Here is a 71,194-nt window from a genome sequence, read left to right on the forward strand (position 1 = left end):
CCACTGTAGTTTATCACAGTTTGAAGCGGTGACATTATAGTAATAAATAATAATAATTATGGTAACAATAAATTACGATAGCAGTAATAAAAATAATAGCAACACTCGATCTAAATTTTATCGGCATCATCTCACTGAACTGTCGAAACCACCCTCTGAAGCACAGAGAGGTTAAGTCACTGATCCAACAGCTCAGCAGCAGTAGAGTCTGGAGGTGAACTCAGCTAGCTCTGAGGCTGCACTTGACCCCTTGCCATGCTTGCCATTGAGGCTCCCTTGGCTGGTTTCACAGTAGAACACAGAACTGGGCAGCAGAGTGGGTTTGTTTTTTTTTTTCATAAAGATTGCGACTGATGAGAAATGTCTTCGTGTTTATTGAGATTGTGTTGATCTTAGTTGTGCTGTTTCAGGGACCGCGCTTTGACCTGTGGTTAGAGTCTGGTTTGCTGAGATAGGTGTTGCAAACATAAAATGTAGGGACTTGAAGCCGGCTAAGGGGACTGAACTTTATTCTGAGGTTAGAGGGGAGCCCCTGAAGGTTTGGGGTAAGGGAGGAGCATGGACGGAGCAGCACTGAGGGGATAAACCTGAATGTTGTGTGTCAATGGATTTAATGGACCAGAGTGGGAGCAAAGAAACCAGCGGGGATCTGAGAGCTGTCAAGGTGACTAGCTCTGTCATTCCCCAGCTGCATGACCTTGAGAAAGTCCTCTCTCCTCCCTGGTCTCTCTTTTGCACATCTGTAAAAGTGAGATGGTTGGAATTAGAAGATATCTAAGATGTCTTGGGCATTCTGTGATTCTCTGGATGACCTCAGCTGGGCCAATAGATGCTGGAAGAAAAGAAGGCGCTTTTTTTCCCAATTAATTAATTTTTGGCTGCGTTGAGTCTTCGTTGCTGTGTGCAGGCTTTCTCTAGTTGTGGAGAGCAGGCGCTACTGTTCGTGGTGGTGTGCGGCTTCTCATTGCGGTGGCTTCTCTTGCTGCGAAGCATGGGCTCTAGGTGCGCGGGCTCAGTAGTTGTGGCTCACAGGCTCTAGAGCACGGGCTCAGTAGTTGTGGTGCACGGGTTTAGTTGCTCCGTGGCATGTGGGATATTCCCGGACCGGGGCTAGAAACTGTGTCCCCTGCATTGGCAGGTGGACACTTAACCACTGTACCAGCAGGGAAGTCCCAGGGGGAAGGCTTTAAGGAGTGGAATCTAGAGAATCTAGGATCTGATTGGATAGGATGATGGAAAGGTGGAGTGTGGGGTCAATGATGGCTCCCAGTGCAAGGAGAGATTGATGGGACATCATGGGAAAACAGTCTGTATTATACAGTAGGCTGATAAACTTCTGCTTGGGGACCCAACAAGGCAGACCCCTCCCACCAAAACAAACATATATATATATAAATTAATTAAAGCTGAACATTTCTCTGTCAAGTTATGTGGAAAGATGCTATTTTACCTTTAGCATCTATGTAAGAATTGTGCTATTTCGCAAAATTTGGTCCTACACATGGAAGAGCAATGTTTAATGCTTCAGACTTCTCAAGGGTTTTCATAGGAATTGCTGGGCAGAATTGTTTTTGAGGGAGAGGAAGGTGAGGTTAAAGGCTGTTCAGGGCTGGGTATTCCCTGGACGTCCAGTGGTTAAGACACCGTTTGCAGGGGGCATGGGCTTGATCCCTGGTCAGAGAATTAAGATCCCATATGCCACGCAATCAAAAAATGGGCAGAAGACCTAAATAGACATTTCTCCAAAGGAGACATACAGAGGGCCAAGAAGCACATGAAAGGATGCTCAACATCACTAATTATTAGAGAAATTCAAATCAAAACTACAGTGAGGTATCACCTCACACCAGTTAGAATGGGCATCATCAGAAAATCTACAAACAGTAAATGCTGGAGAGGGTGTGGAGAAAAGGGGACCCTCTCGCACTGCTGGTGGGAATGTAAACTGATACAGCCACTATGGAGAACAGTATGGAGGTTCCTTAAAAAACTACAAATAGAGTTACCATATGACTCAGCAATCCCACTACTGGGCATATACCCAGAGAAAACCATAATTCAGAAAGACACATGCACCCCAGTGTTCATTGCAGCACTATTTACAATAGCCAGGTCATGGAAGCAACCTAAATGCCCAACGACAGACGAATGGGTAAAGAAGATGTGGTACATATATACAGTGGAATATTACTCAGCCATAAAAAGGAACGAAATTGGGTCATTTGTAGAGACGTGGATGGATCTAGAGACTGTCATACCCAGCGAAGTAAGTCAGAAAGAGAAAAACAAATATCATATACTAACGCATATATGTGGAACCTAGAAAAATGGTACAGATGAACCGGTTTGCAGGGCAGAAATTAGGACACAGATGTAGAGAACAAACGTATGGACACCAAGGGGGGAAAGCGGCGGGACGTGGGTATGGTGGTGTGATGAATTGGGAGATTGAGATTGACATGTGTACACTGATATGTATAAAATGGATGACTAATAAGAACCTGCTGTATAAAAAAATAAAAGAAAAAAAATCCCGCGACCAACAACAAAAAAAAGCTGCTCAGGGCTGCAGGGGATGTTTGGGGGCAATAATGAAAGATGCTGAGGTTACAGCAGTGCCGTGAGACACCTGGCAAGAAAATCTCTGCTGAGACTCCCCCCACCCCGTCCCCACAGAGAATGTAAGTTTTCCAGGAGAGAGAACTTGGGGTGCAAAGGAGTTCAAGTTAGGAAAGGACAATGGCACAGTCTCCCTAAATGTAGAAATTAGGGGATATTTTGGTTTTCTAACCTTTTGTCCCTGAACCAATTCCCCCCGCCCTTCTAGATACAGCACCGCCTAGGCGCTACCAGCTATATCATCCTGTTTACTTCCTTCATATCACTTCTCAGAATGCAAAAATCACTTGATTTATTTGTTTAGTTCCAGAGTGTAAGCTCCATTAGGAGAAAGAAGCGACCACTTTTGTTCGCCTCTGTACAATACAATTTCTGGTCTCTAGAACAGGGCTCGTCATAGAGTAGGAGCTCAGTCAATATGTGTTGAATGGATCCATGCATGCACACATGAATAAATGTAATGGTGATATTTCAGGCCTTGAGAAGCATGACCTTCCTCATATAACTCAGAGAGGCTGCTTGGGAACCATCGCTGGTTCACCTCCCTCCTGATGGGCCCAGCACACAGTTTGTCTATGGCTCCGTGAGAAACCCTGAGAAACTATATATATATTATATATATAATATATATATTTTTAATATATATTATATATATATAGTTTCTCTTTTGTTCCATTTTTTTCTAAAATAATCAGGTTTACGGGGGCTGGCGGTACTCAAGGAGGGCTTGCAGCCTTGACAGCGCTCCAGGGCAAGTGGGGTGGGGAAAGACTTTGCCCCCCACTTTGCTGCCCTTCCTGCTGGTGGAGCAGTCTTCCCATGACCCCATCCCTTTCCAGGCACCCCGCTTTTCTGTTACCCCAAGCCCTATGGACGGAGAGAGGCTTGTTGGTGTGGCAAGTGAGGGGATTGCCAGAGGGCATTTGGGTTATCTTTTCCAATGTCACGTAATAAATCACCCTGGGTTTATTAGGTGGCTTAAAAACACTGCCATCTAATGTGGTCTGGTCAAGATTCTGGAAGGGCCGAACGGGGGGAAGCAAATCTCTGTTCCATGGAGGTTGGCTGGATCCTGGTCACTCAGCTGGAGCCTCGGTGGGAACACAGGACCCCTCCAGCGCCATGGGGTCACCCCAGCAGACTGAAGGGGCTTCTTACATGGCAGCTCGGGGCCCCCAAGAGTATAAAAGGGGAAGTTGCCAAGCTTAGGCTGCCCTCTAAGCTTCGGCTAGGACTGGCAGAGCATCACTTCTGCTGACATTGATTGGTGAGTGAGTCCCAGGGCCTGCCTGGTCTAAAGGGGAGGGCGCTCGCTGTGCGGCGTGATTCGTGAGAGGCATATTCCAGTGGGTGTCACCAATGAAGTAGCCTGCCAGCCTCGGGCCAGGGCCAGGAGAAGGGGGAAGTGTCACCCCAGGCCTGACATGACCCCTTTGCCCCCATGCTAAGGCCTTGGAATTAAGACAGATGTGCGCTCCTGTCCAGGCTTGGTCAGCTTGCTGCCTCACCTTCCTTGGGCTTTGACGGCTCACCGTACCCTGATCCCCCAACTCGCCGGCCTCCTGTGCTGTCCTGTCACCTGCACGGACAGGCAGGGAGACCAAGGCTGTGTGAATGCCTGCTCTGGAATACATTTCTTGTCTTTCCTCTCCTTCCCACCCCTTTTATGTCCCACCCTTGCTACCAAGGCCCCCCACCACCTTCCTGGAGACCTTGACATTTCCCACCCAGAGGCACTGTGTCATGTATTCTTCGTGTGTTCCACAGGCTGCCCCGTGTTTTTAACTCCCTCTTTACACATCCCTTCTGTCTCCTGCCACCTGAGTAGAAAAGCCCTCTGAGCCTCAGATCTGGGCCCAGAGCAGTAGGGAATGCTTGTTGGGGTGAACGAGGCAGGTTGGCACCGAGAAGCCTAGACAGATGGCCACTGTGGTGACTGCACCTTCCCAGCTGGGAGGCCCTGGGGTGGTGGTAACAATAGCCACCCTGGTCTCCTGCCAAAGAGGCCATACGCAATAGGCCAAGGAGTTGGTTGGTAAGGTGAGCAGCTGGATGAGAGAGGCAGGGAGGCCTGAGCTTGCGGCTGGGGTTAGGGGGTCTCTGTTGGAGAACTCTCGGCCTTTGCAGGGGACCATGGCCCTTGGTCTTCTCTCCCCTCCTCCCAGGGTCTGCCCAGGGCCTGGTCACAGATAAGGTCACAGGGTTGGTGAGGGGTAGGGACCAGCTGGAGGTCTATCTAATATTAAGGCCCCTACTTTCCTACCAGCCAACACAGCCCTCATCAAGGCTGTCCCCCCGCTCCTTCACTGATGGGAAGGGACATCACCTTTCTTATTCCAAGTGCAAAGGCCCCGGGGAGCTGCCGCACCACAGCCAGGGGAAGGAGGGCTGTTGGGGAGGGCATGAGAAATGGCATTCTTTATTCATAAATAAAAACATAAAATTACCAGAAATAGTTTACATGGCCAAAAGGGGGCATCAAAAATAAGGTAACTCAAAGCTGTGAAAAGCAGAGCAAACCAAACAAGACCCGACCAAGAGAAAAAGAACTCCATACATATTCTTCCAAACGCCAGTCTGTCCACAGCCAGCCCGGCCCGGGGCTCCACAGAAGGGGTAAGGAGGGCAGCGCATCCGAGGGCACAGGTGCACGGCCTCCTGCCACAGCAGCTGCCGTTCCAACAGCCCAGCCTGCCTTCTCCCTGGGATCCCTCTCCCCCAAGAGATGGCCCAGCCTGGGCCGGGGCGAGAGCAGGGGCAGAGGCTCAGCAGGTGCTTCTGAGGGGAGAGCTATCCCCCTCCTAGTCCCCACGGAGCTCAGTGCCCTTAGGGGTGGGGCGTGCTCGGCAGGGGTTACCCGAATACAGAGGCCAGAGGAGAAACCCAGGGTGGGCGCCGCATTGAGAGTCTGGTCACTCTGAGGCCCAGAGGCAGAGTCCCCACTTGGTGAGGTGGTGCCGGTGTCGCTGTCTTGCTGCAGACAGCGGAGCATTTCATCACCCTGTGGGGAGCAGCAGGGGTGACCCTGCGGCTCTGACCCTGCGAGCAGGTGTGTCAGCAGCCGTGCTCAGAGGGAGGGGCAGCGAGCTCCCACCAGCCCCGGGGTTGACTTTCCCCGTCCCCGCTCAGCCTCTGCAGCTCAGAGCCTCCTTCCAGAGAGACTAGGTGGGGCAAGGTCCAGAAATAGCAGGGAGCTTTTTGCACAGGGAAGGGAAGGGAAACCACACGGCAGTGAGGTCGCTATATTACACAACACTCGCACTCTGGTGCGACCGGTGCCACCGTGGACCACCCTGCGGTCTTGGGCTGGTGGCAGCCCAGGGAGGGCTCCGCGAGTTGGCCTGGGGCGGGGATGCGGGGTGCAGGGCACGGTCACACCGCAGTGGAGCCCCTTGGCCCCCTTCCCCGGGCTTAGCACCCACCTCTTCACAGCGTGGTCTTGAGGGCACAGCGACAGGCTTTTGGCTGTTCTTTGTGGAGGGAGGGGTCCTCCAGCCTGGGGAGGGGCAGCAGCCCCTTTCTCTATCCCGTGTGGCAGTCTCAAACAAGGCACAGGCTGGTGGAGACGGAGGGACCAAGGGCCGTGGCACATGGGGACGGACATCTTTGACTTGGGGGTTTGCATGTGCCCAGTGGAGGGGACTGGTCCCCCAGGCAGGGAGAGGGCTCTGGGCCTGTCGATTCCAGGTTTAAATCTAGCCTAAGACTAAGAGTAATGGCTTGAAATTCCAGAAAACCTCCTCTGTTACCTGAAGGCAGGACAGGCACAGCTTAACGCAGGGATTCGAAGGCAGAGCCAGCAGCAGGGAAGGTGGCCCTGCCCTCAGCCCAGACTCAGGGAAGGAATGGTGGCCCTGGAAGGATGGGGGGACAGCAGGAGAAGCAGCTTCCCACTCCCACCCCAGGGCTGGAAGGGCCAGCAGTCGGGGACAGAACTGGGGGCACCGGTCTGGGACTGCTGACTACCCAGACATCCTGGTCCCTCCTGCCTCAGTGAACCCCTCTCAGCATGCAGGAGTGAGGCCCAGGAATCCGGCGACGGCTGGCTGTCCCAAGAACAGCAGCTGCGGCTAGAGGCAAAAATAGAACGTGGAACAGCCTGGCTGCCTGCGAGATCGGGCTTGCTTCCGCAAAGACAAGAAAGGAAAAAGAAGAAGAAAATTCCCTGAACTAAGCAACTGAGGAACCACCTTTTCTCTGCACATCTTCAGAAGGGAAGCCCAGCCTCCTGCAGGGCCTGGGTCCTTGACTTCGGGGCTCAGGTGGGGCTGCAGGTGGAGAGGGCCAGCTGGTACCCCCCGGGGCTGTTCGGAGGCTGTGTTGGCACCTCTTACTCTCTTTGGCCACTGGCACTCTGGGGCCCCCCCCTGACCTGTACAGACTCTACACTTAGCCCTGGAGGTGAGAAGGGGAACGGCAGGCAGTGGGAGGGAGCTGCAGGTGAAGCGGGGAATGCCCAGCCCAGACGACCCTGCGCCATCTCAGGGGACACAGGTTATTCTGGATCCAAGCAAAGGCTTGGTTCTTGGGAAAGAAAAGCAGCTCAGGGTAGCTGCTGGCCAACTCGAAGCAGGTGGGGGAATCCCTACCTCTGGTCCCATGATGAAAGATCTGGAGGCTTCCCTGGGAACAGCTCGAAGTCACACCCTCCCTGTGTGAGGGACAAGGATGTCCTCAATCTTTCCCTCCCAGCACCCACCCCGGGGTCTCGGGTCTATGGCTTTAAGAAGAGTAGTCACAGAGGTCCAAGGCCACCAGCCACCCAGAGGCTGCTCATTTCTGGTCAGCAGGGCCAACAGGGTCTGGCCATTACTACCTAGCTTCTCTCTCTGACCCACTCTGGGTCTTGCTGAGTCTAGATAATCCTGGGCTGGCCCAGCTCTCCCCTCCTTTCTGTGGCCTGCCAGCGTCGGGAAGCTCTGATGTTGAGAAGTCACGTTCTCCACACCTCACTCCAACCCCTACCCCTCCGTGGCCAGGGGAAGATAGCTCAGGTTACGACCAGGTCAGATTCCAAAGCTTCTGGTCATCAATGCTTGTGTTCTATTCCCAAAGCATCCAGATGTGCTGGGGGCCAGGGGGGCAGGGGGGCGGTTCGGGGAGGTGGGGGCGAGAAAAGAAGTGTGGGAAGAGAGGTGGAAGGGAGCTTCCGTCCTGGGGAGGCCACTGGCCTTCATGGTAGTCACCACCCTCGCGGGGAGAGCGTATCTCTAAGTAGTTTGAACAAAGGCCAAGGTTTAGGGAGCCCTTAACCAAATGATGGAGATCCGGGGACTCATCTCTTGGCAAAGCTAGAGGTCTGGCAGGCTGCAGGGATGCGAAGCATTGGAATGTGGGAAAGGCGGGGTGAGGCCGTGTAGCAGCCCCTCCCCTCCCCCCCTCCCCTCGAGGTCTGTGCTTCTCTCAGAGGCCTGAGCAGGGGAGATGGGGAGGGGAACCCCCACTCATGGGCTCAGTGCCCCTGTCTCCCAATGCCAGGTCCCCGGCTCCCTCCCAGGAGGCCCCTCAGATCTCGGTGGCAATAATGTCCTCATAAGGGATGTCAGCCCCTTGGAGGTCAATCTCAAAGGGCTCCCCTGCACCATCCGCGCGGGCCAGCTGCTGCAGCGTCTTTTCCAGGCGCTGGTTCCGCTGGTACATGGCCAGGTAGCTCTGCTGCAGCTGCTTCTGGTACTGGATCACCTTCTCCTTCTCCTCCTTCCATAGCAGCCGCTCATGCTGGAAGCCTGAGGACATTTGGTCGTGGCCCTGCCGCTCCTCCCTGAGCTCGGCCCGCAGCCGTTCCAGCTCCCGCTGCAGGGCGGGCACGTCCTCGGTGGAAGCAGGCCCCAGGGCGGCCGTGTCCCGGCCCCGCGTCAGGGCGGCCTGGGCCTGAAGCTCCAGCAGGTTCACCTTCTCCCGCAGGAGCTCCGCCTCATTCTTCTTGCGCTGCAGCTCGTTCTCGCAGACCTCCAGCTCCAGGCCCTTGGTGCGCAGCGCGCTCTCCAGGTCCTGCGTCTTCAGCTCCAGGCCCTCCAGCCTGCCCCGCGTATCCTTCAGCTGCGCCTTCAGGTTGAGGATCTCGCCGGCCTTAGCGTTGATCTCCGTCTGGGACTCCTTCAGCTGCTGCTTCAGGAGAGAGATCTCGCCAGACTTCTGGCACACCTGCCGCGGGGCGGGGACGAGACAGAGAGCCAAGGGGTGAGAGGTGGCACCTGGGTGTGGTGTCCTTACTTGTAAACTGAGGATCAGTACCGATTTCTTAGGGTTGTTGTAAAGATGAAATGAAAGAACCTAGGGCCTGGCATTAATAACCGCTCTGTGAATTATTATTATAAATATGTTTGCAATGTATTTCTGTGTTATTGTGAATGTTTTTTATTTTATTTGATTTATTGTTTTACCGTACAGCCTGACTGGATAACCTGGGAGTGAGGTCACAGCAATGTCCAGCTTGGTTCCGGATTAGACAAACAAGGATGGATGTGTGGTGAAGCCAGCACTGGCTTATGCCTCTGACATGCCCTGAAGTGTCCCAAGTCCTGGCTGAGAAACCACGGCTGGGGTAGGGTCTGCTGTGCCAACACTGACGGGAAAGAGGAGAGGGAGTGGTTCCATGGCTAAGGTCCTGTCCTCTTCGGGAAACCCGGCAAACAGAAAGTGACACTCCCTTCCCACCCGTCTGGTGCCTCCATCCGTCACTTCCACCGAAAGGATCCTTTCCTTCTACCCCTGATAACACCTGTTGCTCTAATTTCCAGGATGAGTACAGGCAGCTCAGTGCAAACAGATGCTGTGTGGCCAAGGGTGTGTCACCTCGACCTCGGGGGATGATGCTGGTCTAACCAGACCCAAGGAGCCCTCAGCCCCTCCCCAGGGCAGGAGTCTTTGGGGTGAATGCCGTGCACACCCCCTCCCGGTCCCCCGCACCACCTCTCAGGTGAGAAAAGAGAGCAGGATGAGGGGTTAGGCTGTTCTCCAGCAAGGCCAGGCCCAGGTGCTTCACTTGCAGGTGTGCCTGAGTGGGTGTATGTGTACGTGAGCCCCTTTCTTCCTGTCCTACGTTTCCATCTCAGCCCACCAAAGAGAAGCCCCACTCGCACTTCTGTGAGGAATTCTGTCCCTGAGACCTGCACAGGTGCGGCCACTCCTACCAATGGGTGGAGTCCCTTGCCTCAAAAGTCGCAGATGATAACTGTGCTCTCTCGTGGCTCTGGGGCCAGCATGAATTCAGGATGGTCTGTGGTCCTCCTGGGCCTCTGTGAGCAGATGCAGTGAGTCGGCCCTGAGACAGCCCAGCTGGGACTCGGCTCTCTCGCTCCAGCTTCTCAGCCGACGACTCGGTTAGTAAGTTCAATTCTGGCCACGAGGCACCGGGGTGGGGAGAGGAGGAAGCCCGGGCTAAGAGTACCCCCAACTTGGTTTACCACGGAGCCCCTTATTTGGGTCATGAAACGGGTACTTCAGCCCAGTTTCCCCGGGCAGTTGTGTTCCCCCCTCCCATTGCCTAGAGCCTGGAGGAGACCTGGAGAAGGCTGGGGGGTGGGGGATGCTGGCACCGAAGCCCTGCCCACCGACGCCCACATCCTCACCTCCCACTGCGTCTCCTCCAGTGCGGGGACGAAGCTGATCTTCTCCTTCTCATAGGACCTGAGCTTGGTCTCCAGCAGGTCCTGCTCCTTCATGAGGCTCTCGAGCTCCTGCCGCAGCTGCCGCTTCTCCTGCTGGAGTTGGAGCACCTGCAGGTGCAGCACCTGCTGGGCGCGCTGGCTCTTCTGTGCCGCGGGCTTCAGCTTGCTCTTGGGCTCCAGCCCCTCTGGCTCGTCCTTGCAGCGCCGCGGTCGCTCCTCGTAGGCCTGGCTGGCGGCCAGCCCCTTCTCCTCAAAGCTGCGGTGCAGCTTCTGGAGCTCACCCTCCCTCTCCAGCAGTTTCTGCTCCAGGTCCTGGACGGTGCACTGGTCCGTGGAGATGGGGGAACGGATGGAGCCCTTGTCCGCCCTGCTCGGGTGGGCCAGCTTGCTGCCCCCGTCGGAGAAAGACAGGGCCTTCAGGCTCATCATGTTGCTGTCCTGGAGGAGGACGCCCTGAGTGATGTTGTGGGCTGAGCCCCCAAAGCGGCTGGCGGGCCCCACCGGTGTGACCAGTGGGTCCAGCTGGTAGCTGCTGGTGGTGCTGTGAGTAGGCAGGCTGGACATGGAGTTCCGGCCGGAGTCAGACAGCGCCCCGGAGCACAGGCCGGGCTTCAGCCCCTGCTCCTCGGGCTTGTCTGGAGGCGCGGGGTGCAGCTGGTGGCTGGCACTCTCGGGGGACGAGTGGAGGATGGCGCCCGACCGTGGCAGCACCGGCTTGAAGGCCGTGGGTCTCACGGCACCCTTCTCCAAGTCCTGGGGAGGAAAACAGGCATATGGAGCCCGTGTCTTCCCCTGATGCACCCCCAGCCGGGTAGGCGTGCCGGCCACGTGTCACCTTCCTGGTCGGGAGCTATAGGTGACCTCACCTGTTGCTCTGAAGGAGCCAAAGGTGGTGAATCTCTCCCGAGGAGGAGAAATTCCTCTGTGCCTGGGGACGTCCTGAAGGGTCATGAGGCACTCTGTATTGTGAACTACAAACCTGTCACCATCTTGACCCACCTTCCACCCCAAGATACCAAACGACTCTTAGATTCACCGTGCCAGGGCTCTGGGGCTCTGTGTGGTGCATGTAAGGACACTGGACGTGTGTCCTTGCCCCTTGCAGTCAGCCAGGAGCTGGAACAGTGGCCGTGACCTGCCCCGGAGGTTGGGGGAATGGCTTGAAATAATCATCCTTTCCCTAAAGCCGTCATTTTCATTATTAGAGGACTTCACAGTTCACAGGCTCTTTACTTTCAAAAACTTAAAGCTCTATGCAAACATATGGGGCCATTTCCTAGCACATCAACGCCAAAGATTCATCTTCCCAGGTGAGGCCAGGGCACTGAATAGGAACAATGTTTTCAGTGTCCACTGGCGGGACCCATGAGAGCTTGAGCCAGCATGAGGGCTGGACTTCTGAGTACGTGGGACTCTTTGCCCTCATCCCTGCTAGACTGAGGATGAGAACAAACCCACAGGCCTTAACCGGTCAAAGATGCTTTGGGGCCAGCTTGAGCTGGAGAAGCTGCCCAACCAGAGCAGAAAAGGAGGGGAAAGCCCACCTCCATGAATTGTCTAAGGAGAGACGCTGCCAGCTCTCTCCAAGTGCCCTCTCTACCTGTTCCTCCACACGCTCAGCGAGCCCCCTCTCTTTCCCATGCGCTTGAAAATGTTGCTGTCCGTCCTACCTTGGCAATCCTGAGTTACAGCCCAGCAGAGCTCAGGAAGGCTTTCATTTCCCCTTTGCTCTCTGCTGAAAGCTCACCCAGGACTTCTGCATCAGAGGACTGACCGACGTGCCCATTCCTTTGTCCAACCTTGCTCTCTGCTGTGGCTGAGCACTCCTGCCCTCTCTGCATCACTCAGCCTCTTGGAGATGTATGCGTTTAGACCTCCACCGCCACCCCTCCCGGCCCCAGCCCTCTCTCCTGCCTTTCCAACCCAGCCACCCACACCAGAGACCCCGCTTACCATTTCCAGCTGGTTGGAGAAGGGCATGAGCTTGGGTGGGGTGGACGGGCCAAAGTCCACCCCGGCCTGGCCCCCTAGGTCCCCACTGGACAGTGCAGTGTAATCGGGGCGGTGGGAGCCCCGGGCCTTCTGGCTGACCTTGATATAGAAGAAGTCTTCACTCTTGCCCATTTTGGAGCTGGACTTGCCATGACCCGAGTCCTGGGAGAAGCCAAATCTCAGCAGGCCGTCTGAATACCGATTGAGCTTCTTGAGGTGGGAGGACTTGCGCAGCTTGTACTGGGAGGCCCGGCAGTGCTTACTGTGGAAGCCGTGGCCGGAGATGAGGCTGCTGACGCTGCCCATGGTGACGCGGGGTCAGGGACAGGCAGGGCAGAGCGGGGCACCTGGCGTGGCTGTGGCAGTCCTGGCTCCGCCAAGAGGCTGCGGTCATAGCAGAAGCCTCACAGAGCCCGGGAGAGCCAAGACCTGGAAGGAGACACAAGCGGGAATCAGCCTGGGATGGGGCCGGTCACTGCACAGTCCCCGCCGGTGACTTACAGAGGAGGCATTCTGACCGTGAGATCTGGGCAACAGAGAAAAGCATGTTTCTCCTAACAGAAGCTCAGCCCTGTCTCTGTTATTGTCTCTGTTATCTCGTTCTTCCTTTGTCCTCTACTTTAGCAAACGTCCATTGGGAGCTACATCGGGAAGGCCCTGTTCTCAGCACTGGGATGCAGAGGTGACTAGAACAGTCACAGTCCCTGCACTCATGGGGCCTGTGTGTAGCCTAGTGTGGACTGGCCACAAACAGATCAATGTGTCCGACCTCAAGTGATCTAGGTGCTACGGGGAAAATAAAGCAGAGTGAATGGGATGGCATTCCGGGAGGTGGTTATTTTATGCAGAGAGTACGAGGGAGGCCTCTCTGTTGAGTATCACTTGGAGAGACCTCAAGAAAACGAGGGAGCAAGGCACATGGAGATCTGGGAGGAGAAGGAAGAAGCTCAGGGGCAGCCCCAAGGGCAAAGCCCTGAGTTCCTGTGTGGAGTATGATGGGCATTTGTGAGATCAGCAAGGAGACCAGTCTGGCTGGAGGGTGGTTGGCAAGGGGGGCACAGGGGATGTAGACGTCGGAGAGCTAGCAGGTGTCAGGCAACAGAGAACCTGGCTGGCCATAAGGGCTTTGGCTTTTAGTCTGATGAGCTGAGGAGCCCCCAGATGGCTTTAAGCAGCGGACAACCTGATCTGACTTCGGCTGTGGAGGGTCACCCTGGTTGCTGAATGGAGAAGAGACCATTGAAGGGACTGGGTGGAAAGTGGTGGGCCAGTTAGGGCAGATGAGGGACTCACATGGCTGGGCCAAGGACGGTAGTTATGGATTCAATTTTAGATGTAATTGTGAGGTTGAGCTGATAGGATTAGTTAAAAGATTGGCTGCAGGGAGTTAAAGAGTGGAGTCTAGGATGACTCCAATAATTTTGTCTAAGCAACTAGAAAAAGTAAGTTGCCATTTATTGAGATGCAAAAGACCACAAAAGGAGCCCGTTTGGGATGAAGTCGGGGTGGAAAATAGGAGTTTGGTTTAAGACATTAAGTTTGCAAAGCCCATTAGACATCCAAGGAGTGATGTGCAGTAGGGAACAGGATGGCTGTGGAGCGGGGGAAGCTGCAGATTTCCATGTACAAGGCGTTTGTGCAGAGAAGCCAGGTTTGAGACTAGATGAAAAAGCAAAGGCAGGAAGACAAGAGAAATGTGAGGACTGGTTCACGGAGGCCAGGAAGGTGATGGGGAATGAGGAAGAGACACTGAGAAGGCTGTGAGAGAGATGCAGAAGACCCACAAAAGGCAAGGATGAGGATGGTGTCAAGTGCTGCTGAAATAAGATGGTGACTGAGAATCAGTCAATGGATTTGGCCATGTGGAGGCCACCAGTGACCCTGGTGGGTCAAGAGCAGTTTTGGTGGAGTGGCGGGAAGAAAGGCCTGACTGGAGAGCGTTCAGGAGTAAGAGAGGGGAGAAATAATTGTATCCGTGGACACTGAAAAGTACGTGATAGACTTGGCTTGCATTCCCAGTTATGCTCCCTGCCAGCTATGACTCAGGAGGTAAACACTTTCACATCTTTAACCTTCAGTTTCACAGACACTTAAAAAATTCTTTTAAAGTAATAGGACTGCATCTTATAATCAAAGCTGAAAACAGTAACAACGACCTTGCCAGTCACCAGACAGAGGAACGCACTGGAAGGCAACGCGGGCACTCTCGCAGACACAGGCAAATCACGAAGCGTAGGTCACGTGATTTTCAGAGCTCGGAAAGGCTGTGTGGCTGTCATGCACTGGGAAGGGGTATTTCTCAGTCAGTCAAAAGACAGATGATCCAATTAAATGGGGGGACTACAAGTTTAATAAAATAGGAAATGCAGAAGGAAACCTGCATTCTTTATTATGCTGTAAATTACCCTGTCAATCCGAAAGGGGCGAGAGACAGCCCAGGTGGGTGATGAGGGTGTATGGGCACAGCTGAGGGAGCCAGAAGACTCTTCAGACTCTGAAGGTGAAGGCTCAGATTCCAACGTGCATTGTCATCTTGAAGAATAAAGTGGTTATGTTATGGATGAATACATTCTATATTCCAATCCTAAAAGTACAACACAAAAAAACAGCATCGTGTAAGTGTAATGTATTTTTTCCTATGAAAAGCTTTTATTAAACTGATGGCCTCTTAGAATCAGGGAACCACGGTGATGCCTCATGCGGTCATTATGAGCAGTTTATTGGATCCCATCAGAAGCTAATAGGTCTGGTACATTTATTGAAAGCCTAGTACATAGTTGGTGCTCCATAGATGGGAGGTATTTTCATTGGTATCTATGATTTATATAACTATAATTGTTCTCTCCAGCATTCGTCATCCCTGTGTTGTCTTCAATGGCCATATCTCATTTTCCAGAACTAGTTCTTTTCCTTCCAAATGCAACTTTCCTGCATCTCATTCCCTGAGAGCACAATTTAGGAGTATGAAGTTACTCTGCTAATTTAACAGCTGACAGTGACAAAATGTGTTTCTCATGCCCCAGGTCATCCATCTCTTGCTTAGCTGAGGCCTCCAGGTCCTATGAGGCAAATATTCTATTGCTGTCCATATGTAGGGAATTTTTGGCCAAAGGACTCTCCTGCACTCTGCACATTCTACCAGTTGGACAACTGGTAACTTACTTTTTGTCCATCCAATTACACATTTGTGAGCATCTACATGGATAGTGTTGTAGAGATAAGGCCACTGGCTATGGCATCAGACAGATTTGGAGTTGAAAATTAACCTCTCTTGAGTTTTCTTTGCTTACAAAATAGAAATAATCATTATTTCACAGGATCAGTATGAGGATGAAGCAAACTCACAGAAGTCAAGTGCAATGCTTGGCACATGGTAGGTGCTGTCCAGAGGTATGTGTGATCAACACAAGGACAGGACTAGGGTGCCATCTAGAAGCGTGTAACAGTTGGAGCAGAACTATAACACTGGGAAGACATGTAAAATGAATCTGTCTGCAACTCATACAACTCAATAACAAAAAAACAACCCAGTTGAAAAATGGGCAGAAGACCTAAATAGACATTTCTCCAAAGAAGACATACAGATGGCCAATAGGCACACGAAAAGCTGCTCATCATCGCTAATTACCAGAGAAATGCAAATCAAAACTACAATGAGGTACTGCCTCACACCAGTCAGAATGGCCATGATTAAAAAGTCTACAAATAACAAATGCTGGAGAGGGTGTGGAGAAAAGGGAACCCTCTTGCACTGTTGGTGGGAATGTAAATTGGTGCAGCCACTATGGAGAACAGTATGGAGGTTCCTCAAAAATCTAAAAACAGAGGTGCCATATGATCCATCAATCCCACTCCTGGGCCTATATCCAGATAAAACTATAATTCCAAAAGATACATGCACTCCTATGTTCATAGCAGCACTATTTACAATAGCCAAGATTGACAGATGAATGGAAAAAGAAGTTGTGGTGTGTGTGTACACACACACACACACACACGCACACACACACACACGCACACACACACACACACACACACACAGTGGAATACTACTCAGCCATAAAAAGGAATGAAATAATGCCATTTGCAGTAACATGGATGGACCTAGAGAGTATCATACTAAGTGAAGTAAGCCTGACAGAGAAAGACAAATACCATATACATACCACTTATATGTGGAATCTAAAATACGACACAAATGAACATATCTACGAAACAGACTCACAGACATAGAGGACAGACTTGTGGTTGCCAAGGTTGGAGGGGGATGGGGGAGTGATGGATTGGAAGTGTGGGATTAGCAGATGCAAACTATTATATATATAGGATGGATAGACGACAAGGTCCTACTGTATAGCATAGGGAACTATATTCAATAACCTGTGATGAACCATAATGTAAAAAAAATGAAAAAGAATATGTATATGTATAACTGAATCACTTTGCTGTACAGCAGAAATTAACACAACATGGTAAGTCAACTATACTTAAATAAAATTTAAAAAATAAAACATATCTGTTTGCAGCTCTCCTGCTGCACCGCCATCTCCTCTCACTTGGGCCTTGAGTCAGCCTCCAAATTTGTCTTTTCCCAATCTGCTCGTCCTAAGCACTGATGCTGTCACAGTCCTCATGCTCCCTGCTGAAAACCTTTCAAGGTTTCCTACTGTTCTTAGAGTGAAGCAGACACTTCACGAGTCCTGCAGGCCCCGGCAGGCCCTGGTTTTGCCCACCACTCCAGCCACCTCACTGCAATTACAGCCACACTCATTTCTTTCTGCTGGTAGAACACACCAAACCTTTCTCCAGAGAGGAGCTTTTGTGCTTGCTGGTGTCTCTGCCGACAATTCTCTTCCCTTAGCTCTTCCTCTTAGCACAGATCTCCCTTTCTCACCCTTTAGTTTTCAACTCAAATATCACCTCTGCCAGGTGGTTTTCTCTGGTTACCCTTGGAAAAATCCATCTCCCTCATTCCTCTCTGTTAAGCCAACCTGTTTATTTCCTTCGTAACACTTGCTTTAACCTATAATAATCTTATTTTAAAATGTGTTTATGGTGTGTATCTCCACCAGAATTTCAGCTCTATGAGAGCAGGGACTTTGTCTCTAGAGTCCTAGGACAAAAATGAGGGAAATGAGGTGAAAACTCAGAGAGGTTAGATGACTTGACCCTTGTCATTCAACTGGCTAGTGACCAAGGTGGGATTTGAACCCAGACCCAAATTCCATGATCTCCATGTGATAGCAGATTGCTAGGGACTGTAGGTGAGGCTCAGAGATATTAGGGGTCCTGTCCTGGAAACCAGGCCAGTTTCAATGGTTGGCAGAGAAAAAGCCTAGAGGGGAAATCAAGCTGTGGCCTCCAGCCATAGCTTCATTTCTCCTTTGGGCAGGTGACAAGGTCTCAGGTACAGGTGAGCTCCTTCGTTGACCTGAACAGCAGCCAGAATGATGTGCAAAGCACAAGTACTGTGCTGAGCCCTAGGGGACTGAGAGGAGGAAGACAAATGATGCTAGGGAGCAAAGGTGAGGAGTGGGTGAAGGATGCTGGCTGTGACCCTGAGTGCATTCCTGTCCCTTAGCCCCAGATCCCCTGCTCTCCACTCCCCAGGTCTTAACACACAGAGGCGCTTTGAAGTTTGAGATTATCCCCAGACACACTTGAAGCTAAACTAATTACCTTTAAGTGTCTAGACTTGTTTGGTTTTCAACTTGGAGAGAGCCTCACAGAAAACCTGGCTGTGATCCATCCTAGTTCCCAAACCCTGGGTCTTCCCACCCCCAGCCCACCGGACTTGCTGTCTCTGCTCAGACACAAGGGGAAAGGCATATTTTTATCCTTGGGAAAGAAATCCCCACTGGCCGGGAGGGCGTACCTGGGGTGAAAGTGAGCAATCACACTGATCTTGGAGATTCAAGAAGGGGAAAGGAAGAGGGAAGAAGGACTGGAGAGGAAAAAGTAAAGGAGCCACAGCACCTCAAGCCGAGCACGGCTCAGTAACCTTCTGCCTGGCCTCTGACTGATACTACGGAAGAAACCCGGCAAGAATTAGACTTTAGGTCTTAAGAGAAGAGAGCAAAGAGAACAGCGAAAAACAGCTGGTGGAGGGACTTCCCTGGAGGTCCAGGGATTAAGACCCCGCACTTCTAATGCAGGGGGTGCGGGTTCGATCCTCGGTCGGGGAGCTAAGATCCCACATGCCTCACGGTGCAGCCAAGAGAAACCCCCACCACCAACAAAAAAAACCAGTTGGTGGAAAAGGACCGCCTAGGCTACACCTCTCAGAATCTGGCCCCAGGGAAGTCAGGAGACTTGCCCCCAGAACCAGTGCCAGCCTCCCCCTTCCCCACATGAGCTATGCCATTGAGTGTGGCTCCTGAATCAAGACAGGCAAGGACCACGGAAGCCTGGGAAGCCCTCGGCTGTGAGCTGCTGCTACTCCCACGGCAGCTGCCCTCTCCCCATCCATCCTGCACTCTCCTTCCCAAAGGGAACCAGGGCTCACACCAGGGTGACACATTCCTCTGATGTCCCTTTCTGGAATATGGAGATTAGAGGCATGGAGTTGAAAAGGGATCTGTCTGGACTCAGGAAGGTGAGAAATACTACTACTCACCCTCCCATCACACGCCGGAGGGGAAGCAGCTATGGCCTTGCCCACATCAAACCCCAAACCCATACTTCCGGGCTGGGGAGAGCAAGGATCCATAGCTGCCCTCCTGTCCGCCCTCCCCGTCTGGAAAGGTCACCCACAAGATCAGGATGCTAGCCCCTATGGGACTTCTCTGGCAGTCCAGTGGTTAAGACTCAACACTTTCAGTGCAGGGGGGGCATGGGTTCAATCCCTGGCCAGGGAACTAAGATCCCACATGCTGCGTGGTGAGGCCAAAAAAAAAAAAGGATGCTAGCCTCTAGCCTTCATGCCTCCCTCCTCAGCTTGGATCATTTCCCCTCCTGTTCCCATTCCTTACCTTCTCTCCTTCCTTCCTTAACGCCCTCCCCACCACCACCCAGGCCAGGTTGGGGGGCATCTCTACGCTCTGCCTGGTACTCACCTGCCAGGGGCCTCCACCCAGGGCACCCACTGGGCATGGGCGGTGATGCTGCCAGTGGAGCAGTGGGAGGGCTAGCTCGCACCCTGAGGGAGCCTCCTCCAGCACCCAGGGCTTAGGGGGGCTGGTGCTGCCCACCCTAGAACACACCCAGCGAGGTGTGTCCTCTAAAAGTGCCGAGTAATGTCACCTGCAGGCTGAGCAGAGCTGATGACGCTGCAGTGTCGGGGTTCATTTGGTCATTTACTCAACGAATATTTCTTCAGCATCTGACAAGTGCCAAGTACCCTGCAAAGTGCAGGTGGAGGGGCAAGGAAGGAAGGAGAGGAGTTAAGTGCATAGAAGAAAAAAAAGAAAAGCCAGACATTTAAAATATGCTTTTGTGTGTGTGTTGTGCAGAAAAATACATGTCCTGAATTCTTATATTGGCATTCTTTATTGGTTAATGAATATCATGCATGTAATTTATTTAGAAATGCAGAACATTTTATTAAATGTATATGCATGTTCTTAGGATTATACCAAGGTTTCTTTCATTAGAAGCAGATTGTTTTGGCATAACGGTAACTTATGAATGAATGTTAAATAAAATACACAGATTTCTTTTCATTATAAAAAGAAAAAGAAAAGAAAGAAAAGCCAGAGATAAAAGGGCCAGGTGTGTGTGTGTCCACTACTTCAGCTGCGGTGTCCAGGCAAGGCCTCTGAGAAGGTGGCTTTCAAGAAGAGCCAGCCTGATGAAGTTTTTTGGTAGAATGGTCCCCTGAGGGCGAACCACAGGTGCAGAGGCCCTGAGGTAGGAATGGGCTTGGGCTTGGGGGGTTTAGAGCAGGGGGTCCCCAGTGGGGTGATCTGGCAATATCTGGAGACAAGGCACTTTTGACTGTCATGATCGGGGGGTGCCACCGGCATCTGGTAGCTGGAGCACAGGACAGCTCCCACGACGAAGAATTATCTGACCTGAACTGTCAATAGCGCTGAAGTTGAGAAACAGACTTTCTCCTCTTTAGAGGAACAGAAAGAAAACATGAGTTTAGAGCCTCAGTTCTGCCACTGAGTGTGGCTTTGAGTAAGTGATTTCAGCTCTGTGCCTCTGTTTCCTCACTTGTAAAATGGAAGTAACCACACTTGCCCTGTCACAGGACTTTATTATGAACACAAAAAGAAGTGAGAGCGTAGAATATACTGGAAAAAATCACCAACGCTGGTTATTGTGTTATGTCTCATTGTTCTCCAGGACAATTCTCTGAGCTATCTTATTATACAATGGGGTTTATCTGAGAAGAGAGGCACCCCGGGGCTGCACCCCCAGAACAGACCCTGGCCTGGTCACAGAGGTCTCAGCGTGAATGCTTACCCCCATTACACCCGTGAACTTGGGAGCAGGCACAGACTGGGCTGCAAGATGTAATCCTCCCCTCTGTTGGTGCAAAGCCTTGAGCCCTCTCTTGGTTGTTTCCAACCACAGCATGAGGGGCTAGATTCATTTCAGCTCCTTTTTGAGACCTCCTAAGAATTTAATGGGAGTCATCGATCCCTTCCTCCCAAAAATGTACCCCCCCACACCCTGCTCCAACTTTTTGGCTATAACTTCCTAGCATTCCTTGACCCCGAATACCCTTCGATGGACCCAGTTTAAAAAGAGATTAATACATCCTGCTCTGGGGGATCAAATGTGAGCTTTGGGGTTCCGGGGAGGAACGAATAACTTGGCCTTAGATTACTGACTTAACAAATGACTCCCTGCTTCCCTTCAGGGACCAGGGAGGTGGAAGCAAGGGGAGGAAGTGAACTAAAGAAATTGTATGTCACCTCAGTGCAGCCCTACCTCCCACGCTCAGACCCCAGGGTCCTGCAGCCTATTTCCCAAGACTTGGACAGACCTCGGACCTACTTCAAAGGGAGTCAGAAGGTGGAAGGCTGGTCGGAGGAGGCAGCTACCTACCCTGGGATGAACCAGGCTCTCTTGGGCAAGGTTTTCACCAAAGCTCACCCCAGTTCCTGATGGGCCACTATTAGAGATTTCTTCTATTTAATTCTAATTTTAACCGATTTTTAAAATACCGAAATCCTATAAAAAATCACCTAAGTAACTCGTGCAGAACTGACAACTGTTAAAATGTTGCCATATTTGTTTCGGAAATAAAACATCTCCAAGTGGAAATCCCCCTTCCCTACTCCTTTTTCCTGCCCCACCTCTCCCTCCCCAAGGGGAATCCCGATCGTGAATTTTGTGGGTATATTTGTTTATCTTTAAATGTATTTTTAACATATAAGGATACTCTACCTATTGCTTTGGTTTTTGCTTTATAGAAATGGTATCCTGTTTTGTGTATCACTCTGTGACCTTGATTGCTTTATTCAACACTTTATATCCGGGGTCCATTCGTGTCCCTTCTTTGCCTGCAGGAGCAACGATCTGATCCTCACATTTCCTTCACCAGTCCCTACTCAGATGTTCCCATTTCACTGCAAGAACCCTCTGGTAGGTGATTACTTCTCTACATACGTGGGAGATTTATTTTGAGTCTTGGAAGATGTCTAGTTTTTAGAGCACTCCCCCCTACCCCCTTAAGCTGAAACCCCTGAGGAGAGGAGGCATCTGAGTCCCTTATAGACCAGTACATCAGAGGGCACAAAGAGTGGGAGGAGAGGCCCCAAATCACACTTCACCATATTACCCGGGGGTGGGGGAGCCTTGGCCAAACAGAGAGGTCATCCAGCTGCAGGTGATGGAGGACTTCCTTGCTCTGAGGCAGCCTGGATGCTGAGGACAGCATCTTCCATGGCCGAATCCCAAACTCTGGAGCCATGCAAGACCTCAGAGATCCTTTACCCCAATTCCTTCACTGCAGAGGCAACACGGAGGTCCAGAGCAAGGAAGGGACTTGACCAGGTCACGTCACAACTTCTGGACCTGAAACTAGTATCCTTTCCATTTTATCAACAGCACGGGAACAACTGGGCTCCATTTTCCAGATTGGAGGGCTGGGGGCCGTTCCTGGCTCCATGTGGGGCATGTGTGTGAGGACGGGATGTGGGGAGTGTGTGTAAGGCTGCCTGATACACATGGGATTCCATCCTGTGGGCGGGCGGCACTGATCCATTCAGAGATGCTCAGCCGTGGGTGTGGTGCCTGAGAAGACAGAAGAAGCTGCCGCGGGTTCTGCGTGGGCCCCAGCCATGGGTGGCGGAGCTGGCCGGCCTCCAGGAATGGCTGGTGGCTGCTGGGCTGGGACTGGAGCTCTGAGTGCATCACTAGTCCAGGACAACTTCTAATCTTGGCCATGGCAACCACACCTTTGCGTTCTCATGTTCAGTTCCATCTGTGGGACTTAGAGAACTTCACACTCACTATTATTCATCCACATGGTCAGGGTAGACCACGTGCAAACATCAGGTGGCAAGGAGGAGAGGGGCAAGTCCTCTCACAAAGAATTTGAATGTGGACCTCAGCTTCCTTTTTTTTTTTTTTCTTTTTCTTTTTGGCTGGGCCGCGCATCATGCAGGATCTTAGTTCCCTGACCAGGGATCGAACCCGTGCCCCCCGGGGTGGAAGCTCAGAGTCTTAACCACTGGACTGCCAGGAAATTCCCTCAGCTTCCTTTATTTAAAAAAAATTTTATTGGAGTACAGTTGATTTACAATATTGTGACCCTCAGCTTCCTAAAGGAAGAAAATGACCCTCTTCCAGACCTGCTCTTGTCTCCCTACTGAAGGAAGCCCCGCCTACCATGGGAAGCCCCTTCTTCTGGGCCCACAGTTGCTACTCAGCTCACTTGGCACTCAGCCAGCACAGTCTGCAGACAGCTCTTGCATTACTGAGTTTTTCAGAAGTGAAGGGTTATCTCTCCAGTGATCTTTAAACCTCCTTGAAGGCCAGGATGGGGCCAAAGCTTCCTAGTATCTGACATCCTATTGAGCATAGTGCTAAGAACACAATCGGTGCTAAATAGATGTTTTTAATAAATCAGCTCACAAGGAGCTCAGGCATTACTGGCCAAGCTCGTGGAAAGGAGGACATGTGACTTCAACTGGGGTCCCACACATGTGGATTGGAAGCCAAGTCTACAAAACTAGATTCCAAATCTGGTTTCAACCCAAACTTTCATCTCTTGGACTTCATTTGAGTCACCTGGTCACCTTGGGAAGAAGGAAATTTACCCTCTCCTTGACCTCCTACTCCTTTTCAAAGTTTTGGGCCAAGACAAAGAAATATCAGGCAGAGTCTCTGTTTTCAGTGGGTTGGTTGAAAGACAAGGCAGATACACTTAAAAAGAGTTTAAAAGGCAGCACCAGTATAACTAGATGCAAGATGAACTGGCAAGACTGTGCTGGATTAGAGCCAGCTCTCTGCCTCCAGCACATGATAAGTTTTTAATTTTTTCTCTTGTTTAGAAGTGAGGTAAAGATTCTCACTCTACTTCCTGCCTGTTATGGACTAAATGTTTGTGGCCCCCTAAAATTCATATGTTGAAGCCCTAACCCCCAATGTGATGGTGTCAGGAGGTAATTAGTTTTAGATGAAACTGTGGGTGGGGTCCTCATGATGGGATTAGTGCCCGTATAAGAAGAGACTGGAGAGCTCTTGTCTTCTCTCTCACTCTCTCCCCGTGCCACTGCCCCCATCCTCCCCTCCTTGCTTCCTCCCTCTCCCTCTCCCTTCAGTGGGAGGACAAAGTAAAAAGACAGCCATCTACAAGCCAGGAAGAGAGGTCTCACCAGAGACAGAATCTGAAAGTGCCTTGATCTTGGTCTTCCCAACCTCCAGAACTGTGAGAAGTAAATGTCTATTGTTTAAGCCCCCCAGTCTGTGGTACTTTGTTATAGCAGCAGAGCCGACTAGGACATGGCGCCCCACCCACCCCACTGCCCAGACACCTGGCAGAAGATGCTTATCTGGGCCAACAGGTCACCCTGTTTCTGGCATTGTCCTTTCCTTACATTTGTCCCTCCTGCTTCTCTGTCCACATGGTGCTGATAGCCCCAGAGTGTGCAGATCTGCCATTCTTTGTGGGGAGCTCTATAATGGATGGACACTTGGTGGGAAGTCAGGGACTCAGAGCTCTAATCCTGGTTCTGGGAGACCAGCAACCAGGTCTCTTTCTGGCTCCATCTGCTGTGACTTGCCTGCCCCTTCAGGTAAACTCCCTCGGGGCAGGGCCTGTGCCTGCACAGTTGTGGGTCCACAGGAGGGAACCGTCATGTACGATGCATTCATCAGGTCCCATCCATGGAGTGAGCTCTACCTGCATTATTGCATTAGGCCCTCGACAGAGAATCACAGATTGATGGATCTGTTTTGTCATCTGGCAGAAGAGATAACCTTTCAGCATCTCAATTTCCTTCTGTGTTAGATAAGCACAGCTGATACCCACCTCACAGAGCAACTGTGAGGATTAAATGAAATCGTGTTTATGAAAACACTTGACCACAATAAGAAGAACAGTACACGATGGATGAATTTAAACCAAAGTGCTTGTGAAATTATAAGGCAGTTCGGAAAGGTGCTAGAACTAGATCCTCCTATATCATGAAGTTAAAAGAGCAGGTCTTTAGGGAAGGAGTACATACCCCCGCCCCCACTATCCCCCTGTGGTGGCAGGCTGGGACCTGGCAGCTGCCAGACGGGCCTCTCAGTCTCCAGGAGGGTAGCTGGGGCTTGCAGAGATGTGACAGCAGTCCCGTGGCATCTGCCAGCTGGGCTTGGGGTGGGGGGTGCTGGCTGTACTACGCTGGTGGGCAGGCCCCCAGCCAGCTCCCAAGCAGAGGTCTCTCTGGGGCTAAATGGGGCGCGTGCCCAGGATTAATTGACTCCCCTTTCAAGATGTCTCTCCCCCTGCCCCTCTGCCCCTCCCCTCAGCATGTTGCCTGATTCAGCTTTCCTTATCTGGAATTCCAGTGCTAGTATTCCTGTCCTTGACCTCTCCTCCCATTTGCTGTTCTAAAGGAGGGTCAGGGCAGGGGTGAGCCTGGGGAGCTGGTTAATCATCTCAGCCTAGTCTGCAAACCTCCCAGCACTTGGCTTGCTAATGCCTGGAGGGCTCCACTTGCAAAGCTCAGTACATTTTCTGTTTTTTTCTTTTTTTTTTTTGGAGCGAATGGATGAATGAAAGAGAGGCGAGGATGGAGGAGGGAGAGGGTGGGGAGTGTGGGCAGCGTGAGGAGAGGTTGAGGGTGCGGAGGAGGGGGCAGGGGCCCACGCGGCTCTCAATTAAGTGCACTTGGGTTCCGTGGAAAGGCAGAGAGTGAAAGGGAAATCGCTGGCAGGCTGAGTCATTCCACTGGGGTGAACAATCGGAAGCAATTCTGCTTCCCACTGCTGGGGAGGAATCAAAAGCCATTCTGCCCCGCAGCCTTTTGTGTGCAGGCCTTGGTGCTCAGCTGCTGGCGGAGCCTTCCTTCCACTCGGTGGGCAGCTTGTGTGCTAGCAGCGCTGATTGACAGTTCTCCCCAGGAACACTATTACCCACCGATCCCAACCTGCCCTTCTCCCTTCCAAAAATAAAGCCACAGTTACATGCAAAGCTCATGCAAATTTAACCCCACAGCTGCTAGCGCAGCGGCTGCTCCCACATGAGGGAGCAGAAGGCGAGCCTCATGCACATTCATGACTTGGGTACCACCAGGCACCAGGGCCCTATGAGCTGGGCAGCGCTGGTGAGGGGAGCTGCTTCTCCTCCTAGCAAAGGGGGCAGCATCTAAAGAACCAGATCTTAAATGGGGGAGTGGGGGAGACATCCAGGAGGTCTGGGAATCTGGCTGGACTCCTTCCCATCTCCCCTGGTCAGAGATAAGGAACCCAGGACCATTAGGACTTTGGAGGGCAGAATGCAGGGGACAGATGGACCCCCTCTCTGCCTAACCCTTGCCACCCTAGAGTGCAGACTGAGTGGGTACCTTTTGGAAGGGTAATTTGCAGATACTAGGTCTGCATCAGAACCAACAGGGTCTCGGACAGGGATTCAAACTTAGATTTGACCTATTTACCATCTTGGTGGCTCCCTAAAGGATTCTGAGTTCAGGTTCAGGTTCAGTAGGGACGAATCTGTATTAAATTAGCCATGCGGGCCCTGGGCTTAGGAAAGGGCAGTGGCGACACACTGTTAGCTATGTGACATCCCTGGTCCAGGTACCAAAGTTGGTACCTGGTTAGCCTTTGGCAAATCATATGACCCAGCATCTTAAATTCAGTGGGAGGTGTCTCAAGTTCCCTCAGGATCTCTGACGCTGTGGAATGCCTTTGTGGCTCCACCTCTACAGAATTTTGACCCTTCCTTTCCCTGACCCAGCCCCACACTGTGGTCCTTTTCACTCTTCAGACCAGGTTCCTTGGTCTGAGGAAAACCCAGCAGGGGAGCGACCTCACATTCCATATCATCACAGGAGCCAGGGAGAGGGAAAGGCAGGGAGCCTGTCACTAATGCAGTGCCACTTGAGCAGAAAAAGGGCTCTAGACCTCTTCCATGGCATCACAGAGACACCCACCTAATTACTCCACCTGTGTATGAGGCCTATCCTAAGGGGGCGGGAGCCCCCGGGCAATCTGTAGGATGGGAAACAAGTTGGTACCAGATCACAGGTGGAAAAACAGAATGCAGAAAAACTCTTAGAGCCCAGAGGTGCTGCTTCCATGCTCCATGATAAGAGGCTATGAGGCCCAAAGAGGTGGGGTGACTTGTCCAAGGCCACACAGCAAGGCAAGAGCAGAGATGGGGCTGGAAGCCTGGTCTCCTGGCTTCCTAGCCAGCTTTCTTCCCACTTACAACCTTCTTTAACAAGAGAGAAGGAAGGGCTGGAGTGAAAATATCATTCTATGCTGCGAGGTACTGCTTTAAAAATACTCAGATCAAAGGATCTAGACCAAAGATGAAATGAAGTCCCCCACCCCGCATCCCAGCAACCTGTGATGTGTTACCATCAGCCATAAACAGGGGCCGAGGGCAGGTGAGAAATGGTATCTTTCCACAAAAAAATCAATGGCAAACTGGAGCTCATAAGTTTGGTTGGTGCAGGGGCATGTCAAGGGACAGAGGTAGCAAAACAGAGTAGAAAGAAGCAGGTAGAGTAGAAAGCCCTCAACCACCTACAACATTCCTGGGAGAGCTCTGCTTCAGGAATTAGAAGAGGGAGATCTGACAGCAGAAGGCACTGAGTCTTCTAGAAGGCAGGTAGGTGTGGGAGAAGGATGGCGGGTAGGTGGAGGAGGGGAGTGCTTGTCCTAAAGAAGCTCCTCTTCCCTCCTCACTTCTGCCCTCATCCCCACCACAGACTGGATTTTATACACACTGAGTGTATTCAGTATGTGTGAATGTGTACATGGGGTGCAGTGGAAGGAGGCGGGGGGAGTACCTGGTAGGTTTCAGAACTCAGAAGGGGATTGGAATTGGGGAAGCCCTTGCTCTGGATGCCGGACGTGACCTAGAATAGCTTGAAGAGTTTAAACTGGTCCCTCAGGGAGTGTGGCCTTCTGTATTTGGAGTTGTCCATGTGCGCCTGAGTGTGTTTTGTGTGCTCAAAGGCATGGCCTGTCTGTTGAGATCTCTGTGCACAGCAGGGGAACACACCCCCCTCCCCGACCCCGGCCGCCACCATTCCTGATGCGTCTCGGCATGTCCCGAGTTAATCCTCTCTTGATGCATCTGATGTGTCTAGTTGGGGAATTCTGACTTCTGTGTCACCTCTGCCCTGATTTCTCAGCCTCCTGCTTCCTCCTCCAGGGCGTGTTCCTGGCAGTGAACTGGAAGCCTCACATCCAGCAAAGGAGCCTCTGGTGAGCATCAAGCAGCCCCCCTACCTTCCTGGAGCCTGCGGCCCCCACTGGCCCTGACAGTGAGATAATTAACCTCTCTTCAAAGCCCAGGGATCCCACAGGGCTGGCCCATGGCTGCCCCTAAGTCCTCACTACTGTCCACTCCACATCTGTGACACTTTACCTGTTAGGGGTACTACCTGACAGAGCCACAGGTGTGTAAAGGGGCTCTGAAGTGCCACGTGGAGACGCTGGGCCTTGGAGGTCCCTCCAGCTGCGCTCCTATCCCTCTTTGCCCTTCATGTTCCAGTGATGCTGAAGAGCTCCTGGTTCCCTAACTTGCCTCTCAGTGCTTTCTATCACACTCCTCCCTCTGCCAGGATGACCTCCCTGACCTTGGCTGCTTCGCGGGGAAAGATGGACAAGTACCCTTCCTCCCTCGTTGCCTTCTTCAATGTGTCTGAAGGAAGCAAGGCCAGCTCTATACCCTGCTAGCAAATCAAATCCAAGACCACAGATACCCACTCCCTGCACTCTGGGGGAGGAAGAGGGCTGGGCACACGGCAGCTGCTGCTGGAGATCTCAGAGCAGATGCTGAGATCTGGGCAGGAAGAGGGCACCTCCACCTGGGGGTTCTTAAAGAACCCTCTGCAACATCTCCTGTGCTGTCGTTTTGAGCTGGTATAGCACATTGGGTCACCCAATCTCCCAATGCCTCTATGGACAAAAACCATATCTATTTCATTGGATTTCTATGAGGATTAAATGAGCAATGTCAGTAGAACCCTACACTCAGCACCCAGTACATCGTAAGCACTCAATAATTGTTAGCTATCATTGTTCAGTATCTCAAACACTATTCATCTTTCAAGGCCCGCCTCAAGTGCCGCCTCCTTCCCAGATGAATTCAAGGCATGTCCATCTCCAGATTCTTTTGGACAATGGATCTCAAAGTGTGGTCCCCAGACCAGTACCAGCAGCTTCACCAAGGACCTTGTTAGAAATGCACATTCTCAGGCCTACCCAACCCAGACTGCTGAGACCCAACAAACTGTGTTTTAATGGCCCTCCAGAGGATTCGGAGGCAGGCTAAAGTTTGAGAACCACTGTTCTGGTATTTTCTTTGTATTCTATGATCATACTGATTATAGCCCGGCTTGAATTACAATAAGCTCCTCAAGGGTAGGCAACATGTCTTATAGTCCAAGGAAACTGGGGAAGTCCTTGTATTTTGAGTTCCATGAGCATTTTAATTAGATTTTACCTGAATAATTCCTAACCTTGCATCTCCTCCCCAGCTTCCCCATCTGCTCAACCTTCCTATCCACCCGAGGCCCTGGGGAAAATACTACTCCACTCAGTAAAAGACTATCTCCCTCCCTTCCTCCCTCTCTCTCTTCCATCTTCCCAGGTGGCCACTTGGGGCTCATAAAATTGACAGTGAGTAGAGAGTAGGGGTAGAGCACACTTCTGGAGTGTCAGGAAACTCCAGGTATTTCAGAGTTTGGGCCAGGGGTATAAGACATTGTCCCTGCCCCAGGACTATTATGAAGACTTCTTGGGCTGAGCTGTCCTCTCAAAATGCAAAACCAGGGCACAGCGTTCTGGATCTCATTCTCCAGCACACAGATTCCTTCCAGGATACCCCTGAGTAGCTTGAGTATTGTGACCCATTGCACTGTAGCCAGGTGGAAGAGCAGAGGGTACCAGGACTTCCTGATCACCATTGTATTGGCTATGGGGCTCCTTCCCGGGGCTTGTGGGCAGTGTCACTGAAAGACGGGGCTGACTACAGCCAAGGAGACATGTATGAAGCATCAACATGCCAGCCAGACTTGGTTCTCTCTCTGTCCAACTAAAGCCACTGATTCGCAAGCATAAGCTTTCCCAGGGACACAGAAGCTTTGAACACAGCACAGGCTGTAGGTAGGGTGACCATATAATTTGGACACTTTAAGAGCGAATAGGATCACTAGTATTAAATACACCAGGACAGCAGACATAAACTGGGATGTATGGTCACCTTACGTATCAGCCATATTTCTTCCCCTGAGCACCAGGCCAGGGGTAAGGATGTCAAGGAGGGAGTTTGACATCTCTTGACCCCTTGTCCCCTCCCCTCAGTCACTTAGCATTTCGTTGACTACACAAGGGACAAGGAATGGGAAGCAGCTAGGAAGTAGTGAGTCCCAGCCAAATGGACCACTTACCAGGTGCTTTGTGTACAGTGGTCCGTAGGGAGCTGTGGCGCCATATACTTCAAGCACCTTTGCACTGGGTCCTGACCTCATCTGTCCTCACAGCAACCCTGGGCAGGTATTGAAAGCAGAGGGGTCACAGCTAGAAGAGCTGATTCTAGAACCCAGGACTTGCTGGTCGTGGGCCAGAGTTCATCCACTGCCTCAGAAAGCCTAGTCACAGGCTAAGCAAAGTGAAGGCAGGATTGATACACCTGGCGGGGCAGGCCCACCTGCATGTCACCTCCCAGTACATGTGTCAGCAGACGCTGCTGGGAGCACCCCTGTCTTTGTTCAACGTTCCCAAGTATTTGGTGAGCACTTATTATGTGCTTATAATGATGATGATGGTGTGTCATCGTCAGGGCCCTGTAGATAAAGCAGTGAGCAGAACAGAGTCTGCCCTTACCGACATGTAAAATCATGTCAGGAAGTAACAAATCTGGCTTGCCTTCAAGGCCCTGTACAGTCTAACCTCAATCTCCCTTTTCTCTTCAGCTCCCATTATGGCATTTCCCAACTGGTCCCAATACACAGGGTCATTGACACTCAGGGGTGCATCTGACATCAAGAGTGACCTTGCCAGCATCCCTGAAGCCCTCGGGATTTTCCTGTCTCCACGCCTTTGCTCTTGGGGCTTCTTCCTATCTGAAGCACAGCCCCTTTCTCTCTCTCTCTCTCTCTGATCCAGCCCTCCCCAGTTTCTTCTGCTCAGCAGACTTTGTATTGTTGGGCAGTGCTTTTGTCAGCGAGATAGTGAACTCCTTTGAGCCCAGATTCTGAGGGACACACCAAAGGATCAAGATCTCCTAGCAAGCCTAGGCTTTTACTGACTTTTGTACTTCTCAAGTCATATCTATTAAACCTTCTTCACTCTAAGCCCTGTACCCACCTCTGCATCTCACCCACTGCAGGCGACTTCATTTCTACAATACAGAGCTAAGTAGAAGCATTGGGAGGAAACTCCCTCAATTCCTTCAACTCCTAAACTTACCTCCAGTTGACATGATTCCTGCCTCTTTTTGCCCGTCACAGTGAACTGTCCTCGCATCAGGCTAAGCCTTCCAGCCGTGGTATGATTCCATCAACTCCAACCTTCCTAGACGTCTGGTTCTAAGAATTATGTTCTTTTACCTCTATTTCTTCAAGTTCTCGCTTTCTGTTATTCTCCCCCACGAGCACTTAAGCATGCACGAGTCTGTCAACTCCAAAGCAACATACCAGCTCTTGAACTCCATTTTCCCTCCAGGAACCATCATCTTTCCTCCTGTGCACAGCCAAGCTTCTTGAGAGAGAAGGCTATCCTCACCTTTGCCCCTTGCTCCTTCCCACTTGGCCTCAGTCTACAAATGCCTGGCTTCTGTCCCTACCAATCCACTAGAACTGCTCTCCAGGGATGTTGCTAATCCAACGAATAACTTTTCAATAATTATCAAACTTGACTTCCCACTCACTCCATATTTTTTTTTCCCACTCCATCCTTTTGGAGACACTCTTTCCTTGGCTTACATGATACTACAATCTCTTGACTTTCCTCCTATCACCTTTGACCTCTCTCACTGTCACTTTTATTTCTTTCACCCTGAAATGTTGGTGTTCTTCAAGGGTCCATTGTGAACCCTGTTCTCTTCCCCTGGTTGGCCCATCTTTTCCCATGGCTTCAAATGCATCCACATGGTGATGAATTTTGGATCCAGGTCTGCAGCCCAAACCTTTCTCCCAAGCTCCTGACTTGAATATCCAACTGCCTGCTGGCCATCTTCACTGGGATGGGCTGACACATCTGAAACTAACATGTCCGAAATGGAATTCACCATTCTCTCCTCCCTGCCATTACCCACCTTCCCCCAACACGTCCCTCCTTCTGGGCTCCTAGGCTTGGAGAATGGCACAACCCAGCCAGAAATCTTGATTCTGAGAAATTTGACCAAGCCAGGAACCCATGATTCCTTCTTCTCTCTCACTCTTATATCTGATCAGTGACTAAGTCCTATCTTATTATTGATTTCCCTGCAAATCCACTGCACTGTCTTAGTCTAAGTTTCTATTCTAGTTCCCTTGGGATATTGATAGGCTTGTTTTTTTCTCTTTTCCAAGCTTGCCCAAAGAATTCCCTAATGTGGCAGAGAAGGCCTTCGAGATTAGGACTATTTATCTTGTATCTTCATATTATATGGCACCACAGCCCTCCCTTCCCTCACCTCCTCCCATTCTGACCGACTTGAGCTCTGTAATTGTATAGTATCTTCCACTGACCTTCTCCCAGGTTTTCCCACACTGCTCCCTACACCTAAGTCCCCAGGACTTTGCTGAGACAGGGCTTCCAGTCTGAGGCCTTCCTACGTGTCCTCAACATACCCTCTGCTTATTCTTATCGTGGCCTTAATCACCCCACAGTGCAAGTCCTCTTCATTCAGGTCTCTTTCTCCACAAACTATAAGACTGTGCTTTCTTCAGTGCTGTATTCCTAACTCCTAGCATCGTACACAGTCTACAGTTCCATAAACGTTTGCTGAATGAATGGAAAAGCATATGTTTAAAAATCGTACTCTATTTCAGGGTGCATGGGTTCTGTGAGCTGCGACACCACAAAACAGTTCACAGCGGTGTTTATGAAACTTTTCATCCCGAAGCCCCACCCAGGGGGGGCTCCCATCCCTCCCTGGGCTGTGACCATCCCAGCCCTGCCACGCTCTAGGGGAGCCTCCTTTGTGTGGCACTAGTGCCTCAGTGGCACCCTCGTCTGAGTGTCCGGACCAGGGCTAGGGGCGTGTTGGAGTTTGTAGGCCTGTGTGTTAGACCTTCGTCGTGCACTAAGTGAACAGCTTAATGATTTGACCTGCTAAGTGTGTGTGTGCGTTGCATTCAGTGCCCCCCCATCAGTGTTGGGTTTTTCTAAGTCATCTATACGCTGAGCTCCACTTTGTGAAAAGAATCTGGGACTCACAGAGTGACCACCTGTCCTGTTGTGCTAGGAACTTTCCTAGGATGCGAGACTTCAGCCCTAGAACTGGGAAGGTCCCAGAAAAACTGGGATGAGTTGGTGGTCTTATCGAGTCTGGAAGTTGGGATTAGTACAAGAGAAGATTGAATTAGTCCTGGTGATACCCTGACCTGCCCCTTGGCCTCTGAGTGGCTGCCTGGGGTGATGTGATCAGAAACCAAGGTAGCGTGGCTGCCTCCATTACCTCTTAGGCTGTGATCTTGGGATCGTGGAGGGAACTGTCTGTCGGGCTGTGTCATGAATTGGGGGGCGGGGGGCAAAGAAGAATGTGTATGGAGGGGATAGGTGAATCATTAAGTTGGGGGAGAGAAAGAAAGGGAAGAACTGAGCATATGGGTTGGCCCCCATCCCCATCCTTCCCACAGACGCCAGAGAGACAGGTAAGCAGCAAGTGGGGGAAGGGCCTGAAAGAGGTGGAGGAGGTCTAAGAGGATCTGGGAGGGGAAGGGTCCAAAAGCCTGAGGGCAAATCTCAGGGGAGGGGAAGAGCATGGAAAGAAAAAGATGGAGAGGGAGGAAGATGGAACGTGCCATTTGGTCCAGTCTGCTCTGGAGGGACAAGACAGGGATGCTGGGCTGGGGGTGGGGCTTCATTGTGATGTAAATGCAGTGATAGTGAGGAAGGGTGAGGGTTCACTGCAAAAACAGCAGTGGAGATGAATGCAGAGATTATATCAGAGCTGCTGGTTATGGAGATCTGATTTCTTTTGTGCAGATGTCACATGCCGGGTAAGCTGTTATTAACTAGAAGAAGTCAGGGCTTAGCAGAAAGGAGATGTGTGGTTGAGTGCATCTTAGCATGTCAGGAGAAATCACGTAGCCTGCAGAAATGAAGGCAGCTTTCAGGGACAGGGGCACATTTTAATAGGAAGAGACATCTGTAAAGCTAGTAGCTACTACTCTTTCCTCCATTACCAAAAAAAAAAATTTTTTTAAAATAGTAATACATAGATAGATAATGACAGTAAAATTAAACGAATAAAAAACCAAAAATTAAAACAAAAAAAATTTAATTAAAAAAATAAAATAATTTAAAATAAATAATGAAATCCTGGGATATAGTTGTTTTGCTTTATTCATTTTTTTAAATTTTTTAAAATTTTATTTTATTTACTTTTTTATACAGTAGGCTCTTATTAGTCATCAATTTTATACACATCAGTGTATACATGTCAATCCGAATCACCCAAACTGTCCTAAAAGCACCTACCTTCTTCTCTGTTTCTACCCACTGCAGAGCCAAGAATCTCATGCAAGGTTCCCAATGACAGGATGTATCTGGGCCCTCTGTGTCTATTGCCAATCCTGGCTTAGCGCAGGGTTTGGGGATTCTGGGACTGGAGGGAAGGGGGCAGTAAGAGATTCTCAATATTCTCAATATTTTGTAATAACCTATAAGGGAAAAGAATCCAAAAAAGAATATATATACACATGCATATATATATATATATACACATACATATATATATATATGTATAAGTAACACACCTATATATTAGGTGTGTTACACCTAAAAGTAACACAACATTGTAAATCAACTATACCTCAATAAACAAAGTTTAAAATAACATGTTTTTTAAAAGTTCAGTGAATGAATGAATGAACTTCCTGACTTAGGTCTCTCCTAGCGCAAATGGATCTTCCCCATTGCAGCAGCTGGAAGATTCATTTCTAAAACACAGACCTGATTGCTTGAGGCTGAGATCCTTTACAGCCCTTGGCAACAATTGTCCTCATTTCCTTCCTCAGAGACCTGCACTCCCAGGGTGCTCATGATTCCACATGATCTGGTGCCAGCCCCCTTTTCCAGCTCTGTTCCGCGTTTCACCCTCCCCTGGTTGCTCACCATTTCCTCCAAATACCACTCAGCACATCCTGCCCTCAGAGCCTTGCTCAGGCTGTTGGCTTAACCTAGAATCTCTTTTACCACTTGTCCCTGTGACCCCAGCCTTCAGCCTGTGATAACCCACCCTTTAAAGTCCCACTCAAATATCACTTCCTCCGGGAAGCCTTCCTGTGTCTTCCTTGCTTCTTTGTGTGTCATTTCACAACAGGGGGCCTGGAGAGAGCTGATGCCCCACACTGATTTCACCTTCCCTTGCTAAGTCTCTCGTTCTTTACCTACATCCTACACTAGTTTTTGGGTTTCCTGAACACTAATGCTGTTTTCTGTGTCTCCACAAACTCGGCCAAACGACTCTTAAAGGAAGGAGGGAGGGAAGCCAAAGAGGTTGGAAGAAGAAATGTTAGTGGGTTGGTATTTAAAATGGCAGATCCCTAGCTTTTTGCCTCAGCAATTGCTGTCGCCAGCACTGAACTTCCTTCTCCTGATTCAGCTTCTACCCCAAGAAGTAGAATTGCTACTGAAAGAGTGGCGCTGAAGGAGCCCTGGACCACCCTGCTATCAGGGCGGTAGTGAAGATGCACTCATTCCCTTAGGCCCACCACCCCACCCCACCCCCACCCTGTTTCATCAGAGAAAAGAATTGGCCTTGACCCTCTTAGAGCATACCACAATCAGGCTGCACCCTTCCTCCCGCCTTAATCTGCCCAGTAATAGTGCTAATTGGAGGGACTTGGGCTCCTTCTGCAGCCTTGTTTTGTCAGGCGTAAAAGTCCTCTCTAATTTTCTGGATGCGGATACTGTTCAGGCTGGCACCCTTCCTCGCGAGTTCCACTGTCATTCAGGCCTCATGAAAGGCCCCTTGCAGCTCACTCGTTCACTGTACTTCATTGTCCCCGACCGTTCATTGACATTCATTGGGATAATTCCTCCCCGGCGGCACATGCGTGGAGGCGTGTGCACATGTGTTCAGACCCCGTGTCCCATTAGCAGTGAGGACACTTGAAGTAAAAGGGCAGCGCAGCCTGAATGCAGAATCCCCCTCCCCCTCTAATGGCTGGGGAGTCCACCGCACTAATGTGATTTCAAGAAGGACCAGGAGAATTGGTGGCCTCTGCAGAGCAGGCAGGGAGGAAGGGTCGGGGGTGTTCCTAGTCTAAAACACTGTCAGCTACATCACTCTGGACAGATGGCTTTCCCCTCCCGTTCCTCCCAGGACCAGCTGGTTCTGGAGACCCAATCTCTACCCTCCTTCTTGGCTGTTAGCCTGGCATTCAAGGCTCTTCAGAAGATGGCTCTCAAGTGCCTTCCAGGCATTTTTGCTGCCTCCTCCCTGCACTGAATTCTACTCCAACCAGCCAGGTCTGTCCCTATGATCCGTAGCTCACACTTGCTTATATATTCTCTCCAATCACTGCTTAGGGACTGCAGTAATTGGCAGAACGCTGCCAAGTGTAATGGCAGGACAGTTGTTCCATCTCCACAACTCAATGAAAACAGTGTCTTTCAACATTTTTAAGGTAATAGTTAACAAGATGGTTGTTAGGGCTATGGAGAAAGTCATTAGAGGCAGCAGAGCAAAAGTAAGTCCATGAAATAGATGATAGAAGAAAAAACAATCAGTGGAACGGTGGTGCTTTCATCATGGCCTAATTCTATCACCTGCCCAGCAAACTACAGCCTCAGCCCCTTACCCACCTAGCCCCAGAATCAGGCTCATTTCTTCCTGATGTACTCTCTTGAGTAATGAAATCCCACTACCAGGCCTTCCAGGACCTACTCTAGCCCTGCCCTTCCATGAAAGACACTCCCTGAGCCCCACCAGGATTCACAGTCCTTCTGATGCCCATGGGCTTCTTGGCAGTACCCTCAACCGGCACTTAGAAGGCCTCTGCATGTGCACATATCATAACTACTCAGATGAGAGCCCCGATTTCTGGAGGTAAGAGGCAGGGGCTCATACCTCTGTAACTCCCCAGAGCAAGCTGTGGGAAAAGTGCATAACCAGCAGCTGCTCCCTGGGCTTCTAGCTGGGGGTACAGAATGGTGTTTGCTTGCCTTGTGAGAAACAATGACGTTTGTTCTGCCAGGACAGATAGGACCTGGTGGGCCATTTATCTTGAATGGGAGCATCTTGTAAGCAAAAAAGCAGAGGCTTTCAGGTCAGACTGATGTTGACTGTACCGTCACTGGCCATTGACTGCTAGCTGTAAGGCCTTGGGGAAGCTACTCAACTGCTTTGAACCCCCAGCTTTTCCTTTTGTGTTTGTAAATTGCAGTTGAATTTCCTGGGCTAGGAAATTCTTCATTGTAATCAGTGGTCCTACATATTGCAGGAAGTTTAGCAGCATCCCTGGGCTCTGTATACTAGAGGCCAATTGTATCCACTCTCTGCCTCCCTCCCCGGCAATTGTGACAATTAAAAATGTCTTAGATGTTGATGAATGTTTCCTGGGGGCGCAAAATGGATCCCAGCTGAAAACCACTGATACGTATACCCTGGGGTGGTTCTGAAGATAACATGATGTGATAGCAAATGTAAAATAAAGTATCTGCATATAATAGGTGCTCAATAGGTGCTAGTCCCATTTGAAATTTTAAGTAGAATTTGGCATTTCCCTTCCACCCTCTGGGGCTTCAGAAGTGGGTGGGGTGGGGATGGCTCTAGAGAAAAGCTCGGTAGAGGATGTCTGAGCCCCAGGACCTCTCCAGTGGCTTCACTGGTCTCGGAGGAGAGCTTTCATGGATGCTCAGGTGTGTCTTGGAAGTATCTGATGAGAAAGAGGTGGTGGGAGAACTCCCTGGTGGTCCAGCGGTTAGGACTCCACGCTTCCACTGCAGGGGTCATGGGTTCAATCCTTGGTCGGGGAACTAAGGATTTTTTGGCGGTGCAGCCAAAAAAAATAAAAAATTTAAAAAATAAGGAAAGGGGTGGTGGACCTGGAGGCCCAGAGGGGCATACAGGTTCAGCAGTTTCCTTGAGAAGACTTTTCCAAGCAGGCAGCCCATTTCTGCTTCAATTTCTCCTCCCCACCTGGTCGTTCAGGGGAGACATATGGCCCATTCCAGACAAGGGACCATGGCTCACATAGAGAAGCAGTTCATACCAGGAAGGAGTGTAGAAGTACTGCTGAGACGCTAGCTTGGCTGGAGCATCCTGGCTGTATCGCAGGCCCCCGAGGACAGACTGCTGGCCCGCCTTGTCCCCAGCACATCTGGCCTGTGTAGCTGCCAAGTTCTGTCTGCCCAGCTCCAGGCCTTTCCACTGGGGTGGGAAGACAGAGGAAGGAGAGGGCTCTCCAGAGGCTGCACTTCCTTCTGGACTAGAATCCATGGAAATCTTCCAAGTGTACAGCTGGGCTTTCATGAGAGGTAAAACTGACCCAATATAGAGAATCTCGGAGTTGCTCAAGCTATAGCTACCCCCTAACTCCTGCATGGGCTTTTTGGTTTGGTTTTGCTTTTTAACAGTGGAATAGTAATGACAATGGACAAGAGGCTTGAACTTGCTCCTCTGGGCCATCGACTAGTGCGGTCTCATAATACGGTCTTGAGTGAGTCATTCTCTCCAGGGCTCCCCTCAGTCATCTGCTCGTGGCCAGTGTGGTAACTGCTCTCACCAATACAGACACTTTGAGAGGCTCTGGTGAGATCAGTGACCAAACATGCTTTGAGTGGAAAGAAAGGATTGTTGGTGTACACCCACTGCCAAGTTCAGCCTCATGCTGAGGGAGCACAGGTCACAGCACAGCCATTTAAAGGGAGTCACTGGATGTAAGGACTGAGCTAAAAGGGTGAGCACAGACCAAAGTGGGCCGTCTCTGGGAGGCCGGAGGAGACTGTCCTCTGAAGATTAACGAGGTCACCGTGTTAGAAGCTGGGAGCCCGCAGCCCTCAGCTGGAGAAAGGGGTCCAGCAGAGCAGATGAGGGGGGCCAGCAGAACAATGGATGAGGGGGAAAGAGTTTATTGTGTTTTGGTTTGGTTTTAATCATGAGAAAGGGTAAAAGATATGTATGTTTCACATTTTTTTAAATGGGAAGTTGAGATTCAGAAGCCCCAGAGGTGTGTTCTTCATGTGGATGTGTCCCATGCATACGGAGCTGTGGTCCTGACCGGGTGGGTACCTGGCCCATCTGGGGTTCCTCCCTCAGCACCCCCTGCTTTGTCCTCCCTGAGTGCCTGCATCATCTCTGCTTGGCATGTGGCAATAACCTTTAAGAGGGCCTGCACCTCTCTTCCCACTAACCCTTCTTCTGCACAAAGGTCTTCTAAACACAGATTTCAACACTCACATCACTTGTCTTCCTGATAACCTTTCCTGCTCCCAGGGCCTATCTCATCAAGACCCACAGCAGCATCTGATAGTGTCAGCAAACCTCTCTTTTAAGACGGGAAATCAAAAGGGTTGTGTTTGAAACCTATCTTACCATTGACTTCCTCATGGACAGAACTTGGCCAAGCCTCTAAACTCTCTGAGCCCCCTTCTTATCTCTAAAAAGGGCATAAAGATCTTACATGTGACCTCGTAGCTGTGCAGTGAGGATCAATGACACGGTGGATATGAAATGGCTTTACAAACTGCAAAGTGCGGTACCAACATCCCATCCTATTCAGGTCTCCGGGACCTTTCTCAAGGTCGATTCAAGGTGGTTTTCTCATGGTTCTTGTGCTGTTTCTCTCCATCGGGATTCTCCCTCCTTTAATTGGCCCAGCAAATCCTGCCCTCAAGAGCTCACTGACTTTCCCAACCTGATGTTCTCCTTCCTTTACTAACTGCACCCTTAGTATCGAGTCCCTGCCCTGCCTCAGTTCTGCACACAGGTAAGAGTTAGCAAGTCTCCAAGAAGGTGCTTGGGGTTCACCCGTTATCTCAGCCCCCAGAACTGTGAGAAATGAATGTTTGTTGTTTAAGCCACCCAGACTACGGTATTTAGTTATAGCAGCCCAAGCTGACTGAGACACTCAGTGAGAAACTAAATCTATAAACTCGCCCACCTACTCTTTCTCTCCCTCCTTGTACTCTCCTTTCCTTCCTGGCTCTCGAGTGTTCCTGAGCTTGCCTGGTTCTTGACTCAGCCTCCCTATCTGGCGGAGTGATGTCACCTTTAGGACGAGGTTGGCAGTGAGGCCTCAGTAGTGCCCAGAGGTGGAATGGGAGGGAGAAGGGGGAGGGGGAATGCGGTCCTGGCTGTCTTCCTCTCCCTCAGGCTACCTGTGGCTGAGCCACCACCAGGCAGGGTAGGGTCTCCTCCACTCAGCTGCTCCCGGTGGGGTCCTCTGGGCCAGGGGGGCTGCACTATATCCTGCTCAGCTCCCCTCTCCCAGCCTCCAGGGCTTGGTCTTCCGCCTCCACTTCAGCTCTTTTCGTCCTTCCCAAAGAGAAGAGCGGGTGAAGCTGTCTGTGATGACAGAGCACTGAGCAAGGCTTCCTTCCCGCTGTCTCCCTCCCTCCCCCACACAGCTGGGGAATTCTTGAGTCTCTGCCTTGCTGAACAATCAGGACCTGGATGCCGTTGGGAGCCTCCTCTGAACAGGCTGATGGCCAGCCTCCCACAGCTCAGGAAGGAGGCCACCGCTGCCCAGGAAAGGCTGGGTGGGGGTGGGGGACAGCTGCCCTCTCCTTTCACCTCCTCTGGCCGGAGGAGGATGCCCAAGCTGGACAGCAGAGTCCAGGGATGTCAAGCAGGGGGACAGAGCTTCCTCTTAAGCTCCCATCTGCTGTTTCCTTAGGTACTGGACGGAGCGCTCTATACACAAGACTGGATGCAAGCCGCACCCCAAGGTGCCCTGAGAAGGAGCAATAATATTATCCCCATCTGACAGATGCAGAAAACGAGGCCTCAGGTTTTATACCTGGCGAGGGGCAGTGCTTGGCTTTGAACGTGGCTGCAGTCAACAGCGCACTAGTCCTTTATCTCCAGTGGTGTCAGGGTCAGGCACGCAGCCATCTGCCCAAGGCAGACCTCACCACCAGCCGGGGACACCGGCTCCCACGCAGGCTTTGCCAGCTCCTCCAGATATCACCCTAACTCTGTTCCCTCCTTCACCAACCCTTGTGCTCTGGGTTAGGTCTGTAACCCCCTTTATCTCCTTTCAGCCCTAGTCTTGGGCCCCTGCTGCAGCCCCTCTAAGCTTCAGTTCCTTATCTGTAAATTGGGACTGACAGTAGTACCTACTTCATAGGGTTTCTGTACTTACTGAGTGAAGTTTTATTAGTAAAGGAATGAGGATATAATTAAGAGGTCAGTAAATGGCAGCTAGGTTTTTCTTTTTGTTCTTTTAACATACGGGACTTGGTTACTCGAGATGCTACTGGGGTCTAACCCTAGGCTCAATCTCTTGATATATTTTCCTCAACTTTGCAGGTCCCTAGGCTCTTTTCTTTTTTTCCATTATCTAAAGAAATGGGGACACTTCCGTTTTGGGTCTTTAGAGATTAGATTTAAAAAAAAAAAAAAAGATGAGTAATCCCCTATCAATTGTTAGTCAGAATTGCTCTTAAAGTGCTTAGAAATCACCAATAGACAGTAAACTCCCGAGGACACTCTGATATCCCCGGGGACTAGCACAGAGCCTCCCAGGCAGGAAGAACTCAGCAGATTCAAGGAGAGAAGATAGTCACAAACACGGTATGTCCAGCCTCTTGTCAGGGTAGTACAGAGGGTTAGAGGCTGGGGTGTAGCTAGAGCCACCTTCTGGTGCCCGCCCCCGCCCCACCCCCAGCCCCAGGTGTGGATGAGATCAGACGCCTCTGTCCTCCCTGGAGGCATTTCTGTGAGTCTCTGGCCCTCGTGTCCATGCTGGTGTCCTCTTATCTCTTGCGTCTACTGTTCAGCCCAGCTTTCTGCCACTACCTCCCTGAGGAAGACTGAACAGGACCTCCTGTGGGCATCCTTTTCACCTGAGTCCAGGGAGGAAAGAGGGGAGGACAGAGTGGGGGAATCCAGGGCACCACCTCCACTCAGTGGCTGGGGGCAGGGAGAGCCACTGAGTGGAGGAATGGCCCAGAGGCGAGTCCCGTGCTTCCTTTGTTCTGGGCAGCTCACTTAGGTCTCTTCAAGCTCCCTGAGTCCTAGCATCTGACACCCCACAGCTGAGCTGGCACCCCCTCTCCCAGATGTTCCTAAAAGCCACGTGCCTTCTCCCCAACAGATCCCAACATGCTAGAATGGAGAAATTGCTGGACTCTGAAGATAGGATCTAATGTCAGATCAGGTAGAGGAAATCACCTCAATTCTGTTTTCTGCACTAAACACACACACACACACACACACACACACACATCCACAGAGGAAGAGGAGAAAAAAGGCAATACTGAGCTCTCCTGGAAGGAGCATTAAACACCAGCTTGCTCGTTTCACTTGGGAGGATTCCAGTATGTGATCCTGGAGGGGAATGTGTGTCCCAAACAGGAGCAGCTTCGCCTGGGTCCCCCAGGTTGCCTGCTCCCGTCTTGTTTAAATGCCATTTAGGCAGAAGAGATGTCCCTCTGATTTTCCAATGCAGCATTCGATCCCTCAGTCTTTTGCTTTCTCCTATAGGAGTGTCAGCCAGACCTGGGCCATCTCGCAGCTGTACATCTCCCATGAACACAATGCAGAGAGAAAAGTTTCATTTTATTTTTCTTTCTCCCCCTTTCCTGACCTTATGTGCTACCTAATCCAGAAAATGATCCAGATGGGAAAGACATCGGCTTTGAAGCAAGAGGCAGGAGGAAGGAAGAAAGGGACGCAGGATAAACCCCTCCTATCCAGCCGTTCACCCTGGGGAGAAATCCTCCCCGCCTAAACTCTGTCCCACACGTGTGCTCAGGATGGTGTTGTGGGGTCTTCCTGAGGCAGAGGGAAACCCCGCTGACCGGCAGGATCCCTGAGCCCTCACCTCTCCCCCCTCCTCCCCTGCGCACGCATTTGGCGTAAGCCAATGTGAGCCGGAGATCCACTTTTCAGTCCTGAGTCTTGACATCAGGGCGTTCAGTGATGTCTTGCTCATCTGTTCTACATAATTTCATTAAGTCAATTTTAATTTAGTCAAATTGACAATGGGGATGGAGACCCAGAGTGACAGAGGTGTCAGGGATTCCCTCCCATGTGTTTTTAGCTACAACTAGCCCCCTTTGCCAGAGTAAGCAGATAAGGGAAGCTGTCACACGTGGCATTGCCTGACCCCTTGGACATGTGCCTGGACCGAGGGCTCATGACCCTCTTGCATAGACAACTCAGCCTCCTGCTGGGTTTCCTTCCATTAGAGCTGGTGGAAAGGGGACGAGACTGACATAAATTGAGCTCCTAGTATGTTTCATGTGCTTTCACTTATACTGGCTCTTGTACTTTCCATAAAAATTCTATGTGGGACACAATACATTTTACAGATGAGACAACTGAGGCTCAGACAGGATAAGTGACTTGCCCAATGCCACACAGCTATTAGGTAGCAGAGCTGGGATCCGAACACTGGTCTGTCTGATTCGCAAATACACATTCTTTCTGCTGTCCCCTCGCAAACTTGCCCACAGGATTGGCAAGCATGAAAAAACCCATGCCTCACCTTTAGGACTCACCTGCTCTCTCTACTAGGACTGTAGGTTGCATTCAGGTGAAGATGAACTGCTCTGGGAGCCTAAGGGCACAGGGCATGGGCTGGAGTGTTTCCTGGAGGAAGGGCCTGTCTCCAGGTATCACCTCACTGGAGACTTCACAGGACATTGCCACAGCTTTGCCCCTCCCTTGGCTACCTGGGTTTTCAGCAGGCAAAAGGGAAGCTCTTGGGCAGGTACCTGGTTGAGGAAACTTCCAGAGGAAGGTGGGGAATGGTGTTCTGAGAGGTTCAGAGCTGTGGGCAGGGGATTCCTGGTACCCTGTTCTTCTGAGACTGAAGGAGGTCCCTGCTTGATGAGAGCTGCCTCTCCTGACACTGGGATGGCACACCTGCCTCCTGTCTGGGAATCTCTCCTGATGTGGCATCAGCGCACTGGTGGTCAGTGTGGCTGGGGGCACCTGCAATCCTCCTGTTCTGTTTGAGTTTGCTTTAAACTGAGTACACACGAGACAGAGGCAAAGACCTTGTTTTTCATTTTTGAAAGGTTTTGAAAGGTGCCAACTGGTAGCAACGGCCACTGGCCTCGTAAACCTTCACTGTCATGTCAGCCGGGAGCTCCTCAGAACACTTAGAACAAAGGAACCGGCAGAGGAACAGAAGGAAATAGAACATCCGAAGCACTCAGAGAAACAAGAAGGAAGACAAGAGAGGCAAACGGAGGCCGTGGGTATCAGCTGTCACTGGAGTGCAGGGAGAAACCCACAAAGATGACTGAGAGCATCTCACTACTGACAAGCTCTCATATGTCCCCTGGGGCAAACCTGCCCGACACCCCAGGTTTGAGGATCTGATGAATCCTACTGGCCCCCAGTCCCCGTCCACAATTAGCAGTGGGTGAGTGCAAGGAGTCTGAAGTGGGGCACCAATCCTGGTTCTGCACTAACCAGCTGTGGGACCCTGAGCAAGTAAGTCGCTCTCCAACCCGGGCCTCTGTCTCCATCCATTAAAACAAAAAAAGGCCCCCACCCCCTCCCTCCATGATTCCTTCCAGGTCCAAAGTTAGGAGGTGTTCCCTATGTCTCCTGTTATAAATAGGGCCTAGACGCAACACATCAACCTTTGATCTTGGACTAGGAACTTCCCTCTCCTTGAAGCCTTGGCTACCCCACATTTCCAGGCTGCATGGGATCTCTGGGAATGTGTGCTATCAGCTAGGAGATGGGAGGAGGCTAGAAAGGTGTTCTAATAACTAATGTTATTCCTAGAAAGAAGCCTCTCCACCTGAAATCCGTCCTACACTCCATTGACAGATGAACTTCTGAAAACAAAGGTCTGTTCCACACCACTCCTCTGCCTATGACTCCAGTGGCTCCCCACTGCCTACCAAGTCACATGCAAACTCACGAAAGGCCCTCCTCCATTTGACTCAACTTGCCTTTGTTTCCCTGCCACTTCCGGTCCCTTAGCTGTGCCACCTACTCCTCCCATCTCTTCAAATCATACCCAGCCCACAGGGTCCTTCTCAAATTCTGTATCTTCCAAGAAGATGTTTTAGACCAACTGGGCTTTGTACTGTGATTTTTTAAAATGTGTCTGTCTCTTGTCCCAATACCACGCCAGTGATGCCCCCAGGATTTCAGCAGAGTATTTGATGTGAACCTACCATTCTATGACTTTAAAAGCATTGAACTAAAAGAGAATGAAGTGGGCTCCTGGGGTCCAAAACGGCAGCTCTTAGAGCTAAGTAGAAAAAAGATTTGAGGAGGAAGATTTTGAGGGGTATAAAATGGTGTTTATGGGGATTTCCTGGTGGTCCAATGGTTAGGACTCTGCGCTTTCACTGTTGAGGGCCCAGGTTCGATCCCTGGTTAGGGAACTAAGATCCCTGCAAGCTGCATGGTGAGGCCCCCCAAAAAATGGTATTTAATGGTCCTTTCCACCCTGAGATTTCGTGTTCTATGCAGAGCAGGGGTGCATTGCTTCAAGGCAGGCTCTTTAGTTTCCCGATATATCTTGGAACCCTGGCCTTGGAGGTCCTGATATAGCTCTAGCATAGAAATGAGTCCATCGCTCAGAGAAGTTTCTAAGTCAACACTTGGCTGGGGCCCTGCTAGGAGGCCAGGGGAAGCTGAAAGCCTGGTGCTCCTGGTTATTCTGGTAGATGAGATGTCATCTCAGAAAAAGCCAAGCATCCTGCCCCTACCCGCCCACAGCCGGTGCAGAGCCTTTGAGCCGGGCAGCTGCAGGCCCTCCGAGGGGAGGAGTTCAGGCAGCTGGGACTCCTTCCTGGGCCCCTTGGGGTGGAGCCCTCCCTTCCCAGTGCAGGTGGAGGCTAGGGGCTCTGCCCAGCGGCTCTTGTTTTCCCCACCTGCCTGCAGTGCGGTTTGTCTACTGGCGCCGCTGAGGCGTAGGGGCTGGGGGAATTTGATCAGCCAGAAGGAGGAGGCTGTCTCCCCAAGATGTGAGCACAGCCTAATCCCTCCCTCCCTCCCTCCTCTGGGTGTACTGCTGAGATGCCCTGCCAGGCGGAGGAGCAGAAAGGAGCCGAGGCTGAAGTATCTGAAGGTTGCAATAAATCAGGGAGATGCCCCGAGTCCTTAAGTGGCCTTCTGAAACTCTGCTGCCCCTGACCTCGTCCCTGAGGTGGTGAGGCGGACACAACCCAGGCATCCTCCAGACACTCGGGACAGAGCTGCTCCTTGGCGACTGGCAGAAGGTCAAGGGCGGCCTCAGGGCTCCTTCACCCAGACTTATGCCCCTTGACATTCTCAGTGTGGTTCCCTGGTGTCCCTGCCTCCCTAGATGTGTGGAAGCGTCTGTTCTCAGGGTTTGCCCATTATCTTCCTTGAGAAAAGGGTGGGAGGGAAGGAAGCTGGGTTGGGGGGCCCACCAGGTTTCAGGCAAGCTTGGGTCGGCACTGAGTTCCCCTTCCAGCCTCTCCCTGGGAGACCAAACAAACGTTATCAGGGACTCGGAAAAGCTCCTGTCAAGGTCGCTCTGCTGAGCCTGGCACTGTCACTGCTGGCAGACATGAGAAGCGACTCTGTTGTCCACCCCCTGCCAGCCCCAGGGCACTGCCTGGGCTCTGGACAAGCTCTCCAAGACAGCCCCATCTCCTGGCTGGAGATCACTCCAGCCTTCAGCTCCAGGACAGAAGGCCTCCAAGTTTCTGCTTCCCTCTCTGGTCTGTCCTTCTGTGATATTAACCCTTTCCCTCCCTGAAGTTTCCTCACGCAGATAGTAGACCAAGCCATGAAAGCTCCCTTGTGATTCCTCCTCTTCTCGTGTGCCTGGGATCCCAGACCCCATGGCCACTGGGCAGCACAGGGAGATCTGAAATGGCTGGGTAGGAAGGGCCACCGGAGGCCTCATCACCACCAGTCTCAGCCATGTGGGGGGCTGAGCCCTGACTGTGTCCAGGGCCTGGTGCTACACACTGGAGGCATGACACACTTTCTCTTTCAAAAAGTTTATCATCGGGAATTCCCTGGCAGTCCAGTGGTTAGGACTCCACACTCTCATTGCTGAGGGTCTGGGTTCAATCCCTGGTCGGGGAACTAAAGATCCCACAAGCCAGGCGGCACGGCCAAAAAAAAAAAAAGAGAAGTTTATCATCTAGGCAGGGAGGAAGGACAGAAGCTAAATTTTAATACATGGGAACAGATGCTCAAGGGGCGTGACAGTACCTATTGGAGAACTAAAGGACCAGACCAGGCAGGGGCAGCCCCAGTAGCGAGGGTACCCCTCTCACCCTGAAGTGCCTGGGTCTCCTCCTGGTCTCCTCCTCGCCACTGGGCCAGCACCCACTCACCTATGGCCCACTGCCCCACCACCCAGGGTGACTGGGGTCACGGGAACAGGTGTTGGCAAGCCCCAGCTTTGTTTCCCTGCCTCCTTCGATTTCTCTTACCTCCTTCCCTCTCCCCTTTCCTTGCGTGCCTATGCTCAATTCTCTCTCTCTTCAGCAGGAATATAATGTTCGGCTGCTTTCCACCCACTCTCTGAATGCTGCCAGCGAATAATGACTAAGGTGGTGGGTGGAAGTACAGCAAGTTGAGACCAATTTAGCAATCCAGGGTGCCAGGAGGAGGGTGATTTAGCAGCAAATAGCTTTGCAAACAGCAAGGAGAGTGAAGATGGCCCCAGAGCCAACAGACCAGCGAGCCAAGTGCGCAGCCCTGCCCGGGTGCCCGGGGCCGGGATTGCCTCAGCCACCTGGCAGTCTGTGCATAAAGGTTAGGTCAGGCATGGAGCAGGGTTTGTCCTGAGACACTGACTGATTTTCAGAGCCATGTTCACCCCCAATCTCAGCTCTACTCTTGACACCTTTGAGAGACCCGTGTCCTTGTACACCCCTGGGGCTGGGAGTTTCATCCAGACGGACCCCTCTTCTTCTAGTGGATGCTGGGGCCTGGGAGGATATGCAGCCCTGAAGCCCGAAAGACTGCTCTGGGCATGGCAGAAATGGAGGTTCTGTGGTCTTGGGGAGGGGGCTGCCCAAGCACACTGCCGATCATGCCCCAGAGAGAGGCCAACCCAGTGGACACAGGTGTGGAGCTTGCAGGGCCTGCCAGCCAGGAGTCTGAGGATTTGTGTTGTGGGATGTGACTGCGAGTGTGGGTATCAGAGGAGAGCTTATCTGAGATGCAGAGATGATGAGAATGCAAAGGGTGTGTGTGTGTGTGTGTGTGTGTGTGTGTGTGTGTGTGTGTGTGTGTGTGTGTGTGTGTGTGTCTGCCCGCAGCCATCTTGAAAGCAGTTATCTTCTCCCACAGTGATTAGCTGACATGGAAGCAAATCTGTGGGTGATCTGGGGAGGGCAGCTCTTTACTGCCTTCGTTCCAGACACTGAAAGAAGCCTACATCATATCTGTTCAGACAACAATTTGGCCTGTCACTTAGTAAGAAAAATCACCTCTCTGTTGGATTGATTAGGACAATTAGTTTTAGTTGTTAGTGCGTACACACTCACACACACACACACACACACACACACACACACACACACACACACACTCTGTCCTCTGTCTCTTCTATCCTCCCTTCGATCCTCACTGCACCCTCTTGCCACCTTCCCTCCATCCAATTCTGTCCTCATCTGGGAGGCAGCCTCCATGTGTGATCACCTCCCGAATCTGGTTTCCACACTGCTTACATTACCAGCAAAGAGACTGCTAATCTCTTTTTAGTTTGGGACTTATTTGCATATGGATAAGGTGGAAACACTGAATTAGATTATGGAATAAAGTGTGGTATTCTAATGAAATGTCGTTAATTCAGATTCTGTGAAGACAAAATTTGCATAATTTCACTGTGGTGTGGACTAAACCTTATGAGTTGGCTAGCTATAAAGAGAAAGAACCGACATAGGATACATTACATTCCTTAAAGTAAGTCTCAAGTAGAGACCCCATTATGCCAGATACTTCCTAGTTTATCACTTACTGAGCTTAACCGATATGCCTAACAAGTGCTTAGGGATAAGAAGTGGGGGGGCACAGAAAAAGGGAAGAAAACTCTTTAAGACTCTCATCAAGCTTGAATTATAATAATTACGGAAGAAATCGAGTTCTTATAATTTTAAAAATCTCTTTTCTTCTGCACTTTAAACACTTGTCAACAATTCATTGAACCTAAATCCATTTAATGAGGCCCAATGGTTGGGTGGTTACAGCCCCGACGGGGAGTCAGGATGGCCTGATTCAAATTCCAGCATTCCACTTAAAGTCTTGGGTGAAACCCCTTTACCTCTGACAGGCTCACTCAATTTTCTCATCTGTCAAATTGTTGAAGAAATCTGAGTTGTAAATAATAATATTGATAATAATAATATTCCTTTTAAAATTAAAAAGCGCTACCAAAATCACTACAACAGGAAGCCTAGGGATGGTTAGGCCATCTTGTGGGAGTCTGTGTCCAGCAGGAAGCAGGCAAGTGAGAGAAGCAGGATGGAGATCGCATATACAGCGGCAGCTTTGCCAATCAGCAGCTAGAAGCCCAACTCACCCCCGCCGAACTTTGGCTGACACATCCCTGCCCACTTTTCTGGACCATGGGAGGGGGCCATCCATGGCCAAGCTGCACACTTGTTCGGCTGGAGGCAGTTATAAGAGGTGAGTGACCACCCACCCTGCATTCCCCAGCTCTGTCTGGTCTGGGTGGCTGGCCAAGCCGGGCAGAAGGAGGTAACAGCCTCCTTCTGGGGCTCCCCTTGGAGAGAGAGAGATCCATCTCCTTGGCTCTCAGCTTGCATCTGAGAGCTATGACCTTGCTGCTGCTATGCTTCCTCTCTAAAGGGAAGGTATAAATCCCTTCCTTAGGTTCAACTTCAAGGTTCCGTTCATGGCCACCTCCACCCTGGAGAGTTCTAGCTTACCTCCCCTCCCGGGGAGCAGCTGCTGTGTTCAAAGTTAGCATGATCCAGTTTTCAATGTACTTGTCACTGATTCATGGGGGCTGGTTCCTCTTCAATCCTCCTCACAAGTTTTAGTCTCAAACCATTATTTAGCCATTTTGTTTATCCCCCATCTCCCTGGCACCTCGCATGGCTAAGACCTTTAGTAAAGAGTGAAATGCGGAGCTTTTCAAACTTGAGCGACGATCTTTGAAAGGAAAACGAAAATTGTCATGGACCCCTGAGAAGGCATGTGAAATCCTGATATGAGAAATAATGGGGTGGTGCAAAGGGCATGGGAAGGGAGTCACCGGACTCTGAACCGTGTGACCCTGGGCAAATCACAAGCCAGATGACCTCCCCAAACATGGTAGCAATTCACACTCCCAACAGCACAGTGAGAATGTCCATTTCAGAACAGTGGTTTTCAAACTGCAGCAGCACAAAGATCTATTCAAAAGCAAACTCAAAAACTTAGCCATGTAAATCTCCTAAAGATTCCCCAGGCAGTTGGATACTTTTTTATTGGCCAAACCCCAGAAACACCTCATCATTGCCCTGGAACCACTGCCCCCTGGGATTCCAAGTGCAGGATTTTAAAACCCCAAATCAACATCACATCTAGCACTTCCCACTTGTATAATTGTACTTCTCGGTCGATGGACCTGGAGATAAGAGTGCGTAGGTTGGCAGGGCGGGTGAAGGCTGGGTTTTCTTTAGGCTCCTGAACTACTGGAGGCAGGAACCAGGATAGAGAAGCCCCATCTAGGCAGAGGCCCTGAATGCGTTGGCCCAGTAATAGCAGCAGGAAGTCAGAGGTCACTCCAGCAAAGTGTCCCCAAGCAGAAATCTGCTGCTAGGAAAAGCGCTCTCACCAAGAGTCTCTGACAGCTCTTTTCTCTCCCATTACTTTATTAAACATGCATTTCCTACGGGATTCCTCCTAGCAGCCAAACACCACTCTGAGCTGGGAATTCACGACAAGATCTCTGCCTCTAGGAACTTTGGAGGCTCTTCAGGGGCCCGTGTGGGTAAATGCCAGGAGAGCAAGGAATGACGAACTCAGAGGAAGGCATGTGACCCAGACTTCAGGAGAGAAGAGGGGACAGGTTCTTGGAGGAGTCGATCCTCATGGTTAAAACCTGAAGTGCCAGCAGGGGCTGGCTGGGTGGAGGTAGAGGAACAGGGTAAGAATATTTTGCACAGAAGAAACATGTTCAAAAGTAGCAGAAGAGGGCTTTCCCTGGCGGCGCAGTGGTTGAGAGTCCGCCTGCCGATGCAGGGGACACGGGTTCGTGCCCCGATCCGGGAAGATCCCACCTGCCGCGGAGCGGCTGGGCTCGTGAGCCATGGCCGCTGAGCCTGCGCGTCTGGAGCCTGTGCTCCGCAACGGGAGAGGCCACAACGGTGAGAGGCCCGCATACCCGAAGAAAACAAAAACAAACAAACAAACAAAAAAAACAAAACAAACACTAAAACTAGCAGAAGGAAGTGGAAAGAGCCAGGGGCAAGGCTGAGCTGAGTTCAAACCCTTGCTCCCCTATTTCCTATCCTGGCAACGTTATTTAAGTCTCCTCCTCTAATAATCATACATACCCTGTGGGGCTGTGCTGAGCATTAAAGGAGATAATGAATAAAAAGTACTGGACACACAGGGTACTTAGTGAAGGGTATTAAATGTTGCTAAATATTCCCCATTACACTATTCTGGAAGCTGCATAACCACAGGTTTGCCATAATCACCTTCTTTGTCTTTGTAGACTCACTTTCTGCTCCAGAGCCTTGCATTTTGTAGGCACCCAATGGATATTTATTAAATGAATGTTGAAAAAGTACAAAGGCATATACATACATTTCAGGGACTAGAAAGCCATTTTCCCATAGCTGGAGCCCATCCACCTCTGTGCGCATACAGGCAGACACATGGTTTCTCGAAACGGCACAGCACATCTTTCCCTCACACATTCCCAATGCACTGGCTCTCCCCAGCCTTCACTGCACAACGGCACCCCTTTGACGGCAGCCACCCTGACACACATCTACCTGGACACAGGGGCAGACCAGACGAGGGGCTCCTCCTACAGACAGACAGACGCACACACTGAAACTATTAAAACAGGTTCTACCTTGTGAATCGCAGAGACTGCCATAAATGTTAAAAAAAAAAAAAAAAAACCCACCATCTCAAATGTCCCATCCTCCTTCTGGCTCACACACTGATACCTTCAAAGAGACACTCTGCTTTCTACACCTGAGTTTCTTCTCATTGCCGGCAGAGCGAGTGTCCCACGTTCACATCTACCCAGCTGAACCCTCGTGCCTGGGGAGTCCACTTGCTACGCCTGACTGTGCTCCCATTAGCTGTGGACCTTGGGAAAGCCCTGCTGCTCTGGGGCCTCACTTTTTTCACTGGCAGAACACAGAGAGTCAGCCGTGCTTCATGCTCACCTGGTAGTTATGTCACGAGAGTAAAGGAGATACCAAATGAGATAACGTCTATGATGCGCAGAAAACACCTCAAGAAGAAAGGCGCTGGATAAATACAAGGTGTAAACCCCACACCTGATTAGTGTGTGCGCTTCTGTCCACAGACTTCACCCACAGACTGTGCTCTCTTCCACCCTTGAACGCAAACAGCCTTCCTCCCCGTAAATGCCGTCTCAGATACCCATCTTCATGTGCGTACATATATACGTATACTTCCAACACCTGTATTTTCCTCAGCATGTCCAGGGAAAATTGTTTTTGAACTTAGAGGAAGCTCAGGTTACAGACGCTCTTCTGCCCCTGCCTACAGGCTCTTTTGCAGGGTCTCTGGTGCAGGAAGAAGTACAAGCAGACAACTCATCTCTCTGTGGCTGGGCATCTCAGCTCCCATGATTAGGCTGCACTGCTGGCAGAGCAGAAGATCCTTACCTGGCACAGCTCCTCCCAAGGGCTCTGCAGAGCTCGCTACCTCCTCAAACTTGCCAGAACACAAGACCAGAGCAGAGGGGCTGATGGCAGCGAGAGGATGTGGATGGAATGGAAGAGGAAGGACCCAGAAACTTCAGATGCTCAGTGCCCTAAGTACTCCTTGCTCCTGGGAAATTGAGGACCCTGAAGCTAACGAGTCTGGAGCACTTTCCTAGGCATGACACACCCATGGGCGAGCAGAATGCTCATGTCCTTCAGTTTAGTCCTTTCCACCTGGAGGAGGAAGGGGAAAGCCCTTGGTGTTTTGGTCCTATTGCTGCTGAGTTGTGTGCTCTAAAGGCTGGAGATAAGCGTGTGGAAGGGTGTGTGTGTGTGTGTGTGTGTGTGTGTAGGGGTGGGGAGAGGGTGAGGGGCTGGCTGCCTGCGGTGGGTGAGAGAAAGAAATAAATGTGGTGTGTGTGTAGGTGTGAGACTGTGTGTGTGTGTTGCTTTGGCTGAATTGCTCCAGGGGGCCAGGTCCATCACGCCCCCCCCCCCCCGGCTCTATCCACCTCATCCCCTGTGACCTACTCCTTCAGTGAAACAATCCAAACCTCTAACTGCATCCGTGTCCCCACCACCAGCGCGGACACAGCCCATCTCCAAAGTTCCAGACAGCAAAGTTCAGTGCCCAGGCCCCAGCTGTCAGACCCTCACGCACACCTCCAGCTTCCTCATCTCTGGACATCGGTGTCACCCAACACCTATGTCCCCCCAGATCAGATTCTGGGCTTGCAGTAGATAAACCCCGTCTGCAGGAGACGGAGACAAAGACGGAAGGACGGACGCACCCTCCTTTCTTCCGGGCTGGTACCAGACCCACCGCACGCGCCCAGGCAGAGGGGAGACCCTGACAGTTACATGCGGAGACAAAGACACCTGGACAGACGCCGGCACAGACAGACAAAGACCGACGGACGCGCTGGCACGCCGCGGGGAGCACAATTTCCCCGGAGCTGGGGCGCCTTGTCGGGGCCGTAGACCCTCCTCTGGAGGGAGCGAGACCCTTGTCCACCGCACCTTACCTGCCCCTGCGCCTGGGGCTGACTTCAGGTTTTTTTTCAGTGCGTTTTGCGATGTGCTCCCGTCTTTCTTCTCCCAGAACTGCCAGGCCGGGCGGATACCGCGGCTGCTCGCGGCTCCGGCTCGCTGGACTAGGAGGGCAGAGAAACTTTCGGCCTCGCCGCCCTCCCGGCGCCCGCCCGCTCCCGGCGCGCCGGCCTCCGCGCGGGTCCCTGAGCCGCTGGCTGGCGTGAGGGCAGGGCGGGCCGGGCGGGCCGGGGCGGGGTCGGCGCCGTTCATTGGCCAGGGCGGGCCGGGGCTGGGCTGGGCGGGGCCCGAGCCGGCGCCGCTCATTGGCCAGGCGCTGCCGGCGGCTGGTCCTTGCGGCTCGGCGGCCTTTGTTCCCAGCTGACAGCTGGAGCTGCTCTCGACCTCCGGCTCGCCTGCATCCGCCTCCCGCGCGGGGTCCCGGCTCCCCCAACTCTCCGATCTCAGCTTCAGCACATCGCTGCGGGCAGACCCGTCTGCTCCAGTCTTTTTCCTCCCCCTCTTTCTCTTTCCCCATTCCTTCTTTTCGTCCTTTTCTTCTTATTTCCCCACTTCTTTTTCACGTCCTTCCTTATCACCCCTTCTTCTTACAAGTTTCATTTTCCTAGCACCATCTCCCCACTCCAACCCCCAAACCCTGCAAAAAGGCTGGACTTCCAGGTTCAAAGACGGCACCAGCAGCCTAGTGAGGGGCATTGGTTCACCGTGCCAGGATTGCAGATTGGAGCCTAGACCACTGGCACTTCCACTCCGAAGACAATTCAAAGGCAAAGGTTTCCAACTCCTTCCCAGGGACTGAGTTTCAGGTGAAAGTTGAGGCCTGTTTACAGATTGTAATCTTACGCAGTACCTTTCTAACGCTATCATTTTCTCTACCACCCTCACTTTCAGCTTCTAGCATTTGAGCTAGGAGGGGACCTAACCTTACAAGCTTTGGCTGGGCAAAGGGTCAGTTAAGTGGGGTTCCACGTATTGCATGAAGTTCGGGTCCTGAGGGTGCACTAAGGCTAATGCGTTAAAACCAGGCATGGCTCTGCCCAGGGAGTGTCAGACGGGGAAAGACTGAGGTGGCTGACTTCTGATTATAACTGGAATGGGGGAAGACAGCCTGAAGGGAAATACACCATTTTGTTTCTGCCACCCCTCCACTCAAACCCTCTAGGGCAGCGGTCCCCAACCCCCAGGGCAGCACACATATGCTGTGTGGATGGATGCAGCACAAGAGGCATGGATGGAGCTTTAGAGAAAGGAGCCATCATTCTACCTGGGATGATCAGAGAAGGTGTGAGTAAGGACTGCATCTTAGGTCTCAAATTTTGACAAAGAGAGAACGGCTTTTCGAATGAGGGATGGGTGCACACAAAGGTGGGGAAGAAGTGCTGTTCAGAGGAGGCTGAGTAGCCTTGGGGTTGACACATAGAAATTGTAGTATTACTTGTAATAGCTACCATGTGTATGTATTGGGTTGGCCAAAAAGTTCGCTCGGGTTTTTCCGTAAGATTTTGGGGAAAAATGAACGATTTTTTAGGCCTGTTAGGAACCAGAACACACAGCAGGAGGTGAGTGGCGTGCAAAGGAGCAGTTTCATCTGCTGCTCCCCGTCGCTCGTATTACCACCTGAACCACGCCCCCGCCACCCCCCATCCGTGGAAAAATTATCTTCCACGAAACCGGTCCCTGGTGCCAAAAAGGTTGGGGACAGCTGCTCTAGGGGATCCTCACTATTTCCAGTTCTTGCGCAGCACAGGCTCCAGACGCGCAGGCTCAGCGGCCAGGGCTCACGGGCCCAGCCGCTCCGCGGCATGTGGGATTCTCCCGGATCGGGGCACGAACCCGCGTCCCCTGCATCGGCAGGCAGACTCTCAAGCACTGTGCCACCAGGGAAGCCGTATCTCCAGCTCTTGACTGTGAAGACTCCATCTCTCAATTCCAGGCTTCCTGGGAGGCAGCAAACCATGAGGTTTAAGAGGTCAAACAGGCTCTGCTACTTATCAACTGTATGACCCTGAGCCAGTGCCTTAACTTCCTTATATGTCAGTTTTTTCCTTTACAAAATGGGGGTAACAATTCCCGAACGTAAACTCCCTGAGGGCAGGGACTTTCTCTTTTGTTCATGGCCGAGACACTTGGTGCGTTTTGTTCACACATGTATCCCCAACACCCAGAACTTGGTTGGCACATAGTAGGCACGCGATAAATACTTGTTGAATAAGTGAATCTCGTGTTTATAGATTTGTTGTGAGGCTTAAACAAGAATCCCTAGTAAGTATTGGGGTGGCCAAAAAGTTCGTTTGTTTCCCGCAAAGGATCTTACAAAAACTCGAACGAACTTTTTGGCCAACCCAATACGTACACATGGTAGCTATTACAAGTAATACTACAATTTCTATGTATCAACCCCAAGGCTACTCAGCCTTCTGTGAACAGCACTTCTTCCCCACCTTTGTGTGCACTCATCCCTCATTCGAAAAGCCGTTCTCTCTTTGTCAAAATTTGAGACCTAAAATGCAATCCTTACTCACACCTTCTCTGATCATCCCGGGTAGAATGATGGCTCCTTTCTCTAAAGCTCCATCCATGCCTCTTGTGCTGCATCTATCCACACAGCATATGTGTGCTTGCTTGCATGGTGGTTGTGGCTATAGGGCTGGCATTCCCTGGAGCTTGAGCTATCTGGGGTCAGGTACTGGACTCTACATCTACCTCCAGGGATAGATGTGGTTACCTCCACACATGAGAGCTTCTCAGTAATATTTGCTGAATGGGTTAATACAGATCAAACATCTCAGCACCTTCAAGAAAGGGTAGATTCTTGGAAGGCAGAGTAAGGGACCCAGGGGTCTTCAGACTTCGATCAAACTAATTTTTGTGTCTTCAGATGTGGAATTCCATGAAAGGGGCAGAAGGATTCTGGAGGCCTGCTTCTGGCTCTGGCCTTACCACTGACTATGTAAATGCGTTTGGACAAGCCATGTCCCTGGCTAGACCTCAGTTTCCTCACCTGCAAAGTGGACAGTTTGGATGAAACTCTTTAAGGGTCCTCCTCCAGCACTGATGTACTGTGGTTCTGTCAGAGACATTCTAGGCAGACATTCTAGGGCTTGACACACAGCCCTCTCAGAAGGAATGAGTTAGGCAAAGTGTGTGGGCAGAGTTTTGGTGTGTGTGTGAGGGGTGGAATCCAGAAACAGTATGGAAGAATAGAAACACCCTGTGCAGGGGCTGCTTCAGAGATAAAGTGGGGTGTATGGACAGTGGGGGCGGAAGTAAGGAAGCAGAATGGGAGAGGAGAGCTGTGATGGTGAGCGTGTGTGTGTGTGTGTGGTCACAAGAGCCTCAGGAATGTGGACTCCAGGAGTACAAGGCCACAATTAGCTTCCTGATTCAGCTGTTGGGTATGGTAATGCAATGCCTGGGTGTGTCTGCCCCTAAAACCGCTGGTGAGATTCTCACTGTGGCTCCTCTTCCTTTGTCTAGTGAAAGAGTGCTGCCCTTCTAGGCCCTGGGTATCCCATTTGGCCCTCTGCATCACGCAGGCTCTCCCTTGCCTGAGCTGAGTCTAGAAAGCTGGGTCACAAAGTATGTTCTTATAAAATATTCCCTGCCGGGAAGAGATATGGGAACACATGTTTATGTATAACTGATTCACTTTCTTATAAAGCAGAAACTAACACACGATTGTAAAGCAATTATACTCCAATAAAGATGTTAAAAAAAAATTCCCTGCCATCTTCATCTGCTCATTACCTGAGGTCCAAGTAGCTTACTGTTCTAGCTCATCATTCTGTTATCCATCTCTAGGACCTCAGATCGGCCACAGAGGACCAAGCCCATGGACCAGTTAACCCAGCAGCTCGTCTGAACTAGAAACACCTCTGCTTTTTTCAGTGTACTTTTTTTTTTTTTTTTTTTTTGGCTGTGTTGAGTCTTCTATGCTGCACTCGGGCTTTCTCTAGTTGCAGCAAGCAGGGGTTACTCTTTGTTGCGGACCACGGGCTCTAGGGCATGCAGGCTTCAGTAGTTGTAGCACACAGACTTAGTTGCTCCGTGGCATGTAGGATCTTCTAGACCAGGGATCGAACCTGTGTCCCCTGCATTGGCAGGCAGATTCTTAACCACTGTGCCACCAGGGAAGTCCCTCAATGTACTTTCTCCTATCACAATTTAAATAATTGCCTGGCTTCTTGTTTGTCTTCAACTCTTCTGTAAGTTTCTTGTTCAAAGACCAACATCTTCTTTGTTCAATATTGAATCCCCAGCACATTGTTGGTACACAGCAAGCACTCAAAAAGTACTTAAATAAATTCCATGGTGGAAGGCAGAATGATGTCGCAGCGAGAGCAATGAACTCATATACAAAAGACTCACACCTATTCCCACTTCTTCAAACTTGTGGTCTTGTCACAACCTGTTTGAGATTCAGTTTGCTCATCAGTGAAATGGGCATAATAACATTTGCCCTATCTGTCTTGTGGCAGTGACACAAATATGAAAAGAATGACTGACGTCAAAGTTAGTAAGAAAAGTAAAAAATGTTAAATAATTGTTTAATATTATTTCAAGTCTAAAAATTCAGGGCCTTGGGTTGGGAGGTAAGAAAGGCTGACTATATTTAACTGAGGCTGGGTAATCTCCAAGAGTAGGCAAGAATATATTATAATGCTAGAGAACTGAGAAAAGCTTTAAGGAATCAACAGGCTGCCACTACCTCTATCTTCCAGCTACCCCAGGGAAGTAGAGGAAGGCTGGTTTTCGTGTAGGCCAAGCCAGTGCCTCCTGATCTTAGAGGGTGCCTAACCAGTATCCTGTCTCCCTCCAGGGTAGAAAACAGTTGCCCTGGAGTTGCCCTGGAGTTGCCCTGGAGGTTAAGCTCTTATAACCAGAATTTAGGTTTCTTACCTGTATGTCCCTGGGCACCTTGCATCTCTTATCTCTGGATATCACTAAACTCCTTTGCTTTGGGAGGGACATCTCTTCCTTGACTTCTCTGGGTGTTAAGAAAACAAATTAGATAAAATGCAAGTAGTGTTTCTCCTTTCCTCGAAAGTACTTCATGACTTTCAGAAATTGTTTATCATTATCGTTATCACCATCTTTATCATCAGTGGCATTATTATCTATAACTTCATTCTGAGTCCTTAACCTACGTTCAGGTTCAGGAGACCACGGAAGTTGTAGACAGAACAAACACTCCTTGATGCCCTGGGGAGAACTTGCTGACCTCAGAACTCCTATCCTGGGCTGACTCGACTCCACTAAGATGCTCAAGTTACCTTAAGAAGTATGTCCACCCCACTCTTTCACTGAAAGGAAAACTGAGTCAAAGAGCAAGATAGGAAGTTGGCCCAGCCTCACTGGGACACCAAGGTCTTAAGGCATGGGTCCTGTACCTGCCTCAGCAACCATGTGACTGATACGGTATCTGATGTGCTTTGGTTTGGGCAGTGTAGACCACAGGCAGGCAGAATTCCCCTGAGCAGAGAATAGTAAACCAGCCACCTTAGCTAATGCAAAGGACTCAAGTGACACTAACTAGCTTCCAGTGCTAATAAGCTTTGTTCAGCCACCAGCTGACAAGGCTCATAAGATAACTGTTTAGCAAAACTTTCAATGTAAATGCAGGGTTAAACTAGATTATGGAAAATCAAGAAGGAAGTGTTCTGATTTGATTCCGCCCACCCCAATACCATTTTCAATAGTACACCATAGGCTGTTTCGAATTCAACATCCTTGCTCTGAAAGGTTCTGGGCTATCACCTGTTGTGCAATCTATTTCTTCCAGGGTTTGGACTAGTTTTTCTAAAACTGTGAAGCCGGCAGATGTTTCCACTTACAAGTAATAGAAAAGCTTGAATCAAACTGGTTTAAAAAATAGGAAAAAAAAATCTCATGAATGAATAAATGAAGTGATCCCTGGTTAGTTCATACCGTGGCTTCACAATGTCATCAGAGATCATGTCTCTCCATCTCCCGGTTTGCTATCCTCAGAGTAAGGGCTTTGCCCTTCAGGACTACAGGCTGGATCTATCAGTCTAGTTGTCACACCCAAAACCAGCAATGCTCTGAGGATTAAAGGACCTTTGTTTCTGCATCTCTTTCCTAGGATCAAGAAAACCTTTCCTGGAAGGCTCTCTGCTGACGCTGGACAGGCTTAGACACATCGGCAAGCAATCATTGGCAAACTCAATGAGATTACTTTGACTGGCTTTGACCAAAGGGTTGGAAGTGGAATAGATATTGGGATATATCTGTATCTCTTGTCTTCAAGGGAGAAGGGGGAAGCTATGGAGAGGACTAACAATCATTGCTTGTCTGTTATGTACCTCAACTTTGCTGGACGTTTTATCTACAGTATTAGATATTTAGTATTAGATATTTATCTGCTTAATTGTGGAAATCATTATTTCTATTTTCCAAGTGAAAAAATTGCAGCTCAGAGTGGTTAAGTAATTTGCCCCAAATCCCACCACTAATAAGCGGAAGAAAAAGGACTGAAATGCAGTTCCATCCAAAGCCTTTGCTCTCTCTACTCTTCCTGGCCATCTCTGTAGAGTTGACGCTTCTAAGCTCTACCCAAGGTTAGAGACTCCCCACAATGAAGTGGAGCCTTCCAGGACCACTGTAAGCACAAGAGATAAAGCCGCTTCCTGTCCACCATCAAGTTTATACTTATTTCTTAGCATTTCTACAGTGTGCCTCTTCCTTACCTGTGCATCCCTTTTTCTCCCTCTTTCCAACAGGTACGTCTCCTCATTTCCACATGGCCTCCCCACCTCCATCAAGGCCATGTCCACCTCCGTGCCCTTGTTTTCCTTCTAGCCAGAATGGAAGTGTCTTTCAAGGCCCTCCCCAAGCTCTGACCCAGCCCTCCTTCAGCCCCTACTCCCACCCCACCGAAGTCCTATTGAATCATGTCACATCCATATCCTGGTCTTCTTTCCTTCATTGTGCACTTTGTAACTTGTGCTTTATTATTTCAGGTGAATGCATCTCATTCTCCTACTAGATTTTGAAGTAGTCAGCTCCATGCTTGGCCCATGATAAGCCCTCCACATTTAATGACTAAATAAGGGCAGGGACCACCTCTTATTTTTCTCTCTTATTTTTCTATCTCCCTCATAACACTCAGCCTGCTGCTGCACGTGGGTGGTGAATAATGGACTAATTGGCTTTGGGCTAATTGCTCCCCTAGGCTGAGGAATGACACGCAGACAAAGAAGTTGGCATGACCTTTGTCAGTTCTGAGAGAGGCCTTTGGTAAATGGGCCCTGCCCAGCCCACATTTGCTTGTAGCCCTAAACTCATTTAAGCAAATAGAGCATATGAGACCATGACTTCTGGGAAATCATTTAGTTCCCCTATAGAGAATGTTGGCACGCTTATTTCCTCCCCCCAGGGGGGTAGAAAAAAATAGCAGAGAGGGGGCTTCCCTGGTGGCGCAGTGCTTGAGAGTCTGCCTGCCGATGCAGGGTACACGGGTTCGTGCCCCGGTCTGGGAAGATCCCACATACCACGGAGCGGCTGGGCCCGTGAACCACGGCTGCTGAGCCTGTGCATCCAGAGCCTGTGCTCCGCAACGGGAGAGGCCACCACAGTGAGAGGCCCGTGTACCGCAAAAAAACAAAAAAACAAACAACAACAACAAAATAGCAGAGAGGCTTTTGAGACCCCGTGTGCTGAAATGGAATTTACACATTTCCTCAGTTGTTTCTGAGGAAGCAGCTCTGGGAGTCCTAGACTGAAAGGCTGATGCTGTCCCCTCAGAGTTGGTGGGATCAAGACCGGTCAGCTGGGACCTGCCCTGGGCTTGGGCTCCTGCTGGCCTGCCTGGCTTTCTAATTAAATCTTCCAGGTCACTCCACTCCTCAGTTAGCACTGCCATTCTCCCCTCACGTCTTCTGGTATTGACTTCACTCCCTTCACTTTGTGTATCACATTCTCTAGGTGTTGACCCTATATTTTGCCTTTGTTCCCAGACTGTATTCATTACATGTTGACCGTTTCTTTTGCTTTTGTTGCCAGACTGATTGAGAAGGCCTCCATCTCACCAGCTGCAAAAATAGAAGAGGAGGGGAGGGGGACAGGGAAGGGAAGGTAGCAGGTGGTTGTACCATTTTCTGACTCTGTTTACCTAAGGTTGCTGGGAGCAACAAAGAAGGACGGTCGCAGCTACCAAGAGAGCACCTTGGTGGGAAGAGGCTCTTGGTAATCTTGGACTAATTGTGCCTGTGAAGGAGCCTCAGTTTGCTTGAGGTTCCCTAGTACCACACCTGCCTCACAGTGTTGCCGTGAGGGTGTAACGGGTCAACACTTGTGCTGTGCCCAGCCCAGCATCCATCCTACAGGAAAACCCTTCAGCTGCTGTTGTTCTCTGTGCCACCTCCCCTCCCCCCATCAGAAACCCAGGGCCTTTTCTACCCTATTTCTTCCAATTAGAAACCCCCTCATGATTTGGCCTGAAGCCCATTCAGCATGGTGAAGCGGAAAAGAGAACAGCATTTTGAGTCTACAGACTGGAGTTGGAGACTTAGGTTTGAATCAGACTGCCCTCAGTCGCTGTGTGACCTTGGCCAAGTCTCTTGCCCCCATATCCTCTGTTTCCAACACTTTTGAGTGATATTAACAATATAATTCCACAGGGAGGGATGCAGAAAAAAGTACAGATGATTAAAATAACATCTCCTACAATTCTGGGGGTACCGTGATTGTTATGAAAGAGCACTTCACACTAGGGTGAACATGTCTCCTTGACAACTTAGGGCTGCTTCCTTCCTGCTCCAGTTCCCACCCTCTTCCCTAAGGTCTGAATTGTATCACAGAAGATAACCAGTCTCAATGTATGAGTCAGAGGACACTTCCTGGCACAAGCAGTGAGCAGAGGAGGTGCTCGGGTGGACGATGGGACTCATCCCGTTCTTGAGATCCTGAGGTTAGGTTCCGAGCACAGCTGCAATGCCGAGTGGGAAAGAAGTAGCTGGAAGTCAGAGGGGCAGCCAGGGGAACGGGTCCAAAATGGCAGCTTGAGAGGAAGTCGCCGGCTGCCTGTTCTGGAACCTTGCAGAGCGGTGTTTAGAATGTTCTCTCTGGTTAATCCTATTTAAAGTCTGGCTGCTGAGAGGGAAGTGGAGAGTCCTGTTTCAACTTGCAGTGGTGCGGTTCCCTGCCACCCCCACACTGCAGGGCCGAGCCCCGGCGCTGGGAGGGGGAAGGGGCTCTCTGGGGACACCTCTGCTGGCTCTCACAGCCTCTCAGAGGAGCTTCTCAGGCTTCCCCTCCCCTGAGACCTGCGTTTCATTGGCCTGCCACTGGCCCTAATCTGCGTCGAGGGAGGGTCTGCTTGCTAAGATGTCAGGAGGTGTGGACTGGCCGGGCCGCTACTCTGGTGAGGAAGGGGTGCTGGAGAAGGCGAAGAACACTTCACTGAGGTGCAGATGGGAGAGGGAGGGACAAAACAGCGGGGGCTCTTGTGCAAGAGTGCCTTCCGGGAAGGTCCCTCTCCCTCTGGGCATAGGGAGGTTTCTTACTGGTTGAAAAGCTAAGAACAAACATTCCCAGCTTCTCTCTGAGATTCTCATGGAAGAGCTAGGTCTAGGGAAAAGGGGCCTCCCTGGCCTTGAAAAGGAAAAGTGTGAGTGAACCTACCACTAATAACATAGGGCCAGCCTTTTGCAGAGGGAGAATAATGGACAGTGTTTACCTCTGTGGTATTATTTCTGGGAGACCAAAAAGAGACTTCCTAAATATATCCCTGTGAATGTGAGTCAATCCTTGAGATTCATATACGGACAAAACAACTTCTAGTGTTGTTGTCCAAAGACCAGAGTTCATGGGTAGCTCTTTACTAGCTGCATGACCATGGATGTCATTTAACCTCAACTGATTATCTGTAAAGTGGAGAGTCTCCCTTTCCTCCCCCCCCACCCCCCCCCCCATCTAACATACATCTCACTGGGGTGTCACCAAGACCAAATCATGTGACAGTGTGAAAGTGCTTTTATTTTTTATTTTATTATTTTTTATTTGGTTGTGCGGGTTTTAGTTGCATCAGGCAGGCTCCTTAATTGTGGTTTGCCAGCTCCTTAGTTGTGGCATGCATGTGGGATCAAGTTCCCTGACCAGGGATCGAACCTGGGCCCCCTCCCTTGGGAGCATGAAGTCTTACCCACTGTGCCACCAGGGAAGTCCCATGAAAGTGCTTTTAAATTGAAAGTCACTGTATACATGTGGTGGGTGCATCCCCTTCACTCGGACAGACCTTCCTCCTGCCTCAGACAGACTTTAAGCCCCTATTTTGTACTTGTTGCCCACTATTCCAATAAACTGTAAGAGCCAAACGCTGAAATTTCACAACAGAGACAAGCTTGCTCTCCTGGTTACTTCCTCCTGTTCTGAGGACCCTTTCTTTGCCTGGGCCTCTCTTGGGTTGTCTGAGAAGGTGCCATGAGAAAGATCAGAGCCTTTCCTAGCAAGACAGGCCAGGGTTGAAAGGTCTGCATGCCATGATCCCAAAAGTGAATTGGGAGTAGAGTCAACCCATGGGAAAGGCAGAATCATCAGAAGATGTCTGAAGATGTAGGAGCAAGAGTAATGGGCCAATAGGAAACCAGATTGGTAAGCTTGGTTACCAATCTGGCACTGGTGAGGCCAAGGTATTTTATAAAGACACTTAGTTGTTTTGTATCTTAGTTTTCCTTCTCAGTTAAATAGGGATGATAAAACCCATCTCGTGTTCCCATTTGGCTTACATGAGGGTGACAGGGGATGGTGAATGAAAGGCTGCAAATGTAAGGTTATTGAGACCCCTGGGATTGTTAGGCTGCCCTTGATCAATGCCCATTTGATGGTGCTCTTGCTGTCTTGAAGCACAGCCAACTTCACGATGATTTGCATTAAGCTCCCATCATGCCAGGCACCATTCTCATTGCCTTGAAAGCACTAAAGCAGTCGGGTAGAATATGTTATTTTTAGCACTTAAAACTAAAAAGCAAAAAAAAAAAAAAAAAATGTGAGCATAAAGGGATAATTTAACAGGATTGTGTTCATGAGGGAAGGGAAGACATATATTAACTTCTACTCAAGTGGAACTTAACATTTATGTAGCAAGTGAAATCACCACAACTAAAAGAACAAGTTAACAGCCCTACTATCACCAGGCAGGAAATAGAGAGAGGAACAAACTATCTCTAAGATGTCTAGGGGGATTTGAGGAAAAACACTCTTGTTTTAGACTGACAGAATCTTGGCGTGGGCATCAGAGATGTGGTCCTTCAAGATTCCCTTTCTCTCAACAGAGCGGAGACTTAATATATTTGTAGAGCACTTTATACTTTTGAACTGCAAACATCTTATTTGATCTTTGCCAACCTTTTAATGTAGAAAGGGTATTATTTTTTAAATTTTATGTTATTGAGGTATACTTGACTTACGATGTTGTGTTATTTCCGGTGTACAGCAAAGTAATTCAATTATACATATATATATATTCTTTTCATATTCTTTTGCATTCATATTCTTTTCCATTATGATTTATCACAGGATATCGAACATAGTTCCCTGTGCTATATGGTTGGACCTTATCGTTTACCCATCCTATATATATAGTTTGTATCTGCTAACCCCAAATTCCCATTCTTCCCTGACCCACACCTCCCTCTGGCAACCACAAGTCTGTTCTCTATGTCTGTAAGTCTGTTTCTGTTTCATAGATATGTTCATTTGTGTCATATTTTAGATTCCACATATAAGTGATTTCATATGATATTTGTCTTTCTTTGTCTGACTTCACTTAGTATGATAATATCTAGGTCCATCCATGTTGCTGCAAATGGCGTTATTTCATTCTTTTTTTATGTAAAATCAGCCAGGATCATTCAACAAGGATCCCTGGATCCTTTTATTGGAGAATGATATTAGAAACCAGGATTTGCTCTAATCTGCTCATCATTGAAATTGGGGTGTCATCACCTTTAGGCCCTGTCAGAAAGTAAATGTATATATATTACCCTGTATATGCATACATATCTGTATTATTTCTACTATTACTCATCAGTTTCTAAGCTAAGCTAAACAGGAGTTCCCACTGATGTCTCAGACTCTAGTTCAGAACTACATGGTTCATCTTAGCCTTTTCCCCTTATCTGTTACCTCCCATTCCAACAGTGAGATATCTAGTTTCTACCATTCCCCATATTTTTACTTATTTTTTCAATTCCAGTGTACAGAACTCAGGGCTCCGACTGCCAGTCCGGCACTATAGTCCCTACCACACTGTGCTAATTCTGCTCACTTGAGCAGCCCTAATAAACCTACTCCCTCTTCCACCTGAAAATCTTGCAGATATTTGAAAACCACAATCTGGTCCATTTGAATTTCTCGTTTCCAAATTTAACGTTCCCGTTTTACTCATGCAATGTGATTTTCTCATGTATTCAACAAATGTTTCAAGAGAACCAGCCATGCTTGTCATTGTGCTAAGAACAGAGCAGTGAACAAGACATATGTCCTTGTCTTCATGAAGCTTACAGTCTGGTAGGGAATATGGTCATTTAGTAAATAAAATAAGGTGTAGTGAATGTGATGATATAGGAGGTTCAGGGAGGTCTAGGAACTATGTTGGGGAGGCCACCTAATCCGTGCCACTGCCAGTCATTCCTGTAGTTGTGTGCCCACATGCTGTCTAGTTAGGGGCTCCATAAAGTGTGGGGTCCTTAAGAGGTCATATTAATTCAAATACTTGTTTAAGGCACAATACAACCATTCTTCTGTCTGTATCTCTCTCTCTCCCTCCACACACTTAACTTCTGTTAAGGCAAGCTAAGACGGAGTTTGCTTTTTCACCAGATGCATTGTATTGCTGGCTTCTCATAGATTGAGGTGCCCTGTCTAGTCAATTTACAAATTGACTAGACAAATTAAACAAACTAATTTTTTTAAATTGAAGTATAGTTGATGTACAATATTACATAAGTTAACAGGTGTAGAATATAGTGATTCACAATTTTTAAAGGTTATATTCCATTTATAGTTATTAAAAAACATTGGCTATATTCCCCGTGTTGTACAATATATCCTTGTAGCTTATTTTATACATAATAGTTTGTACCTCTTAAGCTCCTATATTGCCCCTCCCCCCTTCCCTCTCCCCATTGATAACCACTAGTTTGTTCTCTATATCTATAGGTCTGCCTCTTTTTTGCTATATTATTGTATTTTTTTAGATTCCACATATAAGTGATATCATACACTATTTGTCTTTCTGTGTCTGACTTATTTCACTTAGCTTAATGCCCTCCAAGTCCATCCATGTTGTTGCAAATGGCAAAATTTCATTCTTCTTTTTATGGCTGAGTAGTATTTCATTGTATATATATATATAAAACACATCTTTTTCCATTCATCTGTTGATGGACACTTAGGCTGCTTCCATATTTTGGCAGTTATAAACAATGCTTCTCTGAAAGTTGGGGTGCATGTATATTTTTGAAATAGTGTTTTTGTTTTATTTAGATATATACACAGGAATGCAATTGCTGGGTCATATGGTAGTTCTATTTTTAGTTTTTTGAGAAACCTTCATACTATTTTCCACAGGGGTTGCACCAATTTACATTTCCACCAACAGTGTACAAGTGTTCCCTTTTCTCCACATCCTTGCCAACATTTCTTCTTTGTGTTCTTTTTGATGATAGCCATTCTGACAGGTGTGAGGTTATATCTCATTGTGGCTTTGATTTGCATTTCCTTGATGATTCGAGATGTTGAGCATCTTTCCAAGTGCCTGTTGTTGGCCATCTGCATTTCCTCTTTGGAAAAATGTCTATTCAGTTTACCTGCCCATTTTTAGATTGGGTCGTTTTTGATGTTGAGTTATATGAGCTGTTTGTATATGTTGGATATTAACCACTTATCATACCGGACTAATGTGTTTTTTTTAAAACAACTTTATTGGAGTATAATTGCTTTACAATGGTGTGTTAGTTTCTGCTGTATAACAAAGTGAATCAGTTATACATACACATATATGCCCATATCTCCTCCCTCTTGTGTCTCCCTCCCACCATCCCTATTCCACCCCTCTAGGTGGTCATAGAGCACCGAGCTGATTTCCCTGTGCAATGCGACTGGTTCCCACTAGTTATCTATTTTACATTTGGTATTATGTATAAATCCATGCCACTCTCTCGCTTCGACCCAGCTTACACTTCCCACTCCCTGTGTCCTCAAGTCCATCCTCTATGCCTGCGTCTCTATTCCTGTCCTGCCCCTAGGTTATTTGGAACCTTTTTTAGATTCCATATACATGTTAACATATGGTATTTGTTTCTCTCTTTCTGACTTACTTCACTCTGTATGACAGACTCTAAGTCCTTCCACCTCACTACAAATAACTCAATTTCGTTTATTTTTATGGCTGAGCAATATTCCATTGTATATATATGCCACATCTTCTTTATCCATTCATCCGATGATGGACACTTAGGTTGTTTCCATGTCCTCACTATTGTAAATAGAGCTGCAATGAACATTGTGGAGCATGATTCTTGTTGAATTATTATTTTCTCAGGGTATATGACCAGTAGTGGGATTGCTGGGTCATATGGTAACTCTATTTTTAGTTTTTTAAGGAACCTCCATACTGTTCTCCATAGTGGCTGTGTCAATTTACATTCCGACCAACAGTGCAAGAGAGTTCCCTTTTCTCCACACCCTCTCCAGCATTTATTGTTTGTAGATATTTTGATGATGGCCATTTGGACTGGTGTGAGATGATATCTCATTGTAGTTTTGATTTGCATTTCTCTAATGATTAGTGATGTTGAGCATCCTTTCATGTGTTTGTTGGCCACCTATATATCTTCTTTGGAGAAATGTCTATTTAGGTCTTCTGCCCATTTTTGGATTGGGTTGTTTGTTTTTTTGATATTGAGCTGCATGAGCTGCTTGCAAATTTTAGAGATTAATCTTTTGTCAGTTGCTTCATTTTCAAATATTTTCTCCCATTCTGAGGGTTGTCTTTTCATCTTGTTTATGTTTTTCTTTGCTGTGCAAAAGCTTTTAAGTTTCATTAGGTCCCATTTGTTTATTTTTGTTTTTATTTCCCTTTCTCTAGGAGGTGAGTCAAAAGGATCTTGCTGTGATTTATGTCATACAGTGTTCTTCCTAAGTTTTCCTCTAAGAGTTTTATAGTGTCTGGCCTTACATTTAGGTCTTTCATCCATTTTGAGTTAATTTTTGTGTATGGTGTTAGGGAGTGTTATAATTTCATTCTTTTACATGTAGCTGTCCAGTTTTTCCAGCACCACTTATTGAAAAGGCTGTCTTTTCTCCATTGTATATTCTTATCTCCTTCATCAAAAATAAGGTGATCATATGTGCATGGGTTTATCTCTGGGCTTTCTATCCTGTTCTATTGATCTATATTTCTGTTTTTTGTACGAGTACCAGTAGCTTTGTAGTATAGTCTGAAGTTAGGGAGCCTGATTCCTCCAGCTCCGTTTTTCTTTCTCAAGGTTGCTTTGGCTATTTGGGGTCTTTTGCGTTTCCATAAAAATTGTGAAACTTTTTGTTCTAGTTCTCTGAAAAATGACATTGATAGTTTGTTAGTGATTGCATTGAATCTGTAGTTTGCTTTGGGTAGAAGAGTCATTTTCACAATGTTGATTCTTCCCCTCCAAGAACATAGTATATCTCTCCATCTGTTTGTATCATCTTTAATTTCTTTCATCAGTGTCTTATAGTTTTCTGCATACAGGTCTTTTGTCTCCTTAGGTAGGTTTATTCCTAGGTATTTTATTCTATTTGTTGCAATGGTAAATGGGAACGTTTCCTTAATTTCCCTTTCAGCTTTTTCATTATTAGTGTATAGGAATGCAAGAGATTTCTGTGAATTAATTTTGTATCCTGCTACTACACCAAATTCATTGATTAGCTCTAGTAGTTTTCTGGTAGCATCCTTAGGATTCTCTATGTATAGTGTCACGTAATCTGCAAACAGTGACAGCTTTATTTCTTCTTTTCTGATTTGGATTACTTTTATTTCTTTTCCTCTCTGATTGCTGTGGCTAAAGCTTCCAAAACTATGTTGAATAATAGTGGTGAGAGTGGACAACCTTATCTTGCTCCTGATCTTAGTGGAAATGGTTTCAGTTTTTCACCATTGAGAATGATGTTGGCTGTGGGTTTGTCATATATGGCCTTTATTATGTTGAGGTAAGTTCCCTCTGTGTCTACTTTCTGGAGGGTTTTATCATAAGTGGGTGTTGAACTTTGTCAAAAGCTTTTTCTGCATCTATTGAGATGATCGTATGGTTTTTCTCTTTCAATTTGTTAAGATGGTTTATCACATTGTTTGATTTGCATATATTGAAGAATCCCTGCATTCCTGGGATAAACCCCACTTTATCATGGTGTATGATTCTTTTAATGTGCTGTTGGATTCTGTTTGCTAGTATTTTGTTGAGGATTTTTGCAGCTATGTTCATCAGTGATATTGGCCTGTAGTTTTCTTTCTTTGAGACATCTTTGTTTGGTTTTGGTATCCGGGTGATGCTGGCCTCATAGAATGGGTTTGGGAGTGTTCCTCCTTCTGCTATACGTTGGAAGCATTTGAGACAGATAGGTGTTACCTTTTCTCTAAATGTTTGATAGAATTTACCTGTGAAGCCATCTGGTCCTGGGCTTTTGTTTGTTGGAAGATTTTTAATCACAGTCTCAATTTCAGTGCTTTTGATTGGTATGTTTATATTTTCTATTTCTTCCTGGTTCAGTCTCTGAAGGTTGTGGTTTTCTAAGAATTTGTCCATTTCTTCCAGGTTGTTCATTTCATTGGCATAGAGTTGCTTGTAGTAATCTCTCATGATCCTTTGTATTTTTCAGTGTAAGTTGTTACTTCTCCTTTTTCATTTCTAATTCTATTGATATGAGTCTTCTCCCTTTTTCTCTTGATGAGTCTGGCTAATGGTTTATCAATTTTATCTTCTCAAACAACCAGCTTTTAGTTTTATTGATTTTTGCTATTATTTCCTTAATTTCTTTTTCATTTATTTCTGATCTGATCATTATGATTTTTTTCCTTCTGCTAACTTTGGGGGTTTTTTTGTTCTTCTTTCTCTAATTGCTTTAGGTGTAATGTTAGGTTGTTTATTTGG

The 71,194-nt window shown here is 49.4% G+C and overlaps 1 protein-coding gene across 1 annotated transcript; it reads right to left on the minus strand.

Moving 5' to 3' along the window:
• Positions 1-5,013: 5,013 nt before the first annotated feature.
• LZTS1 (leucine zipper tumor suppressor 1) lies at positions 5,014-54,212 on the minus strand. Its single transcript, XM_032636423.1, has 5 exons — positions 54,023-54,212; positions 14,627-14,805; positions 12,183-12,650; positions 10,191-10,982; positions 5,014-8,763 (listed from the first exon to the last, which is right to left on the minus strand). Exons 3-5 carry the CDS (start codon positions 12,525-12,527, stop codon positions 8,125-8,127), a joined length of 1,776 nt encoding a protein of 591 aa, XP_032492314.1. The 5' UTR covers positions 12,528-12,650; positions 14,627-14,805; positions 54,023-54,212; the 3' UTR covers positions 5,014-8,124.
• Positions 54,213-71,194: the final 16,982 nt, after the last annotated feature.

Source organism: Phocoena sinus, chromosome 6 (assembly GCF_008692025.1).
Source record: "Phocoena sinus isolate mPhoSin1 chromosome 6, mPhoSin1.pri, whole genome shotgun sequence".
NCBI lineage: Eukaryota > Metazoa > Chordata > Mammalia > Artiodactyla > Phocoenidae > Phocoena > Phocoena sinus.

Excerpts from the sequence above, each read along its gene's own strand:
- LZTS1 (XM_032636423.1), bottom strand. The coding sequence starts at position 12,527 with ATGGGCAGCGTCAGCAGCCTCATCTCCGGCCACGGCTTCCACAGTAAG. Across the intron at positions 10,983-12,182 it reads TCTCCAACCAGCTGGAAATG|GACTTGGAGAAGGGTGCCGT; the intron begins GTAAGCGGGGTC and ends TTTCCTCCCCAG. Across the intron at positions 8,764-10,190 it reads TGGAGGAGACGCAGTGGGAG|GTGTGCCAGAAGTCTGGCGA; the intron begins GTGAGGATGTGG and ends GCCCCGCGGCAG.